Source organism: Anomaloglossus baeobatrachus, chromosome 8 (genome assembly GCF_048569485.1).
Source record: "Anomaloglossus baeobatrachus isolate aAnoBae1 chromosome 8, aAnoBae1.hap1, whole genome shotgun sequence".
Classification (NCBI taxonomy): Eukaryota; Metazoa; Chordata; class Amphibia; order Anura; family Aromobatidae; genus Anomaloglossus; species Anomaloglossus baeobatrachus.
The window spans coordinates 161,719,195-161,780,069 of NC_134360.1; the positions used below are offsets into that span (position 1 = coordinate 161,719,195).

The 60,875-nt window shown below is 49.3% G+C and overlaps 2 protein-coding genes across 2 annotated transcripts in view; both read left to right on the forward strand.

The window, feature by feature from the left end:
- The first annotated feature begins 650 nt into the window (after positions 1-650).
- Positions 651-35,761, forward strand: ZBTB41 (zinc finger and BTB domain containing 41). Its single transcript, XM_075322189.1, has 10 exons — positions 651-2,263; positions 2,343-2,550; positions 4,276-4,345; positions 7,430-7,577; positions 20,708-20,837; positions 21,263-21,358; positions 21,712-21,818; positions 30,466-30,571; positions 31,764-31,852; positions 34,308-35,761. Exons 1-10 carry the CDS (start codon positions 1,000-1,002, stop codon positions 34,838-34,840), a joined length of 2,751 nt encoding a protein of 916 aa, XP_075178304.1. The 5' UTR covers positions 651-999; the 3' UTR covers positions 34,841-35,761.
- Positions 35,762-55,776: 20,015 nt separating this feature from the next.
- The window catches only part of ASPM (assembly factor for spindle microtubules), a 189,962-nt gene continuing 184,863 nt past the window's right edge, over positions 55,777-60,875 (forward strand). The window contains exons 1-2 of the mRNA XM_075322190.1: positions 55,777-56,066; positions 59,286-59,429. Of these exons, the coding sequence (XP_075178305.1) occupies positions 55,824-56,066; positions 59,286-59,429 (387 nt within the window). The 5' untranslated portion in view covers positions 55,777-55,823. The remainder of the gene's footprint in view (positions 56,067-59,285; positions 59,430-60,875) is intronic.

The window sequence follows — 60,875 nt, forward strand, 5'->3', positions numbered from 1 at the left end:
GTACGGGGGCTGCTCCGCTCTGCACAGGGGTAGCTCCGCTCTGCACCGGGGTAGCCCTGCTCTGTACGGGGGCTGCTCCGCTCTAAACAGGGGTAGCTCCGCTCTGTACGGGGGCTGCTTCGCTCTGCACAGGGGTAGCCCTGCTCTGTACGGGGGCTGCTTCGCTCTGCACAGGGGTAGCCCTGCTCTGTACGGGGGCTGCTTCGCTCTGCACAGGGGTAGCCCCGCTCTGTCCGGGGGCAGCTTCGCTCTGCACAGGGGTAGCTCCGCCCTGCTCTGTCCGGGGGCTGCTCCGCTCTCCACAGGGGTAGCCCTGCTCTGTCCGGGGGCTGCTTCGCTCTGCACAGGGGTAGCCCTGCTCTGTACGGGGGCTGCTCCGCTCTGCACAGGGGTAGCCCTGCTCTGTCCGGGGGCTGCTCCGCTCTGCACAGGGGTAGCTCCGCTCTGCAGCACCGCTCTACTCTGGGCTGCTCTGTTCTGCAACGGTCGCTTTCACCCCCGCACACAAGCGCCGCAGCTACAGGTCTGTCTGAGCTCTCTGCAGCGTTGCGCTGGTATAAAGCAGGCTCCGCCCCTCCCGTGACGTCATCAGGAGCTTCCGTCTTACACGACCTATGGCCGCTGTTGAGCGGAAGTGACGTTCCCGGATGTTGCTCCCGCTAGTTTGTGCGGAGGACTCGCTGCAGTCAGGAAGTCTAGGGTCGCTGGTGCAGCGGAGGCTTCTGGTCTCGCAGTATGGCGGAGCCGGCAGTGTGATGTGTGCGGCTCCCTGTGTGGACGGTGACGTCACACATATCCGGGTCCATGTCCCGGGCACTGCTGGCTGGTGACGTCAGGCTGCCGGCTATGACATCGCGCTGCCTGTGCGTGTCTCGTGCCCCGGTGTGATGCGCTGTAAGGAATGTGCTGATTACAGCAGGAAGTAGTGGCCTTTTTAGGATTTTAGATGCCCATTTTAACCATTTGTTGCAAGTCTAAATTTTATGAATTATTTTTGCAATGAAGAAAAGGAGAAAATTGTGTCCGAAAACTGCCCCTCCAGTAGGAGTGAGTGATCCAGAGCCGTCCGCTGCCTCGTCGTGTGCCCAGAGCGCTGCCTCGTCGTGTGCCCAGAGCGCTGGCGTGTCGTGTGCCCAGAGCGCTGGCGTGTCGTGTGCCCAGAGCGCTGCCGTGTCGTGTGCCCAGAGCGCTGCCGTGTCGTGTGCCCAGAGCGCTGGCGTGTTGTGTGCCCAGAGCGCTGGCGTGTTGTGTGCCCAGAGCGCTGCCTCGTCGTGTGCCCAGAGCGCTGCCGTGTCGTGTGCCCAGAGCGCTGCCTCGTCGTGTGCCCAGACTGATGTGACCAGTGGAGCCGCCGATCTGCAGCCGCCCGATCAGAGGAAGGTTCTGAGCTCGCATCACTACAACCGCAACCTCCTGAAGTACCTGAATGACGACCGCCTGCGGCAGGGATCCTTCTGTGACCTGCTGGTGGTGGTGGAAGGCGAGCAGTTCCCGGTGCATCGGGTGGTGGTGGCCGTGGGGAGCAGTTACTTCCACGCCTGCCTGAGTAAGAGCCCCAGCACCAAGGTCCTGACCGTGGAGCACGTCTCCTGCCCGGTTTTCCGCCATTTGCTTACCTTCTTGTACACGTCAGAGTTTTCGCTCCTGGAGAAGGAGATCGGCGCGGTGCTGGAGGCAGCAAAGTTCCTGGATATCATAGATGCCGTCACGTTGTTGGCTCCCGAGAACAAACGTTTATCTCTGGTCACAACAGAGATTAAGGTGGAGAACAACCATACGTGTCCCCTGTGCCAGCGCAACTTCTGTTATAAAAAGACATTGGAGAATCACATGGACCGAGCTCACCCGTTCCCAAAAGCAGACGACGTGAAAGATCCAGACTCCTCCACCCGGAAGTCTACCCGTCAGAGAAAGTGTCCGGCCAAGTTTGAAGATCAAGAGGACGGAGAAAGTGACAGTTCTTTAAGTAGTGAATCTTACAAGAGCAGTGGGGATGCCTCCGACTCTGAAGAGTCCAGCAGCGAGGTGAACGACGAGGGCAATGGAGCGGAGGAAGGAGACCAGTCTGTGCAAGGAGAGAATGGGGAGGAGGTGTCTGAGGTCAGTCATGGACCAAGCGAGGACCTGGACAGACCCGAGGAAGCGAACGACAGTCCCACTTCTCTTGGAAACTTTCCTGAAGGACTGGCCCCTATCGTGTTAAAGAAAAGCAGCAAAAAGAATCTGAAGTGTCCGAAATGTGAGAAAGTGTTTGATAGAGTAGGTATGTAGTGGTCTTATGTGTCAGGGGGATGGGGATTGCAGACGATTGGTGGTCTTCAGACTTGTCATTTACTTCCCAGGTAAATATGAGAGTCATACGCGTGTCCACACGGGAGAAAAGCCTTTTGAGTGTGACATCTGCAACATGAGATACTCCACTAAGTCAAACCTGACCGTTCACCGGAAGAGGCACAGCGGCCAGACCGAGCTGCCCAGGAAGGACCACAAGTGTCCGTTTTGTAGCAAGCTCCATGCAAGTAGAAAGACCCTCGTCAAACATGTCAAGAGGTGATTTTCTTGTCTGATTGGTCTGTGATGCCCATGTCATGAGCTGAATGTTTTCTATGGTGTGTTAGAGAAAAAGAGTAAAGCTTTGCTCACATGGAGGTTTCTTGTGTTGGAGAAACCGGATGCTCAGCACCACAGATCTATGTAAAGAAGAGCTGTCACCAGGAGTAAAGTGTCCGGCCTGTGCTCTTATTGTATCCCGTCTGGTATTGATCTGGGCCTTTTCATTTGCTGCAGATGTTTATGGTCTTTACAAATAGGCATAGCTAACAGGTTAATAATACGGAGCAGCCTAGAGGCCCTCCTCCAGGGAACACGTGAGCCAAACTCCAAATTGGTGTTTATTATAACGGCCTATATCTCTATGATAGATTAACAAAAAGATCACTAAATCAGTGGGAATAAAATAGCAAAGTCTGGCCTCAATTGACTTAGTGACAGGTTCTCTGGGACATAATAGGTGGTTTGTGGGTGATCTCCACATGAATTATGGTGCAAACATTCTCTTAATTAGTCACCGTCATTTCACCAAGCCTTGCAACAGTAAATGTAAATGTAAACAGCAGACGCTATGTAATAGTTGGTTGAGTAAATAAGGGTGCTTTACACGCTGCGACATCGCTAGCAATAGGTAGCGATGTCGTGCACGATAGCACCCGCCCCTTTCGCTGTTTTGTCATGGGGGTGATCGCTGCCGTAGCGAACAATATCGTTACGGCAGCAACACACGCACATACCTGCTTAGCGACGTCGCTGGAGACACTGAACAATCTCTTCTTTAAGGGGGCGGTGCGTTTAGCGTCATAAGCGGCCGCCCAATATCAGAGGAGGGGCAGAGATGAGTGGCCGGAACAGGCCGCCCACCTCCTTCCTTCCTCATTGCCGGTGGACGCAGGTAAGGAGATGTTCGTTGTAGTTGTGGTGTCACACGTAGCGATGTGTGATGCTGCAGGAACGACGAACAACCAGTGGCATGCACCACCAACGATATTATGAAAAGGAGCGACGTGTCAACGATTTTTGACGTTTTTGCGATCGTTGCTCCTTTTAGTCACACACAACAATATCGCTAACGGCGCCGGATGTGCGTCACGAATACCGTGACCTCGACGATATATCGTTAGCGATATCGTTGTGTGTAAAGTACCCTTAAGAGTTAAAGGAAACCTGTCAGGTGCAATATGCACACAGAACCACGAGCAGTTCTGGGTGCATATTGCTAATCCCTGCCTAACAGTCCCTGTATCTAGTAGCATAGATAAAGAGATCTTTAGAAAAAGTATTTCTAAAGATCCTTTATGCTATGCTAATGAGGCCTGTGACTAATCACAAGGGCCTTCATTCCTGCACTCTATCCGCCCTCTTAGCATGGTAGTACACCCACAGGGGCCTCCTAACATGCTATTCAATGCAGCATTATAATCAGCGGTGACGTGCATACGTGAGTTCGCGGTCACTGCTGATCAGAAGCCTCGGCACTTCTGGACATGCATATACCCGGCTTCATACATCCTTGTCTTCCATATTACAAATAATGGAAGCATTCAAATTTATAGGCTAACTGTGAAAAAAATCTTGTCCTCTTTCCCTCAGTGACCAATGGGCTCTGTATTCATTCAGTTCAGTATAAAGGAAAAAGACAGCTTGGATACATGGTCCTATTGGTGACGAGGCCACTTTGTCTATAAGGCTCTATTGATACATGAGAACAATTATGTCTTGTAGATTCCACGCTGAAAATGCACAGGAGTTCCTCACCATCAAAAGGATAAAGAGCGACGGATGGAAATGTGATGTAAGTAATGACACCCTGTGTGCACACTGTAAGGACTGTGAAATATTCCATTTTGTCTGAGTCATTAAATCTGAACACACAGGGGCAGAGTCGATACAGATGTCTAATTTTACATTGTATAAACTTTGGTTAGATAACCTGAAACAATTCACTATCATATTATTTCCTTAGAGGGTATATCCAGTACTTAAAGGAAACCTGTCACCAGTTTTGGGGCCTATAAGCTGTGGCCACCACCAGTAGGCTCTTATATACAGCATTCTAACATGCTGTATATAAGAGCCCAGGCTGCTGTGTAGAACATAAAAAACACTTTGTAATACCCACCTAAGGCTCGCGCTGCAGTGGATTTGAGTCATATGGGCATCTCCATTCTCTGGTGCTGGCGCCTCCTCTTTCGGCCATCTTTGTCGTTCTTCTTCTGTAGCCGGGGTGCATGATGTGTCCTACATCATCCACACTTGCCGGCATTGAGGTCCTACGCAGCTGCACTTTCATCTGTCCTGAGCAGGGCAGATCCAAGTATTGTAGTGCGCCTGCGAGTGTGTATGACGTAGGATGTGTCATGCACCCAGGCTTCAGAAGGAGGACGAAGATGGCCGAAAGAGGAGGCGCCGGCACCGGACAACTGAGTCGCCCATCTGACTAAAAGCCACCGTAGCGTGAATGTTAGTGTACCGCCCCACGCTCAGCCCCGGGCTCGTCGGTGGGTGGCTCGAGCACCTCGGACCCGGGGTCACGTCACTCTGAAAGGATGCTGGCGCCACGTAGGGGGTTGGTAGGTTGGTTTACGGCCGGGGCCGTGGTTTGAGTTAAGTTTGTGACGCCACCCACGAGTTGTGGTGAATGTAGACACCACCGCTGCTGTTTACTAGGCCCCCGGGGACGGTGTTGCGCAGCCAGGTGTTGACCCCTCCATGGTAGGGGGTGATGGACCCGGGGCCTGGTTGTGAGGGTGCGGGAGGATTTGTCTGGTGCGGGGCGGTGCGCGGCCCGAAGGCACAGTTGTACTCACTCTGACAGATACACCGGAGTCTCTGGTAAACCAAAAAGATGGTGGTCGGTGCCCGCAGCCGGCTGCGTCTGGTCCCCCACCCGGTTTGGTGGTCCCTGCCTTTCTCCTGCACCTTGTTTTGTAGCTGTGGACTGCCTGCGCTTCAGCGACGGGAGTCCGCTCCCCGGCTGTGTGTGTGTTGGGAGAGCCCGTTTGCCCGCAGACGCTGGCCCGTGGGATCTCTCTGCCTGAGCGGTGGCTTTCTATCCCCCTCGTTGGGCTGTTGTCTTCAGTTGGGACTTGGTTGGGAAAAGACCTAAGGTCCAGACCTCAATCAGTGAATTAACTTAGTCCGGTAGATTCGGGACCTCGTTTCAGGGTCTGAGTACCCCCCTGTGTGCTCCGGTTTCCAGTCTGTTCCCCAGTTCAGTACCGGAGGGCCACTACCCTGTCCCGGTCCCTTATGGTTCCACCAGGCCGTCTTCCCGGCTCCTGCAGGCGGCGACCACCGTCTGCCTCTTGGCCAAAGGGTGTCCAGGCTACGACCCAGACCCCTGTCAGACGTTTACTCCGCTCTCTTTCACCTCCTAAACTCATCTGCTTCTGTATTTCCCACCTCGGGCTATCCGAACCCCCTCGGTGGGCGTGGCCAACTGCCTGGCTCCGCCCCCTGTTGTGAACGTCGAGACCCGAGAGGGGTGACCAAAGTTTTGTGGTTGGCTGCTGTTACCTTTTTAGGGGAACGGGTGTTTGTGCAAGGGCCTGTCTGTGACTACCTGGCTAGTTCAGGGCGTCACATTAGCTGAGTATTATAAAGTGATTTTTACATTCTACACAGCGGCCTGGGCTCCTATATACAGCATGTTAGAATGCTGTATATAAGAGCCCACTGGTGGTGGCCGCAGCTTATAGGCCGAAAAATTGCTGATAGGTTCCCTTTTAAAAAAGTAAAATGTGCCTAAGCACAAACAAGCAGGTGGTTGCTGCCTACCTGCCTGTTGTGCCCGTCCCCGTTTTTTGGCACAGAGTGATCACAAACTTCTCATGCCGGCTATACCGTGGCTTTGTCAATAGAGCGGAGACTTTTCTGCTCTGCTCTGTAGACGGGTGGGAGAGCCAACGTCATGCTGACGGACAGCCAGCTCCCCACTGCTAACTGGAGGAGCTGGCTATCAACCAGCTTGCCATTGGCTCTCCTGCCCCATATAATAATAACATGATAATAATAACATAACGAATAATAACATGACCGATACAGAGGCCTTCAGAACGCCCCAGTCTGCCATGTGCAGGGCTCAGATGGGCTCTGAATTGACAGTGGCCATGCTGGAAGCCTTTTAAATGCTATTTCACAATTAACGGCAGCATTTAAGTGATAAAATGATGTGATCGGAGCGATGTTCTAAAGGGTTTACTAGAAGAGAAAATAGCTGCTTATAAGTGGATAATGCACTATAAGAACATAGCTGCTTCTAAAGGGTTAATCTGAGTCTCTCACTTTCATCACAGAGCCCATAACGGACACACTGAGGAGATGATGTGAGGGGTATTCCCTCCAATGATGTTCCCTATAGCCACCTCCGCCAGCTCTTCCACAATATACTGCAATCCATCAGTAACTGCTTCATATAGTAATACATGCAGCATGAGCAGCTGCACAGATCTCTGCTGTGGTTACATGCTGCACAATGCCTTTCCCTACACACACGCACACTCCCAGCTTAGAGGCAGTGGAGAGACCGTCGTCATCCTCCTCCTATTAAAAGGCCAGAGCCTGTATACTAAATAAGTGCGGAGACTTGCACTGTCCAGTGCTCTGGGGGGGGGCTGCTGCACAAGAGAATATCTAAAATGTTTAATGTGGTGTACAGCATGTAGTAAATCTGCCCCAGTATGGTAGGAACATGAGCAAGAAAATGATTGAAGCATCTGATACAATTGTGACCTGCGTGATTGAATCTCAGGATCAGGTGTGAATTCTGCTGCACACACAGAATTTCGTGCACAAATATTCAAACCCTTTAAACTTTGCACGTTTCCTGTGTTTGGTTTCCCTTCGTATCAGATTTCTTACATCTTTCTGTTTTTAGATCTGCAATAAATCTTTCACGCGGCGGCCGCACTTACAGGAGCACATGATCCTCCACTCACAGGACAAGCCCTTTAAATGCACTTATTGTGATGAGCAGTTTAAATCGCGCTTCAAAAGGCTAAAGCATCAAGAGAAAAATCACCTGGGTAAGAAATCTTTATATTTTACACTGGCGTTAAGTGATTGATGACCAGAAAGGAGTGACCATGAAACAGACTAACTAGAAATGTACTCCTTTTACCATATTTGCTGCTCTCTGCGACTGTCACTTTAGCATGTTAATCACAGGAAGGGCAAGTCACGGGCCTATCGCTGCCTGTAAATGTGAGGTCTCCCCTAATAGATGACACTTCAGTGTGTATGTACAGTGGAGGGTGATAAAGCTGGGATAGTAGGAATATAAGTTAATGCCGGTCACAGTTTCTTTTGTCCTGTGCATGTTTTCCGGTCCAATGTTTAAAAAAATTTTTTAAAAATTGTAGATTTCAGCATAAATGTGACTGATATCAGTTTTCACCTATAAGCACTTAAAGGGAATCTGTCACCAGGTTTTTGCCCCCTCATCTGAGAACAGCATAATGTAGGGGCAGAGATCCTGATTTCAGCGATATCACTTTCCTGGGCTGCTTAGTGTAGTTTTTATAAAATCAGTGTTTAATTAGCAGTAGATTATCAATACAGGACTACTTGGCTGCTACCTGAGCTCTGTATAACTGGTAGATCTGCAGCAGAGAAAATATTGATTTTATCAAAATGACATCAAACAGCTCAGTAAGTGACATCACAGGAATCAGGGGCTCTGTCTACATTATCCTACTCTCAGATGGGGCAGCAAAAACCTGAACCTAGTAACAGATTTCCTTAAAGTTAATATGCCAATATCCTATTTCTCTATTGCTTCATTGGGGGACACAGGATACCATGGGTGTATGCTGCTGGCTCTAGTCGGCTGACACTATGCTGTAGAAAAACATTTACTCCTCCCCAGTAGTATACACCCACCGACCGGTGCTGAGACCCTTAAAGTTAATATGCCAAAATCCTATTTATATATTAATTAAATTGACATCACAACAATATGCAATTCAGGAGAGAGAGAGGTGAAGTCCTCTACCTGAGAGCGGTGGCTGCAGGTAACCTGAATGAGGGCACAGCTGATTGCACGGCTTACTTTAGTTGCTGCGTGGAGTTGATAGAGAGCGGTCGTGTTCTATGGCCGCTCCTGTCAGCTTCATATAGCAGAGCTGGATACGTCGAGGGACATCGTGTGGATTACGCCGGACCTGGAGGGGTATTTGGGGATTAATAAAGTGGTGAAAGAGGGTGGTTTTTTTTGTCTTTTATTCCAAATAAAGGATTTTTTTCGTGTGTTTGTGTTTATTTACTTTCACTTACAGGTTAATCGTGGGGGGTTTTCTCATAGATGCCTGTGACGACAAGACATTAACTCCTTATTACCCCGATTGCCACCGCACCAGGGCAATTCGGGATGAGCTGGGTAGAGTCCCGGGACTGTCACATCTAATGGATGCCGCAATTCCGGGCGGCTGCTGGCTGATATTTTTAGGCTGGGGGCTCCCCATAACGTGGGGCTCCCCATCCTGTGAATACCAGCCTTCAGCCGTGTGGCTTTACCTTGGCTGGAATCAAAAATGGGGGGGGACTGCACGCATTTTTTTTTAAAATTATTTATTGTACTGCACTGCATAGACCTGCCCACCGTCGGCTGTGATTGGTTTAAGTGAGACAGCTGTCACTCAGTGTGGGGGCGGGTCTGACTGCAACCAATCATAGGTGCTGGTGGGCGGGGGAAGCGGGGAATACGAGATAGAATAATGAGCGGCCGGCATTTTCAAAACAGGAAAAGCCGCCACAGTGTGACAGCCGTGCAGCGCCAGTGATCGGTGAGTATGAGAGAGGGGGTGAGAGGAGGGCAACCGACAGAGAGAGAGAGAGAGACCAGGAGTGATTTTAAACGATTTAGATCGTTCTGCTGGACATGCTGAGCATGCTCAGTAGAACGTGTTGGAATCTGTCAGCGGATTCCGCCGCTTAGCGCATTGCGGCGGAATCTGCCACCATAGACCATCATTAGACACCTTGGCGGATTCTAACGGAATCCGTCAAGTTGCGTTATTTTAACAACCCAAAAAATGCTACATGTAGCATTCCCTCTGCCCGACGCTGTGTCAAAATAACGAGGCAGCGTCCTCCAGCGGATGAAACGCAGACACTTGCATTACAGTGCGTCATCAATACAAGTCTATGGAGAATAGCGCAGTGCGTTAACGGACTGCGCTATTCTCCATAGCGGCGGATTGCGCTGAACTCAAGTGTGAAAGCAGCCTTATTGGTGTGGCACACAGAGGTGCGTGCCACGCAGGAGATCATTCATGAAGTGGTGTGCGCCTCTTATTGTATTTATACTCTTCATTCATTCATTCAAAATCTTCATTATGTCTAGCGTGTGCTGTCTAAGTCTTAACCCCTTCACGTCCCTACGATTTTCCGTTTTTTGTTTTTTCCTCCCCTTTTTCCAACAGCCATAACTTTATTTTTCCTTCATAGCTGTATGAGGGCTTGTTTTTTTGACGGATGAGTTGTACTTTTGAAAGAAACAATTCATTTTTCCATGTAGTGTATTGGAAAACGGAAAAAATCAAAGTGCAGAGAAATTGCAAAAAATGTGCAATTCTAAAATTGTTTTTTTATATATTTATGTACCATGTTCACTATATAGTAAAACTGCCCTGGCAGTATAATTATGGCAGTAAACTATAGACTGAAAAATACCTCTTTTCTTGAGAACTGAGACAATTTTTAATTAAGAGGTGAATTGAAAAGTTGCTGTTTTTGCAAGCAAATTGCAATTTTTATTATTAAAAAAGATATTAGCAACATGTCCTATACCAGGGCTGTGGAGTCGGTAAGCCACAGTTGCGACTCCGACTCCTGGATTTTATCAGGTTCCGACTCCGACTCCGGCTCCGACTCCTTCTTCATAAATGGCCAATTCATAACAACAAATTTACTGTTGTAAAATATTAACATCGTGCTTATTCAGTTTCTCACCATCATATAAGTAATCAGACCACTTAGAGCAAAAACTACATTTATTAGAATACAATTAGAATATAGCAACTTTTATAAACTTTTATAAACTGTAAGTAAATATGCAATAAACACTTTTATGCAGTTAATAAGAAGAAATCTATAAATTTGTCCTCAGAAAAAGTATTGCCTCTGTCAGATCCTCCTTCATGGATGCCCTCAAATCTGATCTAATTATTTTGAGAGCAGTGAACAACCTCTCTACACTAACTTGTGTTGGTGGCAAAGCAGTAACCACTCGGGCAACATCTCTGACAATGTCAGGATACAGAGGAATCGCTTGTTGCACTTATTTTTGATGAACAGTCAAATTTCTCAATTTCTTTTAGTGCACATGAAAAATTCTGCTGAAATGTACGGGCTGTGTTCCCTGATGGGGATGACTCTTCTTCTATGCGGGAACGCTTTGCACGATCCTTGTGATCCAAATATTTTTCGAAATTAAATTCTTCATCAGTTGATGATGAGGGTGAAGATGTGGCAGGACGACCAAATTCTTGTTTTTCCTCCTGACTGTTCTGCAACCCTTTCATCCTCACTGCTATTTCAAACAGAGCTTCTTTTCCTTTACTTAGCTGTTGATCATCTAGAAGAATCCGATGCATTGGGTCTACATAAACCGCTGCCAAAAGAATGTTATTTTGTAATAGTAGCTCCTCTCTCCGTTTCATTGATGTAGCAATGCCACTTGCAATTAACCCTCCTCTTTGGGACAGGCGAAACATCAGGTTCTTCCACTCCTTTAAGAAAATACCTGGAGTTAAGTCCTCTGCTTGTAATTTTTTAGTCACTGTAAATGGGTGCTCTAGCAATTTTTCCAGCTCAGTCACCTGATTCCACTGACTTTCATTAAGCGTCAGTTGAGGGTTAGCCATGTCTACAAGAAAGGTTTTCAGTTCAACCAAGCGCTGAATCATTAAGTAAGTACTGCCCCATCGTGTGGCTTGATCAATAATTGCCCCTTTTCCAGCACGTCTCTTCAAAATTGAGTCAACTTTAGGGGTTCTGGCAACAGTAGCCAATTTTCTCACCTTGCCAATCAGTGCAGCAGCATGTCCTTCTTGCAGACTGTCTCTTATAGCCAGCTGTAGCGTATGCACAACACAGCGCATGTGATGAATGAAAGAACATATTGACACAGTTTCAACAAGATCATCTAAACTATCATGTTGCTGTTCATCTGAAGCAACTTCAGTTTGCTCCTCAGTTACAATACTGTGTTCCTCTATTTCAATCATTTGTGTGTCTGTGGACCCAGAATGTTCTTCTAGCTGCTGGTCACCATCATTACTCTCATTCATTAGCTTAATAGTACTTATTATATTTGAAGCATTGTCAGTTACGACAGAAAGAACTTGCTCTTTTTTAAGTTCACAGTCTTGCAGAACCTTTTCCACCAAGACCTGGAGAAACTCACTGGTGTGATGAGCTTTGGTGTCTTTTACTGCCAATGTCTTGGTAACTATTTCATTTTTGTCACAAACAAATCGGACATTGATGGCAAAATAGTTCACTCTGTGACGTGTGCAGGCATCCATTTTAAGAAACAGAAAGCATCCCTTGAGAGTTTTTTTAAGTTCTTCCTTTTGTTTAAAAGCTTCTTCGATTACTACCGTATTTTTCGGACCATAAGACGCACTTTTTTTCCTCCAAATTTGGGAGGAAAGTGTGGGGTGCGTCTTATGGTCTGAAGCTGCGGGGTAGGGAGCTGTGGGGAGTCCGCGCTGTGGAGTGGGATCACAGGAGGCAGGGAGGGTTGCTGCTGCAGGATGCCGGCTGCTGGAGAAACCACGTGTGCCCGCTGCTTAAAGTCAGTGAATATTCATTAGCTGCTCCCCGCCCACCTCTCTCTGCAGTCAGCGCGTGTGAGGAGCAGCTAATGAATACTTGTTTAATGTAAACAGCGGTCACACGTGGGTTCTCCAGCCCCCGGCTTCCTGCAGCGGCTGGGGAGACTGTGTGTCCGCTGTGTAGGAGGCAGGAGCAGGGTGCCGCTGCACTCATGTATGGCCGGGGGGAAGTGCAGATCACTGGAGTATCCAGGCCAGAGCACGGCATACCTTCACAGCACAGCCGCAGTCTCTGTGCTGAGGGCTCACATTACTTTCACTTTGCTCCTGCCTCTGCACTAGAAACAGTCTCCCGTAGCTGACAAGGACCTACAGTGATGTAATGCAGAGAGGTGGCCAGAGCAGCACAGAACAGCACAGTGCCCGCCTCTTCATTACATCACTGCAGGTCCTTGAGATATGTGAGGCTTTGTTTGTAATGCCAGGACCAAACTGAAGCATGGTGAGCAGCACATCAGTAAAAGTAAGGCAATAAATAATATAGTATAGGCATTACTGTACACCTGGATGGAGTTGGATCATAGATTATATATATGTATATATATATATATATATATATATGTATATATTATATGTGTATATGTATGTATATATGTATATGTATATCTCTTTACACACACACAAACGCACACACACTATATAACTATATACACACAGACACACACACACTATATACACACACACACACACTATAACTATATATACACACACACACACAATCCAGATTGGAGGATCACACACATAATGATGGGTAACATACATATTCCACGATGGGGGCCATATGTACCTGGAAGGTACCCAGAATGGAGGATATGAGGACAGAATTTGGGGATATTATTACCTCAGTAACACTGTCAGCAGTAAAATAACAGTGTGTCAAGACCACATTCTTTTACTTTCATTTTATTTTTTTCTATTTTTTCCTCCTCTAAAACAAGGGTGCGCCTTATAGTCCGGTGCGTCTTATAGTCCCAAAAAATATGGTAATTTTCTAATACTCTCTCTCTCCAGAGAAACACCAAGCTTGCGGGCCATTTCCCCATTCAGACACATAAAAGCTGGTCGTGAAAATAATGAAATAGGCACACTATCCTTTACAACAAGCTCTATGATCTGTTTTTTAAATGTATCTACTGTCATTGTCACAGTAACTTTGTCACTGACAAAATATCTTGCAACTGATGGCTGCAAAGTTCTCTGCTCCTTTGTTTGACTGGAAGAGCTGGGCACTGGTTCATTGGTTTGGATGCAGTCTCTCATCCACTGCTTTCAGTACTTCTGGATGAAAGCGCTGTAAATGTCTCTGTAGATTAGAAGCTCTGGTAGGAGCATTTTTATCTTTGCCTGAATATGCACTCATCTTGGCTTCACAGCATTTGTTTTCGTCTGGATCATTTGTCATACACTGACAGACATAATGTTTTCTATCTTAAGTGATGGTGAAATGTTCAAATACAGCTGATTTAATTTGACATTTGACACTTCTTTGACATTCTCGGGTTTTTAATTCTGCATTCACAATCCAAATGACAATTGTTTTTCCTAAAAACAATTGTACAAAATTATTGCCAGGTCGTACAACTGATATAGTGGTCAGTAATACTGTTATTATTCCTCATGTACTCACAGTTAATTGATGCAAAGTTTGTTGAAAGGATAATACTTCTTACAGTCTTCCTCTTCTGAGTAGCAGGCAGCTGTGAGATGCTTGGAAGACACACACCTAGTATGATCTAGTCTAGAGGAGGAGCTTTACTACTAAGAAGTTGCAACATATTTTCAGTTTCATACATTGTAAGTAGGGGGGTTGGGGCAGCATGAAGTTAACCAAGTATAAGATTAGATAAGGGCAGTGGAGAACAGTGACACACAAGAAGTAAGAAATGTCTCTATCTCCAGCAGAACTGCTTATCACTGTTGTTCATAGTTTGATAGAACATATATATTTGAGTAACATTTATAAAATTCATATGAAAGTTCAATTATGAAATATTAATACATTTTTTTAAAGCTGGAGTCGGTACATTTCTACCGACTTCGACTCCAACCAAAACTAACTCCGACTCCACGACTCCGACTCCACTGCCCTGTCCTATACTAAGCCTTTTAGTGGATTCCACTTACAACCAGCAGATCTGTAAATACAGCTCTTTCTTTAGAACCTGTTTTTCTTTGTCGCTCCTTATTGGGAGACCCAGACAATTGGGTGTATAGCTATGCCTCCGGAGGCCACACAAAGTATTACACTAAAAGTGTAAAGCCCCTCCCCTTCAGCCTATACACCCCCCGTGCTGCTACGGGCTCATCAGTTTTTATGCTTTGTGCGAAGGAGGTCAGACATCCACGCATAGCTCCACAGCTTAGTCAGCAGCAGCTGCTGACTATGTCGGATGGAAGAAAAGAGGGCCCATGACAGGGCCCCCAGCATGCTCCCTTCTCACCCCACTCTTGTCGGCGGTGTTGTTAAGGTTGAGGTATCCATTGCGGGTACGGAGGCTGGAGCCCACATGCTGCTTTCCTTCCCCATCCCTCAATTAGGGCTCTGGGTGAAGTGGGATCCCATCGGTCTCCAGGCACAGGAGACCGTGCTCCATCCACAGCTCCTGAGGACCCTGCTGGATAGGAGCCGAGTATCGTTCAGGGACATGGCCCTGCTACTTGGAGGTACTCTGTGTCCCCGTGGGGACCGCGCACAGCAACACTCCAGCATTGCTGGGTGTGCTAGTGCACCGGGGACAGCAGCGCTGACTGCGTTGTGCCATTATACACTTCAGCGTTGCTGAGTGTGTTTGTGTAGGGGGACTGCCGCGCTGACCGCCGCTGCCATGGGTATCACTGCGGCGCGGCTGGGACCGTTAGTGCGCCGGGGACTTCCGCGCCGACCGCGCTTATACGGCGGCCGCGCTTATAACTCGAGTCCCCGGCTTTTGCGGCCTAGTCTCTTTTTCTTCCCGCCCCCAGCCCTGCCAGTCAGGGGAAGGGCGGGACGCTGTACAGGACGGCAGCACTGAGGGCTGGAGCATGCTTTGCATACTCCACCCCCCTCACTCTGCACAGTGGGGCACCAGTTCCCGCACGTTTCTGGGTCACGCCCACGGCTCCCTCCTCTCCTCAGGACGCTGGCAGCCATTCCTCTCAGCTCTGCTAACGCTGGAGAGGAGAGACAAGCTCAAAGAGACCCAGGCAGGAATTCTGGTGCCCACACAACCGCTTTGCGCAGGCGGTAAACAGCACCTGTGGTGCTGGCCCCACTAGTGCAGAAGTGTACTTATAGATTATATGATTATAGACTATACTTTACACTGTATGGTGCACTGTTGATTTTTGGCTATATACCCTCCTGTATTGCTCAGAGGAGACAACACCATGTCGTCCACAAATAGCAAGGGTGCCAAGGCACAGACTTACTATGCTGCCTGTGCAGCATGTACGGCTATACTGCCGGCAGGTTCCACTGACCCTCATTGTGTGCAATGCTCGGCCCCTGTGGCACTTTCTCAGCCGGAGCCTCTGCTAAGGGTGGCCCAGGGAGAACCACCTGTTAACACTGTCCAGGTGACAGGGACGGAGTTTGCAGTTTTTACTGAAAGACTTTCTGAGACTATGGCTAAGATATTAGAAGCCTTGCAGTCCAGGCCGGCATCTCAAGCCAGGGGCACTGTGGAATCATTGTCCCCTGGTCCCCCTCAGTTGGAACAGCAATGTCCTCCCGGGGTGTCTCATGGATCCCAGGGTGAGGTCTCTGACACGGACCGCAGCCCCAGACCGACTAAGCGAGCTCGCTATGAAATCCCCTCGACATCATCACAATGTTCAGGGTCTCAGCGAGAGGACTCTCTGTATGATGAAGCGGAGGTAGCTGATCAGGATTCTGATCCTGAAGCCGCTCTCAACCTTGATACTCCTGATGGGGACGCCATAGTGAATGATCTTATTGCGTCCATCAATGAAATGTTGGATATTTCTCCCTCAGCTCCTCCAGTGGAGGAGTCAGCTTCTCAGCAGGAGAAATCCCGATTCAGGTTTCCCAAGCGTACAAAGAGTATGTTTCTGGACCACTCTGACTTCAGAGAGGCAGTCCAGAAACACCGAGGTTGTCCAGATAAACGTTTTTCCAAGCGCCTTAAGGATACACGTTACCCTTTCCCCCCTGACGTGGTCAAGGGCTGGACTCAGTGTCCCAAAGTGGATCCTCCAATCTCCAGACTGGCGGCTAGATCCATAGTTGCAGTGGAAGATGGAGCTTCACTCAAGGATGCCACTGACAGACAGATGGAGCTCTGGTTGAAATCCATCTATGAAGCTATCGGCGCGTCTTTTGCTCCAGCATTCGCAGCCGTATGGGCACTCCAAGCTATCTCAGCTGGTCAGGCGCAAATTGACGCACTCACACGTACGTCTGCGCCGCAGGTGGCGTCCATAACCTCTCAAACGTCGGCATTTGCGTCCTACGCTATTAATGCTGTCCTGGACTCTGCGAGCCGTACGGCGGTTGCAGCCGCCAATTCGGTGGCAATACGCAGGGCCTTGTGGCTGAGGGAATGGAAGGCAGATTCGGCTTCCAAAAAAGTGCTTAACTGGATTGCCATTTTCTGGCGACCGTTTGTTTGGTGAGAGATTGGATGAAATCATCAAACAATCTAAGGGAAAGGAAACATCCTTACCCCAGGCCAAACCAAAAACACCCCAACAGAGGAGGGGACAGTCGAGGTTTCGGTCCTTTCGGGGTGCGGGCAGGTCCCAATTCTCCTCGTCCAAAAGGCCTCAGAAGGATCAGAGGAACTCCGACGCATGGCGGTCTAAATTCACGCCCTAAAAAGACCGCCGGAGGTGCCGCTACCAAGGCGGCTTCCTCATGACTTACGGCCTCCTCACACCGCATCCGCGGTCGGTGGCAGGCTCTCCCGCTTTTGCGACACCTGGCTGCCACAAGTAAAAGACCGTTGGGTGAGAGACATTTTGTCTCACGGTTACAGGATAGAGTTCAGCTCTCGTCCTCCGACTCGATTCTTCAGAACATCTCCGCCTCCTGAGCGAGCCGAGGCTCTTCTGCAGGCGGTGGGCATTCTGAAGGCAGAAGGAGTGGTGGTCCCGGTTCCTCTTCAGCAACAGGGTCACGGTTTCTACTCCAACCTGTTTGTGGTTCCGAAGAAGGACGGGTCCTTCCGTCCTGTTTTGGACCTAAAACTGCTCAACAAACACGTAAGGACCAGGCGGTTCCGGATGGAATCCCTCCGCTCCGTCATCGCCTCAATGTCCCAAGGAGATTTCCTAGCATCGATCGATATCAAGGATGCTTATCTCCACGTACCAATTGCTCCAGAGCATCAGCGCTTCTTGCGCTTCGCCATAGGAGACGAACACCATCAGTTCACGGTACTGCCGTTCGGCCTGGCGACAGCCCCAAGGGTTTTCACCAAGGTCATGGCTACAGTAGTTGCGGTCCTCCACTCTCAGGGTCACTCAGTGATACCTTACTTAGACGATCTGCTGGTCAAGGCACCCTCTCAAGAGGCATGCCAACACAGCCTCAACGTTACTCTGGAGATTCTCCAGAGTTTCGGGTGGATCATCAATTTTCCAAAGTCAAATCTGACACCGGTCCAATCGCTGACATATCTTGGCATGGAGTTTCATACTCTTCCAGCGATAGTGAAGCTTCCGCTGGACAAACAGCGTTCACTACAGACAGGGGTACAATCTCTCCTTCAAGGTCGGTCACACCCCTTGAGGCGCCTCATGCACTTCCTGGGGAAGATGGTGGCAGCAATGGAAGCAGTCCCTTTCGCGCAGTTTCACCTGCGTCCTCTTCAATGGGACATCCTACGCAAGTGGGACAGGATGCCGACGTCCCTAGACAGGAACGTCTCCCTCTCTCAAGCAACCAAAGCCTCCCTTCGGTAGTGGCTTCTTCCCACCTCATTATCGAAGGGGAAATCCTTCCTACCCCCATCCTGGGCGGTGGTCACGACGGACGCGAGCCTGTCAGGGTGGGGAGCAGTTTTTCTCCACCACAGGGCTCAGGGTACGTGGACTCAGCAAGAGTCCTCACTTCAGATCAATGTTTCGGAGATCAGGGCAGTGTCTCTTGCCCTAAAAGCGTTCCAGCAGTGGCGGGAAGGCAAGCAGATCCGAATTCAGTCGGACAACTCCACAGCGGTGGCTTACATCAACCACCAAGGTGGGACACGCAGTCGGCAAGCCTTCCAGGAAGTCCGGCGGATTCTGCTGTGGGTGGAAGCCACAGCATCCACCATATCCGCAGTTCACATCCCGGGCGTAGAAAACTGGGAAGCAGACTTTCTCAGTCGCCAGGGCATGGACGCAGGGGAATGGTCCCTTTACCCGGACGTGTTTCAGGAGATCTGTTGCCGCTGGGGGATGCCGGACGTCGACCTAATGGCGTCACGGCACAACAAGGTCCCAACATTCATGGCTCGATCTCAAGATCACAGAGCTCTGGCGGCAGACGCCTTAGTTCAGGATTGGTCGCAGTTTCAGCTTCCTTATGTGTTTCCTCCTCTGGCACTGTTGCCCAGAGCGTTACGCAAGATCAGGGCCGACTGCCGCCGCGCCATCCTCGTCGCTCCAGACTGGCCGAGGAGGTTGTGGTACCCGGATCTGTGGCATCTCACGGTCGGCCAACCGTGGGCACTGCCAGACCGACCAGATTTGCTGTCTCAAGGGCCGTTTTTCCATCTGAATTCTGCGGCCCTCAACCTGACTGTGTGGCCATTGAGTCCTGGATCCTAGCGTCTTCAGGATTATCTCAAGAGGTCATTGCCACTATAAGACAGGCTAGGAAACCAACGTCCGCCAAGATCTACCACAGGACGTGGAAAATATTCCTGTCGTGGTGCTCTGCTCAGGCGTTTTCTCCCTGGCCATTTGCCTTGCCCACTTTTCTGTCCTTTCTTCAATCCGGATTGGAAAAGGGTTTGTCGCTAGGCTCCCTTAAGGGACAAGTCTCTGCGCTCTCTGTGTTTTTTCAGAAGCGCCTGGCCAGACTCCCACAGGTACGCACGTTCCTGCAAGGGGTTTGTCACATTGTCCCTCCTTACAAGCGTCCGTTAGAACCCTGGGATCTGAACAGGGTGCTGATGGTTCTTCAGAAACCACCGTTCGAGCCAATGAGAGATATTTCGCTCGCACGCCTTTCGCTCAGCAGGTGTGTCAGGCAGCTACCGGGTCGAGCCTGCACATTTTCACGAAACACTATCAAGTGCATACCTATGCTTCGGCAGATGCCAGCCTAGGTAGGCGAGTCCTTCAGGCGGCAGTTGCCCATCTGTAGGACGGAGCCGTTACGGCTCTATTATGAGGTATTATTTACCCACCCAGGGACTGCTTTTGGACGTCCCAATTGTCTGGGTCTCCCAATAAGAAGCGACAAAGAAGAAGGGAATTTTGTTTACTTACCGTAAATTCCTTTTCTTCTAGCTCCAATTGGGAGACCCAGCACCCGCCCCTGTTTTTGTATACACAGGTTGTTCATGTTAAATGGTTTTAGTTCTCCGATATTCCTTCGGATTGAATTTACTTTAAACCAGTTTATAATTTTTTCCTCCTTCTGGCTTTTGCACCAAAACTGATGAGCCCGTAGCAGCACGGGGGGTGTATAGGCTGAAGGGGAGGGGCTTTACACTTTTAGTGTAATACTTTGTGTGGCCTCCGGAGGCATAGCTATACACCCAATTGTCTGGGTCTCCCAATTGGAGCTAGAAGAAAAGGAATTTACGGTAAGTAAACAAAATTCCCTTCTTTTGCAGGTTTTGTATTAAACACTTCAACTCAGGATAGGTTCACAGTGGTTTAAAAAATGTGTGTAAACCCTTTTATATGCAGTGTCCGTTATTACCTACAGATGTGGCAAGCAGCAGATTAAATGCCTGCACACTGCAGTATAATGTAGCACCGTGGGGATCTGCACTAATTACCTGCTAATGGGGATTCTGTAAATGGTGCGCTGTGTAGATGACATAAGCGCTCTGTTAATAGCGCAGAGCCGCAGTGTTGGCTTACCGCGATATACTGTGGCTGAAATGCTTCTGTAAGTCGGGCTAACATACTATCAGAAGTCCACACTCCTATTAATTTGCCGCCTGTGTGGTGTCTTGTACTCAGTACTCCAGATCCGCGTAGGGATCATGTATCAAATGCTGTAAAAATAGGGTTTTTTTTCAACTGTAAACCTCAGTAGAAAATTTACATAAATGCTCATCTCCCTTATTGTTTTATAGTCCGACAAATACACAAGGACAATCGGATCGGTAAATGCTTTCTGCACAATATAATGGATTACATTTGCCTTGTAGGACCCTTCCCTTGTAATATTTGTGGACGTCAGTTTAATGACTCTGGAAATCTAAAGCGTCACATTGAGTATACGCATGGAGGAAAGAGGAAGTGGACGTGCTTCATCTGTGGAAAATCGGTAAGAGAAAGGTAAGGAATGTAAGGAGCGGGGAGTTGAGATCAGCAGGCACTGTACAATGTGTTACAGTGTCTTACAAAAGTATTCACCCCCTTGACATTTTGTGTGTTTTGCTACCTCACAATTCCAAAACATAATATACATGAGGCTCAATGTAGTTTTCTAAATTGCTTACTGAGGGGTAAACATATCTACAAATTTAGGTAGGGATAGAAAAAGGTCTTTCTATGTCTTAGAACATATGCTGCACATCATTCCATTATGGGGAAATAATATTTCTAAAAAGTTCCAGGAAACTTTTTGGTCAACCTACATCTGGAAACTGACATTGCTGGGATGTAATCACCATCATTGCTAAGAAATGGATATAAATATACAATAGAGGATGGAAACTGAGGTTTTGATTTTTTTTTTTTTTTTTTTTTTCTTTGTGTAGGACCACATTAAAGGAGCATCTAAGAATTCACAGTGGAGAAAAGCCCCATCTTTGCAGTATTTGTGGGCAGAATTTCCGTCACGGCAGTTCATACAGGTAACGTTTTTTGCTGATGTGTAGCAAATTCAGTATAGTGTCACTGATGGACCCATATGGCCATGTTTACACGTTCAGGATCTACTGATAATGTGCAACTATTACAAGTGATTGGAGAACCTTATACCCCATCACCTGCTCCCTTCCATGATAGTAGTGAATGGGATCCTATTTAAAGTGCATGTTCTCCGTGCCTATATATTCTGTATGGGGAAGCTGTGGGTCAGCCTCACAATTCTATTGTAAATTTGCCTATAAAAGATCCAGTTCGTGTGAGCATAGCCAAACCTTCATGTGTAAAGATATTTCTTCTAAATGGAAGCCGACGACAAAAACATGTCCCTCTCTCATAGACTCCATCTTCGCGTCCATCATGATGATAAACGCTATGAGTGTGATGAATGTGGGAAGACGTTCATACGCCATGATCACCTCACTAAACACAAAAAGATACATTCTGGTAAGATGGTGTTTATATCGGATTTCCAATATTTCTGTTTGACTATAATGTAAGAAGGCCAGAAATTTTAGCTTTCTAGGGGTTTTTACATCATTTGGAGAAATATGGGGATGCTCCACACGACTTACTGAACCATAGATGTTGTGCGCTCACCAGTGTAGCGGAGAGCAGCTTCTGATACAATCACAGTCAGCGTCCTCCTCAAAGCGCTGGGCCAGAATATATAGCACGTGGAGAGACAGGGAAGTCGTCTCACCCTACTGTGCCCTGCACTCAGCTGAGTAGCCGAGAGCTTTTCCCTCTACACTGACCAGCAGGAGCGTTTGGTTCAGTGGCCGATCGCCCCTGCTGCATTCACCGCCCACTTAGGAGCGCTGTAAATGGATGTGTAACATGATGTGGGCGCTAGCAAGCAGAAGTAAGCGGTGGCCAAAGCCACACCATGGCACATTGACTGGCATCTGTCTCTGCAGTGTATCAGTCACACCTCTGACTGACAGCTGGACACTACTAGGATTTAATAAAGCTAATTTCCTCTCGATAGCCAGGCTTTCTGTGCAGTAGCCATATCTGCAGTTTAATAGCGTTTGGTAACATGATAGGTTCACTACAATGTCCTGTCCTAAAATAGTTCCTAATGATGAATGCAGATTTGTACATCCTATATGTATACATAATAAATATATATTTATCACACACGAATTTGATACACTGCTGATTTTTGCAAGTTTCCCAACTACAAAGAACGGAGAGGTCTGTCATTTTTATCATAAGTACAATTCAATTGTGACAAACACAATTAAAAAAAAATCCGGAAGATCACATTGTATGATTTTTTAAATAATTATTTTGTATTTTATTGCATGAAATAAGTAATACAATAGAAAAACAGAACTTAATATTTGGTATAAACCTTTGTTTGCAGTTACAGAGGGCAGATGTTTCCTGTAGTTCTTGACCACGTTTGCACACACTGCAGCAGGAAGTTTGGTCCACTCCTTACTCCATACAGATCTTCTCCAGATCTTTCAGGTTTTGGGGATGTGGCTGGGCAACATTGAGATTCAGCTCCCTCCAAAGATTTTCTATTGGGTTCGAGTCTAGAGACTGGCTAGGCCACTCCAGGACCTTAAAATGCTTCTTATGGAACCACTCCTTAATTGCCCTGGCTATGTGTTTCGGGTCATTGTTATGCTGGAAGACCCACTGAGGGAAGGAGGTTGTTGGCTAAAATCTTGTGATACAGCCATCCTCCCTTCAATACAGTAGAGTTGTCCTGTACCCTCTTCAGAAATGCACCCCCAAAACTGAGATTTCCACCCCCATGTTTCATGGCTGGAATGGTGTACTAGATGTTGTGCACATCTTTCTTTTTCCTCCAAACACTGTGAGAGCAGTTAATACCAAAAAGTGCTATTTTGGTCTCATCTGACCACATGACCTTCTCCCATGTCTCCTCTAGATACTCCAGATGGTCATTGGCAAACTTCAAACAGGCCTTGACATGTTCTGGTATGAGCAGAGGGACCTTGCGTGTCATACAGGATTTTAATCCATGACGGCTTATTATGCTACTAATGATAATCTTTCAGATTGTGGTCCCAGCTCTATTTAGGTCATTGACTAGCTCCTCCAGTGTAGTTCTAAGCTGATACTTAATTTTTGTCAGAATTATTTTAACCACATGAGGCGAGATCTTACATGGAGCCTCAGACCGAGTAAGATGGACAGTCATCTTGTGTTTCTTCCATTTTCTTTTTTTTTTTTAAATTCTTTATTTTAAAGCCAAACTCGTATCAAACAATACATCCCCTGCTCCCAACTGGGACGCAGGTATTATTACAGAAATGACGGTAATATATATACAAACAGTCAGCACACATATGCAATTCCCATCTCCACTACTACTCAAGTCTGGCCCAGTTTACATCTTTTATAAGCCGACCCAACTTTAGGGAAGTAGGGAGAAGAGCGAAGAAAAAGAAGTCAAAGCCTGAAAAAGATTGAAGGCCTGTAGAGAAAGAGAGAAATAGAGAAAGGGGTGGAGGAAGAAAGCAGGAAGGAAGATCGGGGAATAGTGTGGAAAAGGAAAGAAGAGAGGGGGAGAAAGAAAGAGAGAAGGAGAGAGAAAGAAAAAAAAAAAAAAAAGGGGGGTAAATCACTACTCCTGAGGTTCCAAGAGCAAGTCCGCATATTCCGCCGAGTAGGTGAACTCCATCCATGGAAACCATGTCCGATAAAAGTCCTCCTGGCGATCGTTAATAGAGGATGTCAAATCCTCCATGTACATCAGATCGTTAATCCGCGAGACCCACTGTGTCACCGTGGGGGGGTAGTAGACTTCCAACCAAGCGGGATGCAAGACCTGGCCGACATGACCAGAAATCTAAGCAAAGATCGCCTATATTTAGAGACCGGGAGTTCGGAAAGCTGTAGAATGAACAGCTCCGGACCCAATGTCTCAGTAGTACCGGTCACTCGTCTGATTACCTCCCCCACTTCTGACCAAAACCGCTGCAACGAAGGGCAGGACCAGAAAATGTGCATAAAATCACCCTCCCCCAGACCGCATCTCCAACAAACTGGGTCAACTGAGGGAAACATTCTATGGAGTCTGGTCGGGACCCTGTACCACCTAGCCAACAGTTTGTAGTTAGCTTCCAACAGTCTGGAACTGATCGAAGTTCTATGTGCCAGCTGGAGAATGTTGTTTCTTTGTGAGTCAGATAAACTAATCCCCAGGTCCCTCTCCCACTGCAGCAGGTAGGCCGGGGGGGGCAAATCCCCCGGATCTGATAGCATATTATATACCAGAGATAGTGAGTGCCGTAAGACTCCCTCTCCCAGGCACAACTTTTCAAACCCCGTAGGAGGTCCGACATATCGACTGAAGCGAGGGAGGGAGTGCATGTAGTGCCTCAACTGCATAGCCCTCCAATCCCCCAGGGGACCCGCAGGCAAGAAGCCCCGGATATCCGCTAGTGAAAGCCAATCCCCCTCTCTACCCAGATGACAAGCTCTGAATTTGCCCCCTTGAACCCACTTTCTGAAGACCGGGTCCGAAAGACCAGGACGGAATTCCGGGTCACCCAGAATGGGTGTCATAGGAGAAGGTACTGGCAAAAGGAGTCGTCTGACCTCCCCTATCGCACAGCATTCAAGAGTGGCGCCAATGGTAGGATGGGATCTCAGAGCCGGCAGGGAGAGGTTCAAAAGCCAGGGGATGGCCGGGAGATGTATTTCCGAGAAACTCTGTTCTAGGGCCACCCATGGCTTTGTGCCGGAATGACGGCACCAGTCCAATACCCTAACCATGTGCGTGGCCAAGTAATACTTTTTGAGGTCTGGGATACCCAAGCCTCCCCTACTCTTAGGTCTGCACAAAAGAGACCGGGAAAGTCTCGCAGGCTTGTTGGCCCAGATAAATTTGATCTGTAGAGAGGCCAGTTCCTTGAAGAAAGAGCTAGGGATTTTAATCGGCAAGGATTGGAAGAGGTATAAGAGACGTGGCAGGATATTCATCTTCAAAATTGCACATCTCCCGAACCATGTGAAGTAGCCCTTCCCCCAGTTAGCGCAATCTTTCTCAATTGACTGCAGAAGCGGGAGATAATTCAACTTGTAAATTTGACTAGGGTCCGCAGTCAACTGGACTCCCAAATACTTCAGGGACTGGCTAGCCCACCTAAACTCGAACGCAGATTGTAGCGATGTGACTTGCTCAAGGGGAAGAGATATATTTAGGGCCTCCGATTTTGACATATTAATTTTAAAGTTGGATAGAGAGGAGTATGTGTCCAACTCTCTCAGAAGGTTAGGGAGGGAAACCCGCGGGTTGGTAATAAAAAAAATCAAATCGTCCGCATAAGCCGCTATTTTATAAGTAGAACCTGAGGCGTTAGGGCCCGAAATGTTAACGTTACTTCTGATCCGACTGAGCAGGGGTTCCAGAGTCAATATGAAAATCAGGGGCGAGAGAGGACAGCCCTGTCTTGTTCCATTGCGAATGGGGAATCTCTCTGAAAGGAGACCGTTCACTCTGACTGCTGCCGAAGGGATGCTGTACAGGGAGCAAATCCAAGCAAGCATCATACTCCCCAACCCCACAGCCCGCAAGACCTCCTCCATAAAAATCCAGTTAACTCTGTCGAACGCTTTTTCTGCGTCGGTTGACAGAAGCATCAAAGGCAGCCCATCGGATTTAGCCTTGTGTATTATGTTCAAAGCCTTAGTCGTATTGTCCCTTGCTTCCCTACCCATCATGAACCCCGCCTGGTCTGGGTGAACAATCTCCCCCAGCAATGGGGAAAGTCTATCCGAAAGAATCCTAGTGAAGAGCTTCAGGTCTGTGTTGAGGAGAGAAATGGGTCGATAACTAGAGCACGAAGTAGGGTCTTTGCCCTCTTTGGGGATAACTACAATATTAGCAGCCAGGGTATCCCTTGGCAAGGGGACGGCTTCAGCATGTGGGCCATGGTTAAATGCTGAGAGAAACGGGGAAATCAAAATGGAATCCAACTTTTTGTAATAGAGCAGAGGAAAACCATCCGGGCCAGGGGCCTTGCCTGTGGGAGATTTTTTAAGTGCGGACCAGTATTCCTCCTCCGAGATGGGCCTTTCCAGATCAGCCGCAGCCTCCGGCTTGAGACAACCCAAGCCGGAGTCCGCGATGTACTTCCGTATACGGCTACGCAATTCCGTCCTGGCCTTCCCAGACCGCCCCTCATCAACTGCATAAAGGGTGGAATAAAAATCTTTAAAAGCGGAGGCAATGTCTTTCGGCAGAGTAGCCCACCTGTCTCCCGCGATGTGCACCTTCGAAACATATCCTCTCGCTCTCTGAGTCCTCAGAGCTCTAGCCAGGGCCCTGCCACTCTTATTGCCAAATTCATAGAAATGCCGTCTGCACCTAGCCAATGTTCCCCTAGCCTTATAATATAGCAGGGACCGCAACTCCTCCCTCTTCTTGACCAAAATGGCCCCCACGTCCCCTCCCAGAGACCCCTTGTGGATTGCCTCCAACTCTCTAATGTCTGTCAGAAGGGATGTAACCTTAGCCTCTCTTTCTCTCTTCAGACGTGCCCCATGTTTGATGAACAGTCCCCTCACCACACATTTGTGTGCCTCCCAGACAATGCCCGGGGACACCTCTCCCCCCCCGCTGCCGCTGAAATATTCCCTCAAGGCCTCCCTTATTTCCTGCATTGTCACCGGTTCGTCAAGTAGCGAAGTGTTCAGGGTCCATTGACTCTGCCTCCCGATGGGGTAGCCGAGGGATAGAGTTATTGTGATCAAGGCGTGATCAGAGAATGATATGCACTCGATTGAGGAAGCCACCAGAGAATGTAGATCCCCATGTTTGAGGAAAAAGAGGTCTAACCTGGAGTAGCAATCATGTACTGCCGAGTAAAATGAGAAATCTTTGTCTGATGGATGCAGCAATCGCCATGCGTCTATTAGTTGATGGTCATGTAAACCCCGTCGCAAGCGACGTAGTGCCGAATGTGGCACACTGGACACTCCTTTGGAGCTATCCCTCGGCGGCTCCAACACAACATTAAAGTCACCCCCGAGGACCAGAGTACCCTCAGAGAATTCCTCTATCTGCTCAAGGTAACGCAGCAATGTGGGGCATTGACCCGAATTTGGCAAGTAGACCGCCACAAAGGTGAAAGTCTGAGTAGCAATGCGTCCCTTGAGCATCAGAAGCCTTCCCTGATCATCCGAACGAGAGTCCAACAGTTCCCATGGGAGCGTACTGGACATTAAGATGCTTGTGCCCCTGGATCTAGAGTCAGGGGAGGGTGAATGATGCACAACAGGATACCTTCTATCGGCAAGTTTGTATGGTTTTGCCTCACAGTAGTGTGTTTCTTGGAGGAAAGCGACCTGAATTCGATTTTTCCATAGTAGGTTCAGGAGAATAGACCGTTTCTCCGGGCTGTGAAGACCCTTAACATTCAGTGAGCCCACCCGAAGCTCAGCTTGTCTCAGCTTCGTCATACTCCGTCACTGACCTCTGGAGGAACAAACAACAAGTTACACACACAAAAAAAAAAAAAAAAAAAAAAGAAAATAAGAGGGAGGGGGAAAGAGAGGGGGAAAACGGATGAGTGGAAGAGGGGGGGTGGAAAGAATATAGGCAAGCGAAAGCGAAGACCCTTTAGCAGAGGAGAGAGAAAGATGTAGAAGAGCAGAAAGTGAAAAGACAGAGAGTGGAAAAGCAGCTGTTCTGCCGCACGCAGTACCAGGGACCAGCCCAGAAACTGCTTAGGTATAGATAGGGACAAGAACTGACATGTGGCCAGAGCTCCAACCCGCGCCTCACTTATTTAAGCCTGATGACCCAGACCCCAAACAACCGGGGAGGGTCTGTCAAATTAACCTCCCACGGACCCTCCCACCCAAGATGGAAATGCAAAAACCCCCCTCCCCCGCCCGCCCCACAAACGACCCAACGACAACAGATCAAAGTTGCAATGAACATTAGTCAGTATGCTGTGGACTGTTGGGCCAGTCGTATGGCCAGAACACTTGCCATCGGAGCCAGGAGGTCAGGGGGCACCCCCAGGTAACCCCCAACCATACTCCTCTCCCGACCACTCAGCCACCACTTTGGTCCCTTCCCCGACCCATCAGCAACCGAGAGATTTCATGACCCTCCAAAATCATCACAGGGGGAGGCCCGGACGCCGTCCCTCCTCCTTCGCCGCCCTGTTGGGGCCTGAGGTTCCCACTCCATCCAGTCCGGGATTGAGCAGTCTGGTATTCCAAGAAAGTCATACAATTTTGAAAGCTCAGAGTGCCTCCTCAATGGGAACACGGAGTCCCCCTTGCGGACAATCAGATGAAAGGGGTGGCCCCATCTGTACGAGGCGCTTGCCTCTTTGATTTTGAGCAGAAGGGGGTGAAGCAACCGTCTCATGTATAGTGTGCGGCTGGAGACGTCCGGAAATAGCTTCACCACAGCCCCATCTACTTCCACAGAGCCCTTCGACCAGGCTCCCTGAAGAATCCTCTCTCTGTCCCCATAATAATGCAAGCGACATAAAACGTCTCTGGGGAAGGAAGCAGATCTGGGGCCAGGCCTTGCGACCCTGTGAATTCTGTCAAAGAGATAGGAGGCCTCAGGTGGGCGATCAGTGACTTGATTGAATATGGATAAGACATTGGTGCGCAGCAGATCTTGGGGCCAGTCCTCCGGTATACCTTTCAGCCTTATATTATTTCTTCTGCCCCTGTTTTCTTGATCGTCCAATAGCAGAGCTAGCTCCCTAATGCGGGCATTAGAAGACTCACAGTCCCGTTCAATCCTTTCCATTCTACCCTCCAGGGACTCCTGTGCTTGCTCTGTTGCCTCTATTCTATCTTCCAGCACCACCATTTCCTCCCTCAGGGTGGTCAGCGCCATCTGCTGGGAGGATTCTATCCTGGCCACCACATCCTCCAGATCTTTTTTGCTGGGGAGGGCCAATATAAGCTCTCTCAAAGCCTGCAAGTCATCCCGGGGGGGGCCAGGGGGCTGGTCGCCTGTCATCAAGGGGTCTTCTGCTTGGGCCAGAGAAGGAGGTGTACCAGGGGTGCAGAGGAACGCAGGGAATCCCAGCACAGGTGGTCCCCCAGATGCCGAGGCCTCCACTGCCCCCTCAGTGACATGCTGTGTGTCCGGGCCTGTGGGTCCCCCCCTCCTCCATGCTTCTGTACCTTGACCTGCCGCCGCCGGTCTCCCTGCTGTGACGTTCACCAACTTCTCCCCTTCACCCGACACCCGAGCTGCTGCAGAGGCTGTGGGCGGGCGCCGTGTCGCTCCAGGGGAATCCCCAGCCGGGGAACGCTGCTGAGACGCCGGCGCCATCTTGTCCAGGGCCGCCGGCGGGAGCTCCCGGCCCGACACCGCCAGGTATCTAGAGAGGCTCCCCTGGGGCTTCTGACTCACTCCGGGGGATGCGGAGGCGGGGGCACCGCCCGGTCTTTTCTTGGGGGCCATCTCGGGTGAGAAGGGACCGCAGGAGTCTGCAAAATAAAGCTGTGGGCGCAGGAGCTCTGGAGGTAAGCTTCCTCACGCCACCATGTCTAGGACACGCCCCCGTGTTTCTTCCATTTTCTAATAATTCTGGCAACAGTTGTTGCCTTCTCACCAAGCTGGTTGCCTATTGTCCTGAAGCTCATCCCAGCTTGTGCAGGTCTACAATTTTGTCCTTATTCAGTTCTTTTGGTCTTGGTCATAGTGGAGAGTTTGGGGAGTGATTGAGTGTGTGGACAGGTGCCTTTTTATAATGGGCGCAAACAGGTGCAATTAATACATGTAATGAGTACAGAATAGGAGGGATTCTTAAAGAAAAAATAACAGGTCTGTGAGACCCAGAATTTTTGCTGGTTGGTAGGTGATCAAATTCTTATTTCATGCAATAAAATGCAAATTAACTATTTTAAAATCATACAATGGGATTTTCTGGGGGGGGATTCTGTCTGTCACAGTTGAAGTTACCTACTATAAAAATTACAGACCCCTCCATTCTTGGTAGGTGGGAAACCTTGCAAAATGGACAGCGTATGAAATACTTATTTTCTCCTATGTATGTATGTAATTGTAAGGAGTAGTGATGAACAATTTATATAAAGGATGAGAATTTGTTTTATCTTAAAGGTGAGAAAGCCCATCAATGTGAAGAATGTGGAAAATGTTTTGGCCGTCGTGACCATTTAACTGTACATTACAAAAGTGTTCATCTGGGAGAGAAGGTTTGGCAGAAGTAAGTCTGATATAGCCCCAAGCTTAATACTGCTACTGTGACCGCAGCAGATAATTGGGCAGTATGTCATCTATGTAGACATGTTTGTAGATTTGCACTATTCTATAGGTATTTATAGTTTAAGCCTCTTTTAAACTGGTATTCCGACTTACATCAAGAATTTTAAGGGCCTGGAAACAAAAACAACTAAGACCCCCTGTCACAGCTTCTCATATCATAAACCAAATTTTCTGCCTAAACATTTTGTTGTCTAATCATGAGCCCTGATGTTTGTGACAAGTTTTTTGAACCAAGGGGCATTTTTAACGACTGACCATTCAATCTTACAAAGTGGGGGCCTATTGCTAAGATGTATCATAATGCAGCGCTGATTTAGGGTCTGCAGCCACGTCACTGTTTTCCCTGCACAATGGCGCCCCTGCCACCCTTCGTCAGTAATGCTGTGCTGCAGTTTTTGGAACTGCTGGGAATGAAAATTTAGAATGAGACACCGCACTAAATGAGAGCTTCAGTCACTTCCATCTCAGAATTGGTCGAGGTCCCATCAATTAGTTAGTGATAGATAAAACCCTTTCAGAAAAAAACAAACCCTTTTATAGTTTAATGTGAGTTTTATCTTCTTCCCTAATTCCTTCCTCTTATTTTACACTAATAGAGGAGTAAAGTTGTGAAATATTGCTGTAGAATACCTGAGTGACAACCTCTGAGAGCTGCGATGATGGTCTTTTAGGTTGTTACTTTAGCTTTCAAATATCTGGCCCTCACTTTTTATCAATGTATTTTGGGACAATTCTGGATCCTGGCGCATTGTAGAAGTGTGCCACTTTTTACCCCTGCACAAGCTGCACCAGATTCAGTAGCCAGGTACAAGCACTTTTGGGGTCTCTGTGGTAAACTTAAAACAATATCAAAAGAAGCCATGTTTGTGTGTAAGGAATAAAGGTTTCATATCCTGGTGTAAATACATTGATAAATCGGCTCCATGTGAAGTATTAAATTATAAGGAAACCCACTTCATCAGAGATCATTTCTTGTCATCTTGCAGTGTAATTTTCCAACATAACTAGGGATGAGCCTTGGATTTTCTGATTTATCAATATAGCTATGTGTCCTATTATTCAGTATTCGCTGCATCTATGATGTATCAACCTGGTTCAGGCACAGTCTTCATGTCCCTTTCTCCATTTTGTAGGTACAAGGCCACATTTCATCAATGTGAAGTATGCAAAAAAGTCTTCAAAGGGAAATCAAGTCTTGAAATGCACTTCAGGACACATTCTGGTAATTAGAAACATTATATTATAATACATCATGCAATAAATCTGAAAGCAGACAGAGTAAGTAAGGTTGTGTCGTGTACCCCCTTCCTGATGTGTGATGTATATACACATACCGTGCAGGCTCCAGCTGTGTGTTGCGATGGTAGCAGGGGTCCTGCTGAAGGCCTCCATTGCTGCCATCTTGGCGGGAGCAGAATAAGATCTGAGAGTCCGTTCCCTGAAAGGGCCACTACACCGTGTACAGAGCGGTACTGCTCTGGCTTCATACATTGGTTATATCCAGCCCACTGATGGACACAGACTGGAAAGGGCCCCTGTGCAGGGACAGCATATGGCCCCATTTGATCCCCAGGGCTCATTATAATGCACAATGCCTTTACCGCTTGGCCCCTGTGCAGCTGCAGAGGTTCCGCTAATGTTATGTTCGCCCCAGATCCAGGCACTGACTGTGCTGATAACAAATGTATTCATGGTGGTCTGAAGATTTAATTAAAAAAAAAAACACAATACAAAGTACTGATTGTTGACATTTTTATTGTTATTACTATTGTTATTCCAAGATTTATGATTAAAAATACTTTGTTCATGGGGCAACCAGCTTAGAGAGTATATACAGAACTTTAAAAAAAATATGCCTAAGAACTACCGTGTTTTTTCAAAAATAAGCCCTAGCAGGGATTTTGAGCATTTTCAGAGCAAGACTTTAAATATAAGCCCTCCCCTGAAAATAAGCCCTAGCCGCGGGTCAAAAATGAAGTGTCCGTGCAGCTAAAAAAGTTACAGATACTACAGGACACTTTATTATAGACAGCGGACACTCCGCAGTCACACACACCAGACGCTGAGCAAAGGACCTGCAGTGGATCGCACACTCACAAACATCGGATCGTGCACACAAACATCGGATCGCGCACACAAACATCGGATCGCTCGCACACACATTGGATCACATACATACTCCCCACATCCAGCGACACTGATTTTCTTGTCGCCGGCACAATCCTGAGAGGCTGTGCAGTGAATTGCAAAGACCTGCCGCAACAGGACCTGTGGACACACGTGACTTCATTCCATCATTCCCTGCTGCCTGAAGCATTCTTTAACGCTGGATGTGATGTGTGTGTGTTCTGCAATCTGCCATCTGCTGTGTGTTAGTGTGTCAGCGATCTGCTGTGTGCGTGCGTGTCAGAAAGATGCAGGGGAGGACGGCGTGTAGCATCTACCGGAGATCACAGGGAGGACCAGGGAGCCATGCAGACATCCGGGTCTGGTAAGTATGGGTCTCCTGGGAAGTGTCGGGGGTTGGGGGGGGGGGGGGAGTCTGCTTTTTTGGGGGGTTAAACTTACCTCCCAACTGTGCCTCTCCAAGAATAAGACCTCCTCCAAAAATAAGTCCTAGTGCTTGGGGGGGGGGGGGGGGGGGTCGGTTAGGGGCAAAAAAAAAAAATAAGTGTCTTATGTTTGGAAAAACACGGTCTCAGACAAGTATTTCCCACTTTCCTGCTTATTCTACCCTGCGCCGTTCTTTGCTGGCACAGAGCAGTCACAGACTGCTCCTGACTGAGCTACAATGGCTTCGTCAACAGTCAGAGGCTTCTTTTCCGCTCTACCGTAGATGGGCGGGATAGCAGATGCCATGCTGATGGACCAGCCTGCTGCCTAAGTGGGAGAGCCGGCTGTCAATCAGTGTGACATTTGCTGTCCCACCCCATCTATAGAGCAGAGCGGATGATAAACCGCCGCTCTGTTGATGCAACGTCAGCAGAAGTTGCTGGGAGGAGCGGTCTGTGCCGGCAAAGAACGGCACCGGGCACAACAGGCAAGTAGGTAGGCAGCTGCCTGTTAGTACTTAGGCACATTATTTAAGTCCTGGCTATACCCTTTAAGTACAGGACACTGGTTAGAAGTGTGACCATGACTGATAAGAGTAAAGCTATTGGTGTAAAAAGGGAGAAAAAAAAGTTTTACATTTTTTCTTTACAATAAGAAAAGGTTTTTTTTCTAATTGTTTTTTTAGCTTAAAACTTCAATTTTATTGAGGCATGTTAAAAATCAAAAAACAAAAATGACATTAAAAACAAAATCAGCAAAATGTGTTAAAAACACATACATGTGAAAAGTATCCAAGCATCATATTAGTGACTTCTCTGACGTGTTTCGGACAATGATGTTCTAAATCATAGAGATAATCTGATATAAAATATTGCAACATTCAAACAACACACTGGGTATTTAAGGCAAACTCACACAGGGGGGGATTTTTCTAATTGTTTTAATCATTTTGTATGACAATTCTGGTATAATAGCATTTGGCCTTTTAATACACTCATTTTATGATGATGTGCATTATGGGTACACCAAGCTTATATGCATTCAATACTGCTTATTTTTTAGTTCAGATTTTATAAAATGCATAATGGAGATTTCCAAGTTGTGACTATTTCTTTGATCCGCAGGGGAGAAGCCATACAAATGTCAGATTTGCAACCAGTCATTTCGCATTAAAAAGACTCTGACTAAACATTTAGTCATCCACTCGGATGCCCGTCCCTTTAACTGCCAGCACTGCAATGCAACCTTCAAAAGGAAGGATAAGCTCAAGTATCATATTGACCATGTTCATGGCTCCAAGGCGGAAGAGGAGGACGCTGCGAGAGACGAGGCAAAGACCTACCCAGCTGCTTCTCAGAGCTCAGATACTGATATTTGTGTCCCAATCACACTGGTACCAGTGGAAATGGCTGAAAATGAGGCAGAGCTGGAGACTCATGCTGGTTCTTCGGTGTTGTCCCAGCCAACTGACTACCAACGGCCTCCTGACTTGGCTTTCTTGGAAAAATACACACTTAATCCGCAGCCTGCAACTCTTTTACACCCAGTGAGACCAGAGCAAATCATGGAAACCCGAGAACATTCATATTTGGGGACGTTGTTTGGGCTGGACCCTCAGCCAACCGTGCAAGCTGTGTCCGGCACTGAGCAGCACTGATACTGGGAGACATCCCACACTCATTACTCAGAAAGCCGCGGCTGCTCTACAGGGGTTAAGGCAGGAACCACCCTTGGGATACAGTTATAGCTCATTTTTTCTAGGTTTATTCAAGTAGATTTTACACTGTTGTACAATTGATTTCTCCATTTTCTGTATGATATGTGGATTATTATGGTTAGAGGTGTAGACTGCACTTCAGCTACTGGATAGCACAGTCACAGTTAGTAATGCCGGGGTCATACCAGTAATGGGGGTTCTTTAATGGAAACAGAAATATGGATCTCATGCCAGGGACCGATCTCAAGACGGACCTCATGGATGCCAGACAATCCCCTATTGACTTTTAATGGGGTCAGGCCGTTTTTTTCTGTTAGGGTGTCTGTAATTTTACCAGCAAAATAGCGCAAAAATGCTGCACTATTTGTTTTATTAAAATGATTGTGTCGGAGCATATGTGATCCTAGACGAAGTGTTCCCCATACCCCAATAATTTATAGTACGATAATAAAACCCACTCCCTGATGCCAAAGAATAATTGTAAACTAGATTAATTGTAAACTAGATTATAGGGTATCATTTTAGGCATAAATCATTTTATCACTTATAAATGTTACAAACCCTAAAGGGAACCTGTCAGGTCCAATATGGATCCAGATCCACGAGCAGTTCTGGGTGCAAACTGCTAGTCCCTGCTTAACCGTCCCTGTATACACATAGCATAGATAAAGAGATCTTTAAAAAAAGTATTTGTAAAGAGCCTTTATGATATGCTAATGAGCGTGAGTACTAGACACAAGGGCTTTAGTTCCCCCGACTAGTCTGCCCTTTTAGCATGTTAGCACGCCACAGGGGCATACTAACCTGCTGGCTGTGACACACGTATTTGCGTTGCGACTGCATCAGACGCCGGGTTTGGGGTCAGTGCGCATGATCAGAAGTCCCTGTACTTCGGGTCATGCACACTAGACCTCTCTGAAGCCGGGATGTGTACATCCGGCTTCATAGTGCGCATGAGTGGAAGTGCAGGGACTTCTGATCATGCGCATTGACCCCAAACCCTGCGTCTGAGGTGGTGACAATGGACACAGATGCGCGTGTCACCGCCAATGACGCTGGGCATTGAATAGCATATTAGCACTCCTAAAGGGGCGTGTTAAAATGATATGAGGGCAGACTAGTTGTATCTAATGCCCTTCACTAGTCCCTACTCTTATTAGAATATCACAAAAGATCTTTAGAATTATGTTTTCTAAAGATTTCTTTCTTTGTCGCTCCATTGGGAGACCCAGACAATTGGGTGTATAGCTTCTGCCTCCGGAGGCCACACAAAGTATTACACTTAAAAGTGTAAAGCCCCCCACCTTCTGCCTATACACCCCCCGTGCCTCACGGGCTCCTCAGTTTTTATGCTTTGTGCGAAGGAGGGTGTGCAATGCTCGGCCCCTGTGGCACTTACTCAGCCGGAGCCTCTGCTACTGGTGGCCCAGGTGGAACCACCTGCTACCACTGTCCAGGTGACAGGGACGGAGTTTGCAGTATTTGCTGACAAACTGTCTGAGAGTATGGATAAATGGTCTGCTAAGATACTAGAAGCCTTACAGTCCAGACCGGTGACTCAGGCCACGGGCACTGTTGAATCATTGACCCCAGGCCCCCCTCAGTTGGAGCAGCAAAGTGCTCCTGGGGTGACCCATAGGTCCCAGGGTGAGGTCTCTGACACGGACCGCAGTCCCAGGCCGCCTAAGCGGGCTCGCTGGGAAATTCCCTCGACTTCATCACAGTGTTCAGGGTCTCAGCATGAGGACTCTCTGGATGATGAAGCGGAGGTAGCAGATCAGGATTCTGATCCTGAGGCCGCTCTCAACCTAGATACACCTGAAGGTGACGCCATAGTGAATGACCTTATAGCGACCATCAATCAGGTGTTGGATATTTCTCCCCCAGCTCCTCCAATTGAGGAGTCAGCTTCTCAGCAGGAGAAATTCCGTTTCAGGTTTCCCAAGCGTACATTGAGTACGTTTCTGGATCACTCTGACTTCAGAGAGGCAGTCCAGAAACACCGAGCTTGTCCAGTTAAGCGTTTTTCCAAGCGCCTTAAGGATACACGTTATCCCTTCCCCCCTGACGTTGTCAAGGGCTGGGCTCAGTGTCCCAAGGTGGATCCTCCAGTCTCCAGACTGGCGGCTAGATCCATAGTTGCAGTGGAAGATGGGGCTTCACTCAAAGATGCCACTGACAGACAGATGGAGCTCTGGTTGAAATCCATCTATGAAGCTATCGGCGCGTCTTTTGCTCCAGCATTCGCAGCCGTATGGGCACTCCAAGCTATCTCAGCTTGTCATGCGCAGATTAATGCAGTCACACGTACGTCTGCTCCGCAAGTGGTGTCCTTAACCTCTCAGGCGTCGGCGTTTGCGTCCTACGCCATTAATGCTGTCCTGGACTCTGCGAGCCGTACGGCGGTAGCATCCGCCAATTCGGTGGCAGTCCGCAGGGCCATGTGGCTACGTGAATGGAAGGCAGACTCTGCTTCCAAAAAGTTCTTAACCGGTTTGCCATTTTCTGGCGACCGTCTGTTTGGTGAGCGATTTGGATGAAATCATTAAACAATCCAAGGGAAAGGACTCATCCTTACCCCAGTCCAAACCAAACAGACCTCAACCACGGAAGGTACAATCGAGGTTTCGGTCCTTTCGGTCCGCGGGCAGGTCTCAATTCTCCTCGTCCAAAAGGCCTCAGAAGGATCAGAGGAACTCCGATTCATGGCGGTCTAAGTCACGTCCTAAAAAGACCGCCGGGGGAACCGCTCCCAAAGCGGCCTCCTCATGACTTTCGGCCTCCTCACACCGCATCCTCGGTCGGTGGCAGGCTTTCCCGCTTTTGCGACGCCTGGCTGCCACAGGTAAAAGACCGTTGGGTGAGAGACATTCTGTCTCACGGTTACAGGATAAAGTTCAACTCTCGTCCTCCGACTCGGTTCTTCAGAACATCTCCGCCCCCCGAGCGAGCCGATGCTCTTCTTCAGGCGGTGTGCACTCTGAAGGCAGAAGGAGTGGTGATCCCTGTTCCTTTTCAGCAACAGGGTCACGGTTTTTACTCCAACTTGTTCGTGGTGCCGAAAAAGGACGGATCCTTCCGTCCTGTTCTGGACCTAAAACTGCTCAACAAACATGTAAAAACCAGGCGGTTCCGGATGGAATCGCTCCGCTCCGTCATCGCCTCAATGTCCCAAGGAGATTTCCTAGCATCAATCGACATCAAAGATGCTTATCTCCACGTACCGATTGCTCCAGAGCATCAGCGCTTCCTGCGTTTCGCCATAGGGGACGAACACCTTCAGTTCGTGGCGCTGCCTTTCGGCCTGGCGACAGCCCCACGGGTCTTCACCAAGGTCATGGCAACAGTAGTAGCAGTTCTGCACTCTCAGGGACACTCGGTGATCCCTTACTTAGACGATCTGCTTGTCAAGGCACCCTCTCAAGTGGCATGCCAACACAGCCTGAGCATTGCTCTAGAGACTCTCCAGAGTTTCGGGTGGATCATCAATTTTCCAAAGTCAAATCTGACACCGGCCCAATCACTGACATATCTTGGCATTGAGTTTCATACTCTCTCAGCGATAGTGAAGCTTCCGCTGGACAAACAGCGTTCACTACAGACAGGGGTGCAATCTCTCCTTCAAGGCCAGTCACACCCCTTGCGGCGCCTCATGCACTTCCTAGGGAAGATGGTAGCAGCAATGGAGGCAGTTCCTTTTGCGCAGTTTCATCTGCGTCCACTTCAATGGGACATTCTCCGCAAATGGGACAGGAAGTCGACGTCCCTCGACAGGAACGTCTCCCTTTCTCGGGCAGCCAAGGCTTCCCTTCAGTGGTGGCTTCTTCCCACTTCTCTGTCGAAGGGGAAATCCTTCCTGCCCCCATCCTGGGCTGTGGTCACGACGGACGCGAGCCTGTCAGGGTGGGGAGCGTTTTTTCTCCACCACAGGGCTCAGGGTACTTGGACTCAGCCAGAGTCCTCCCTTCAGATCAATGTTCTGGAGATAAGGGCAGTGTATCTTGCCCTAAAGGCGTTCCAGCCGTGGCTGGAAGGCAAGCAGATCCGAATTCAGTCGGACAACTCCACAGCGGTGGCATACATCAACCACCAAGGCGGAACACGCAGTCGGCAAGCCTTCCAGGAAGTCCGGCGGATTCTGCTATGGGTGGAAGCCACAGCCTCCACCATATCCGCAGTTCACATCCCGGGCGTAGAAAACTGGGAAGCAGACTTTCTCAGTCGCCAGGGCATGGACGCAGGGGAATGGTCCCTTCACCCGGACGTGTTTCAGGAGATCTGTTGCCGCTGGGGGATGCCGGACGTCGACCTAATGGCGTCCCGGCACAACCACAAGGTCCCGACATTCATGGCACGGTCTCAAGATCACAGAGCTCTGGCGGCAGACGCTTTAGTTCAGGATTGGTCGCAGTTTCAACTCCCTTATGTGTTTCCTCCTCTGGCACTGTTGCCCAGAGTGTTACGCAAGATCAGGTCCGACTGCCGCCGCGCCATCATCGTCGCTCCAGACTGGCCGAGGAGGTCGTGGTACCCGGATCTGTGGCATCTCACGGTGGGCCAACCGTGGCCACTACCAGACCGACCAGACTTGCTGTCTCAAGGACCGTTTTTCCATCTGAATTCTGCGGCCCTCAACCTGACTGTGTGGCCATTGAGTCCTGGATCCTAGCGTCTTCAGGGTTATCTGAAGAGGTCATTGCCACTATGAGACAGGCTAGGAAACCAACGTCCGCCAAGATCTACCACAGGACGTGGAGGATATTCTTATCTTGGTGCTCTGATCAGGGTTTTTCTCCCTGGCCATTTGCCTTGCCCACTTTTCTTTCCTTCCTTCAATCCGGATTGGAAAAAGGTTTGTCGCTCGGCTCCCTTAAGGGACAAGTCTCAGCGCTCTCTGTGTTCTTTCAGAAGCGCCTAGCCAGACTTCCACAGGTACGCACGTTCCTGCAGGGGGTTTGTCACATAGTCCCTCCTTACAAGCGGCCGTTAGAACCCTGGGATCTGAACAGGGTGCTGATGGCTCTTCAGAAACCACCTTTCGAGCCAATGAGGGATATTCCTCTCTCACGCCTTTCGCAGAAAGTGGCCTTCCTAGTAGCAGTCACATCACTTCGGAGAGTGTCTGAGCTAGCAGCGCTGTCATGCAAAGCCCCTTTCCTGGTGTTTCACCAGGACAAGGTGGTTCTGCGTCCGGTTCCGGAATTTCTCCCTAAGGTGGTATCCCCCTTTCATCTCAATCAGGATATCTCCTTACCCTCTTTTGGTCCTCATCCAGTTCACCAATGTGAAAGGGATTTGCACTTGTTAGATCTGGTGAGAGCACTCAGACTCTACATTTCTCGTACGGCGCCCCTGCGCCGCTCGGATGCACTCTTTGACCTTGTCGCTGGCCAGCGTAAAGGGTCACAGGCTTCCAAATCAACCCTGGCTCGGTGGATCAAGGAACCTATTCTCGAAGCTTACCGATCTTCTGGGCTTCCGGTTCCCTCAGGGCTAAGGGCCCATTCTACCAGAGCCGTGGGTGCGTCCTGGGCTTTGCGGCACCAGGCTACGGCTCAGCAGGTGTGTCAGGCAGCTACCTGGTCGAGCCTGCACACTTTCACGAAACACTATCAGGTGCATACCTATGCTTCGGCAGATGCCAGCCTAGGAAGGCAGGTCCTTCAGGCGGCGATTGCCCACCTGTAGGAAGGGGCCGTTTTTCGGCTCTATTTCGAGGTTTTACTTTACCCACCCAGGGACTGCTTTTGGACGTCCCAATTGTCTGGGTCTCCCAATGGAGCGACAAAGAAGAAGGGAATTTTGTTTACTTACCGTAAATTCCTTTTCTTCTAGCTCCAATTGGGAGACCCAGCACCCGCCCCTGTTCCCTTCGGGCTGTTGTTCTTTGTGTACACATGTTGTTCATGTTCAATGGTTTCAGTTCTCCGAAATTTCTTCGGACTGAATTTACTTTAAACCAATTTATAACTTTCCTCCTTCTTGCTTTTGCACCAAAACTAAGGAGCCCGTGAGGCACGGGGGGTGTATAGGCAGAAGGGGAGGGGCCTTACACTTTTAAGTGTAATACTTTGTGTGGCCTCCGGAGGCAGAAGCTATACACCCAATTGTCTGGGTCTCCCAATTGGAGCTAGAAGAAAAGGAATTTACGGTAAGTAAACAAAATTCCCTTCTTTAGTTTGCTACTATAGCCAGGGACAGTTAGGCAGAGATTAACATTATGCACCCACAACTGCTCGTGGTTCTGGGTGCATATTGGACCTGACAGGTTATCTTTAAAGAGTATATCTGGGACTTTAAAAAAATAAATAAATAAAAAAATGTGCCTAAGCACTAACCGGCAGGTTTTGGTACCTACCTGCCTTCTGTTCCCAGCGCCGTTCTTCACCGCACAGAGCCGTTATAGACTGCTCCTGCTAGCAATACAGTGTCTTCATCAACAGAGTAGAAGCTTCTTTTGTGCTCTGATCTGTAGACTGGGTAGGGCAGCCGACGTTTTACTGTTTGAAAGCCGCCTCTCCGCTGCCTAACTGAGGGAGCTGGCTGTCAATCAGTGTGATGTCAACTGTCCCGCCTTGTCTATAGAGCGGATGAGAAGCCACCGCTCTGTTGACGTGACAGCGGAAGCTGCAGAATCGCTGGCAGGGGTGGTCTGTGCGGGCGATGAATGGCACCGGGCACAACATGCAGGTACTTAGCAACTACCTGCCTGTTAGTGCTTAGGCACATTATTTTCTTATTTTTTTTTAAGTCCCAGATAGACCCTTTAAAGGATTAAAGTGACCAGGATGAGGCACCTAATGAATGCTGAACTCTATTCAAATGTGCTGAAGCATCTCAAGTGCTAAGCATTTGCCCCAAGGAAAAGGACGAAAGAAAGCATTGCGCTGGAGTACCGTAATCTGGTGAATTTAGTTTTCAAACCTCCCGGCATCTGATCTATGTAATGCATATGTGAGCTGAGTCCACCTTTACATCTGAAGGTTTAAGGGCCTTTTATAAGGGCGATTATTGCATAAAAGTTCCCAATTATTCATAAGTGTAAACAGAGATTTCTATTGATCGAATCTCTAAAAGATAACTGTAGTTTCAAGAACCTTTTCAGAATAAGCTATCTTAAGTGTATATGAGTAATAACAATATATATGTTCATTGCAAGACTTGTATCATGTGTTTTGTACCGGTTTTCCTCTCTGCAAGCTCCATCTCTATATTAACATTTGACTAGGCGCTAGTATGATTGCTCCCATACACAGTACAGCACACAGAGGGATTACTGCTCCTATTCCTTAGCACATGAATAGATGCAGCAGGTGTAACATGGAGAAAATTTTATAGCAGAACTGAGCAGTGTAGATGTGAATCCAGCTCTGGGGTGAGCTAAAAGCCTTGTTAGAAAGCTCAGTATGATTTTTCTGTGTATTTTCTGCTTGTTTTCTCACTCAGCGTCTCACTTTTCATCCAACCTACACTACGCGTAGAGTATAGTAATAGGTGTAACCTAATGCCTCACTGTTAGGAAGTTTGTCTTGTCAACAAAATGGATTGTGAGTTTGAGGGGCAGGAGGGGGTGAAGAAAAAAAAACAGATTTCTCTTATAACATGTTACAAATGTTGTTATATTCGCCTACACTATTGATTAGTGCAAAGTTTGTTGAAAGTACAGTTTCCATTTAAAGGGAATCTCTCATGTGTTTTTGTAATACATTACTAATGTTATCTTTAAATGGGGTTTAAGGAGCCCATGCAAGATCAGTAAGTTTTATAGCTCTACCTTACCTTGTAACCTTGTTGTTAGCTCCGTAGAATTTAGTGTCTTTCACGCTAATCAAGCATATGTAAATACAATTTGCATATTCACTGCTCTTCCTGCCACTTCTCGGTGCATTCACTATCACTGTTAAGAGGTGGGAGGGAGTACTAGTGGGGGCAGCAGTGCAAATTTAGTTCAGATATACCATCGCTGATGCCAGCACTGAGAGATGGGAGGAGGTAGCACAGCATATGCAGTTTGTATTTATATATATATTTGTCTAGTTATTATATCACACTGAATTCTACCGAGCTTACAACAAGATAACAGGAAGAGGTAGAGCTATAAACATTACTGATCCGGAAAGGTCTCCTTAAACGCTATTTAAAGATACCATTAGTATTGTACAACTAAATCATCTGACAGATTCCCTTTTAATAATGGCCTTAACAAAATGATCACTTATAGGTGTTTATATCCCCCTCCATATATACAGACATTTGATCCTATTAGGAGATGAGGTAGCAGGAAAGAAACAATCTAATATTATTGCACAGAACAAAGACACTATAATCTCTATTGGAAAATTCACAAGTCTGTTGTTATTGTGGATTGATAGAATGGCATTTCTTGGGCGGACTATTTGTGGATCAAAGTCGCCCATTTATGACACAGTCCAAAAAATAAATCCAGAACATTGGGGGCAAAAAACAACATAAAACACAAGTCCATTTCTCACATATCATAAAAAATAAAAAGACTGTGTTAATGTGGCCTTACACATTTTAGTTTAAAAATGTTTTCTGATTTTAGTTGCAGAAAATAGTATCCATTACCATAAATTATAAGAAAACCATCTACAGTGAAGGAAATCATTATTTGATCCCTTGCTAATTTCTTCATCGTTCCTTATGGGAGACCCAGACCATGGGTGTATAGCTTCTGCCTCCGGAGGACACACAAAGTACTACACTAAAAAGTGTAGCTCCTCCCTCCAAGCATATACACCCCCTGGATGACCATATCCAGCCAGTTTAATGCTTTGTGTTTCAGGAGGTCACACACACATGCATTCTCATCTGATTTTTGATTTTTCATTTTAAAGAATTGGAAGAAAAGCGGGTCCAAGCTGGACTCCCGGTATGTCCCTTCTCACCCCACTGTGTCGGCGGTGCTGTTAAGGTTGATTTCACAAGGCTGGAGCCTTACATGCCGCGCTCCTTCACCATCCCATCGGGCTCTGGCTTGAAGTGGGAGCCATCACGGTTCTCACTGCTTTGCAGGAGACCGGTCTCCATCCGCAGCCCTTTTAGGTCCCTGCCTGGACGGAGCGCTCACCCCTCAGGGACCTGGCCCTGCGTCTCATAAGCTAAGTATTGAGACGTTATTCAGGGGTCCCTTGTACATTTATTGTGGGGAGAGTGTGTTTTTTAACTTGTATGTGATTTTCGGCCGGTTCTCTGTTTTTTTCCTGAGAACCGCGCCGAGGGTGCCTGCTTGTCGGCCGCATGTAAAAATTTAGGCCCCGGCTTCGGCTGCGGCCTACTTTCGGTTTCTCTGCCCCTGCATGTCAGTCATGCAGGGGAACAGTGCGGCACCGGCCATTCAGCATAGGGGAGGACACTCCTTCCTGAGGAGATGTTTCCCTCCCCTGTATCTCTCCTTGGCCCTCCGGTTCCCGCTCTTGGACCTAGCCCCACCCCCCCTCCTCACTCCGGCGCCATTTTCTCAGCGTTCACATGCTGATCAGCGCTGGCTGCAGCAGCTCTGCAAACTGTCTGGGGGTCCAAGCTGTGGAACCGGAGGGCACACAAAACGGTCTGGTAAGCCACAACCTCTGGTTGTGGACTTTTTTATACACTCTCTGGGGGTAATTCTGAAGGAGTGTGTACTTTACTGCAGAGTTTCCACCTCAGCAGCATGTCTGTCACTAGGAGCAAGTCTGCTAAGCTATATGCTATATGCACTGCATGTAAGCTCATACTGCTGAACCGAGCACATATCCACATTGTGATGCCTGCTCTAACATGGTGGTGCCTCAGCCTAGAGTCTCCCCAGTGGTCCCTCCGGCTGCTCCGGCCCCGGTGGCTGAACCCCCGGCTTGGGTAGCATAATTTTCTAATGCTATCTCCCAGTCCTTTGCCGACTCCATGGGACAGCTATCCCGGACTCTGCTGACCTTGCATCAGCCCCCTTCTCAGGGCGCCTCTGCTGCTCCGGCTCGCTCTGCAGAGCTCACAGAGGATTTTTCCTCTGTTCCCAGACCCCGTCCTCCTAAACGGAGACGCAGGGACTCTTCTCCTTCCTCGTACCACGGCTCTGATTCACGAGCTGAATCGCAGGGCGAGGAGGATGCCTTTACTGTGGGCTCGGACGCTACCTCTATGTACCCCATTGATCTAACCGAAGGTGATGTGGATGTTAGTGATTTAATTGCGTCCATTAATTCCGTACTGAACCTCAATCCACCAGTGTCAGAGGAACAAGCCTCTCTGGTAGAAAAACACCAGTTTACCTCACCTAAGAGAGCAAGGAGTATGTTTTTTAACCACTCCAGTTTTCAGGCCACTGTGACCAAACCCAGGGCCTGTCCTGACAAACGCTTTCCAAAGCGTAGTTCTGATGACCGTTTTCCCTTTCCACCTGAGGTGGTCAAGGAGTGGGCTCATTCACCTAAGGTAGATCCTCCGGTGTCTAGAATCTCAGCCCGGACAGTTGTATCTGTGGCGGATGGCACCTCACTTAAGGATTCCACTGACCGCCAGGTTGACCTGCTGGCCAAATCTGTATATGAAGCGGCAGGGGCCTCGTTCTCCCTGTCTTTTGCAGCAGTGTGGGCTCTTAAGGCCGTCTCTGCTTCTCTGGCGGAGATGCATTCCCTCACCAGGGACTCTCTGCCCGAAATGGTTGCCTTAACTTCCCAGGCTTCGGCCTTTTTATCCTATGCCATGTCTGCCATTCTGGAGGCCTCTCACCGCACGGCGGTGGCTTCCGTTAATTCCCTCGCGATCCGCAGGATCTTGTGGCTTCGAGAGTGGAAAGCAGACGCTTCTTCCAAGAAGTACCTTGCTGGGCTCCCTTTTGCTGGGTCCCGGCTGTTCGGTGAACAACTGGATGAAATTATTAAGGAAGCTACTGGCGGGAAGAGTACTTCCTTGCCACAAACCAAAACCAGGAAACCTGTCCAGGGCAGGAACCAGTCGAGGTTTCGTTCCTTTCGTTCCTCTAACTGGTCATCCTCTAAGCCCTCAGCCTCGTCCACTAACTCAGCCAAGGATCGAAAAACCAGCTGGCGCACGAAGCCGCGTCCCCAGAAGAACGGAGGAGCTGCTGCCACTAATGCAGCCTCCTCTTGACTATCTGGCCGCGCCAGCAACGTCCTTAGTCGGTGGCAGGCTCTCCCACTTTGGCGACGTGTGGTTTCAACATGTCTCCGATCAGTGGGTGCGGGATGTCATCTCCCACGGCTATAGGATAGAATTCTCTTCCAGCCCGCCAAACAGATTTTTTATGTCCACGCCCCCCTGCTCCAAGGCCGCCGCCTTCTCCCAGGCCGTGGCATCCTTGCAGGCCAACGGAGTAATTGTACCGGTTCCCGCCCGGGAACGGTTCAGAGGTTTCTACTCAAATCTCTTCCTAGTCCCCAAAAAGGACGGTTCCTTCAGGCCCATCCTGGATCTCAAGCTTCTCAACAAGCATGTTCAGGTGCGGCACTTTCGCATGGAATCTCTGCGATCAGTCATTGCCTCAATGACCCAAGGAGATTTTCTAGCATCCATCGACATCAGAGATGCCTATTTGCATGTGCCAATTGCGGTTTCACACCAGCGTTGGCTACGTTTTGCAATCGGAGAGGAACATTTCCAATTCGTGGCTCTTCCCTTCGGGTTAGCCACGGCCCCTCGAGTATTCACCAAGGTCATGGCAGCAGTGCTTGCGGTTCTGCACCTCCAGGGGTTGGCTGTGATTCCTTACCTGGACGACCTTCTAGTCAAGGCTTCATCCAGTGCAGACTGTCAGCGGAGTGTCTCGCTCACTCTCGCCACGCTTGTTCAATTCGGGTGGCTTGTCAATCTGCCCAAGTCCACTCTGACCCCGACACAGAAACTTACGTACCTAGGGATGCAATTCGAGACTCTGCCGGCACTTGTGAAGCTGCCCTTAGTCAAACAGCAGTCCCTCCATCTGGCGGTGCGCTCTCTGTTGAGGCCCCGCCGTCATTCCATCAGGCACCTCATGCAGGTGCTGGGTCAGATGGTGGCGTCAATGGAAGCGGTTCCCTTTGCCCAGTTTCATCTGCGTCCCCTGCAGCTGGACATTCTCCGCTGTTGGGACAAGCGGACTTCTTCCTTGCACAGGTTGGTGGCTCTGTCGCCACAGACCAGGAGCTCTCTTCAGTGGTGGCTTCGGCCCCTCTCTCTGTCTCAGGGATGCTCCTTCCTGATCCCGTTCTGGGTGATCCTCACCACGGATGCCAGCCTATCCGGCTGGGGAGCAGTATTTCTCCACCACCGAGCACAGGGCACTTGGACTCCGTCCGAATCAGCCCTCTCGATCAATGTGCTGGAAACCAGAGCTGTGCTCCTAGCTCTCGTAGCCTTTCACCACCTGTTGGCGGGCAAGCAAATTCGAGTCCAGTCAGACAACGTGACAGCAGTTGCCTACATCAATCACCAGGGCGGGACTCGCAGCCGCCTGGCAATGTTGGAGGTTCGACGCATCCTTCAGTGGACGGAGGACTCCAAGTCCACCATATCCGCAGTCCACATCCCAGGCGTAGAAAACTGGGAGGCAGATTATCTCAGCCGTCAAACCGTGGACAGCGGCGAGTGGGCCCTGCATCCGGCAGTGTTCCGGTCAATCTGCCGCAAGTGGGGCACTCCGGAAGTGGACCTAATGGCATCCCGGCACAACAACAAGGTCCCGGTTTACTTGGCTCGCTCCCACGATCCTCAGGCCTTGGCAGCGGACGCGCTGGTTCAGGATTGGTCCCAGTTCCGTCTGGCTTACGTGTTTCCCCCTCTAGCTCTCTTGCCCAGAGTCCTGCGCAAGATCAGGATGGAGGGCCGTCGGGTCATAATCATTGCTCCAGACTGGCCCAGGCGAGCTTGGTACCCAGACCTGCTCCGTCTGTCCGTAGAGGTGCCGTGGCATCTCCCGGACCGCCCAGACCTCTCTCAAGGTCCGTTTTTCCGCCAGAATTCTGCGGCTCTCAGATTGACGGCGTGGCTCTTGAGTCCTGGATCCTGACGGCTTCCGGCATTCCTTCTGAAGTCATCTCCACTATGACTCAGGCTCGGAAGTCTTCCTCGGCCAAGATTTACCACAGGACTGTCCTGGTGTCGCTCTTCCGGCCATGCTCCTTGGCCTTTTTCCTTGCCGACCATCCTGTCTTTTCTACAGTCCGGTCTGCAGCTAGGACTATCCCTCAATTCCCTCAAGGGACAGGTCTCGGCTCTGTCAGTGTTGTTCCAGCGGCGTATCGCCCGACTGGCCCAGGTGCGCACCTTCATGCAGGGCGCATCTCACATCATTCCTCCATACCGGCGGCCTTTGGATCCCTGGGACCTTAATCTGGTCCTCACGGCCTTACAGAAACCCCCCTTTGAACCTCTTAGGGAGGTTCCTTTGTTTCGCCTCTCACAGAAAGTGGTCTTTCTGGTGGCCATAACTTCTCTCAGGAGAGTTTCTGATTTGGCTGCGCTCTCTTCGGAGTCACCCTTTTTGGTTTTTCACCAAGACAAGGTGGTCCTCCGTCCGACTCCGGACTTTCTCCCTAAGGTGGTGTCTCCTTTCCACCTTAACCAGGACATTTCATTGCCTTCCCTTTGTCCGGCCCCTGTGCATCGCTTTGAGAAAGCGTTGCATACTTTAGATTTGGTGCGGGCGCTCCGGATCTATGTGTCACGCACCGCTGCTCTCAGGCGGTGCACCTCTCTTTTTGTGCTGACCACAGGTCAGCGCAAGGGTCTTTCGGCTTCGAAACCGACCCTAGCTCGTTGGATTAGGTTGGCCATCTCCGATGCCTACCAATGTACTCAGGTGCCTCCCCCGCCGGGGATTAAGGCGCACTCGACCAGAGCTCTCGGTGCCTCTTGGGCTTTCAGGCACCAGGCTACGGCTCAGCAAGTCTGTCAGGCTGCCACTTGGTCTAGTCTGCACACCTTTTCGAAGCACTATCAAGTGCATGCTCATGCTTCGGCAGATGCGAGCTTGGGCAGACGCATCCTTCAGGCGGCTGTCGCCCATTTGTGAAGTTAGGTTTTGCCTACTTCGCAGTTCTGTTTATTACCCACCCATGGACTGCTTTGGGACGTCCCATGGTCTGGGTCTCCCATAAGGAACGATGAAGAAAAAGAGAATTTTGTTTACTTACCATAAATTATTTTTCTTATAGTTCCGACATGGGAGACCCAGCACCCTCCCTGTTGCCTGTTGGCAGTTCTTGTTCCGTGTGTTTTCACCGGCTGTTGTTGTAGACAGAGATTCCGGTTGTTCCGGGTTTTACTCTATCTCTACTTGTGGGTGGATGTCCTCCTTCAGCTTTTGCACTAAACTGGCTGGATATGGTCATCCAGGGGGTGTATATGCTCGGAGGGAGGAGCTACACTTTTTAGTGTAGTACTTTGTGTGTCCTCCGGAGGCAGAAGCTATACACCCATGGTCTGGGTCTCCCATGTCGGAACTATAAGAAAAAGAATTTACGGTAAGTAAACAAAATTCTCTTTTTTGTAAGTTTGCCCACTGACAAAGACATGAACAGTCTATAAATTTAAGGATAGGTTCATTTTAACAGTGAGAGATAGAATATCCAAAATAAAATCCAGAAAATCACATTATATAAATTCATTTGCATTTTGCAGAGAGAAATAAGTATTTGATCCCTCTGGCAAACAAGACTTAATACTTGGTGGCAAAACTGTTGTTGGCGAGCACAGCAGTCAGACTGTTTTTGTAGTTGATGATGAGGTTTGCGCACACGTCTGGAGGAATTTTGATCTCTTCTCTTTGCAGATCATTTCTAAATCATTAAGATTTTGAGGCTTTCACTTGGCAACTCAAAGCTTCAGCTCCTCCTTAAGTTTTCTATGGAAGTAAGGTCTGGAAACTGGCTAGGCCACTCCATGACCTTAATGGGCTACTTTTTGAGCCACTCCTTTGTTGCCTTGGGTTATTGTCATACTGGAAGACCCAGCCACGACCCATTTATAATGTCCTGGTGGAGGGAAGGAGGTTGTCACTCAGGATTTTATGGTACATGGCTCCATCCATTGTCCATTGATGTGGTGAAGTAGACCTATGCCCTTAGCAGAGAAACACCCCCAAAACATAATGTTTCCCCCTCCATGCTTGACAGTGGGGACTGTGTTCTTTGGGTCATAGGCAGAATTTCTCTTTCTCCAAACACGGCGAGTTGAGTTAAGGCCAAAGAGCTCAATTTTTGTCTCATCCGACCACAGCACCTTCTCCCAATCACTCTCGGAATCATCCAGGTGTTCATTGGCAAACTTCAGAGGGGCCTGCACATATGCCTTCTTCAGACGGGCCGGCTGCACATGTGGCTTCTTGAGCAGTGGGACTTTGCGGGCACTGAAAGGTTTTAAGCCATTAAGGTATAATGTATTACCAGTTGTTTTCTTGGTGACAGTGGTCACAGCTGCCTTGAGATCATTCACAAGTTCCCACTGTGTAGTTTTAGGCTGATCTGTTACCTTCCTCCTGATCCTGGATACCCCACAAGGTGAGATTTTGCATGGAGCCCCAGATCGATGTCGATTGACACTCATTTTGTATTTCTTCCATTTTCTTACTATTGCACCAACAGTTGTCTCCTTCTCACCCAGCATCTTAGTTATGGTTTTCTAGGCCATTCCAGCCTTGTGCAGGTCTATCATCTCGTCCCTGACATCCTTAGAAAGCTCTTTGGTCTTGCCCATGTTGTAGAGGTTAGAGTCTGACTGATTAATTGAGTCTGTGGACAGGAGTCTTTTATACAGGTGACAATTTAAGACAGCTGTCCTTAATGCAGGTAAGGAGTTGATTAGGAGCGTCTGTGTCTGTAGGAGCCAGAACTCTTAATAGTTGGTAGGGGATCAAATACTTATTTCTCTCTGCAAAATGCAAATAAATGTATATAATTTATACAATGTGGTTTTCTGGATTTTATTTTGGATATTCTATCTCTCACTGTTAAAATTAATCTACCCTTTAAATTATAGACTGTTCACGTCTTTGTCAGTGGGCAAACTTACCAAATCAGCAAGGGATCAAATAATTATTTTTCAGTGTAAATATGATTTGCTAGTTATGTGCTTCTTATCCAGTCAGCATGCATGGACACTGCGAAGTATCTGTTTGATGTCCAGTAGTCACAGTAGCACCACAGCCATCATTAAAAGGGGTGTATTGTCAAGTATGGCATCCATTAATGTTTCCTTTTCTTTTTTTGTAAGGCTAAGTTCACACTTCCGTTGTTTTGTATCAGTCACATGCGTCGCTTGACGCATGTGACTGATGCGTTGTACAACAGATGACAATGAAAAGAATTTCATTGTCGGACACCGTTGTGTGCGGGAGGGGGCGGAGCCGAGCGGGGGGCGGAGCCGAGCGGGGGCGGAGCCAGGCGCTGAGGATGTCAGTGGCAGTGCTGCGGTCTGCATCGCTGGGGACAGGTGAGTGTGTGTGTGTGTGTGTGTGTACATGCGGAGTGCGGGAGGGGGCGGAGCTGAGCGAGGGGCGGAGCCAGGCGCTGAGGATGTCAGTGGCAGTGCTGCGGTCTGCAGGGCTGGGGACAGGTGAGTGTGAGTGTGTGTGTGTGTGTACATGTGCGGAGTGCGGGAAGGGGCGGGGCCGAGCGGGGAAGTGTCGGCTCCCTGCACACGTAACCAGACTAAATATCGGTAAAGCAAAGCACCCGATGTTTACCTTGGTTACCCGATATTTACCTTGGTTACGGGCGTACACCGCTTAGCGCTGGCTCCTTGCACCGTAACCAGGGTAAATATCGGGTAACCAAGCAAAGCTGGTGACGTGTGCAGAGAGCATGCACAGCGAAATCCGACGGATTGCACTGCTCAACAAACGTTACAGGCTGCGTTCCTCCCGCCCAGCGGTCAGTCGTTCCACGACTGATCAGTCGGGCGGAGGGTGCAACGCAGCATCATCAGTCACAATCCGCCGCTCATACAAGTCTATGGGAACAACGGAATCCGCTAAACGGATTCCGTTGTTTACCAGAGCAGCGGATTGTGACTGATACAATTTAACGGAAGTGTGAACCTAGCCTAAGAGTGTACAGCATTGTCTACACAGCTGATCCTGAGTAGGAACGTGACCATGAAGCACTGCGGGACATTTTTCAATACATTTACAGGAGAAATATGGGTAAATTCACCTATAAGCCAGCACTTTAGTGATCCAAAAAATTGTTCACAGTCAAAACATGACTATTAAAGAGCGGCAACAAAAATAATTAAAATATATAGAGCAATGGTAGAGAATGGACGTTTCTCTACAACCCCTAGCACAAATTATGGACTCACCTGGCTCTGAGGAGGATCATTCAGTTGTTTACATTTGTTTAAAAAAAGCAGATCACAGACTGCACCAAACTAAAGTTATTTCAAATGTCAACTTTCTGGGTTTAAGAAACACTAAAAAAAAATCATGAAAACATAATGTGCTAGCCAGTAACGGTTATTTTTCAAGACCAAACTGGGAAAAATTATGGAATCATTCAAAACAAACAAACAAAAAACACTCCAATACATCACTAGTATTTTGTTGCACCACCTCTGGCTTTTATAACAGCTTGCAGTCTCTGAGGCATAGACTTAATGAGTGACAACAGTACTCTTCATCAATCTGGCTCCAACTTTCTCTGATTGCTGTTGCCAGATCAGCTTTGCAGGTTGGAGCCTTGTCATGGACCATTTTCTTCTTCAACTTCCACCAAAGATTTTCAATATGATTGAGATCCGGACTATTTGCAGCCTATGACATTGACCTTCTGTGTCTTCTTTCAAGGAATGTTTTCACAGTTTTTGCTCTATAGCAGGATGCATTATCATCTTGATAAACAATTTCATCATCCCCAAACATCCTTTCAATTGATGGGATAAGAAAAGTGTCCAAAATTTCAATGTAAACTTGGGCATTTATTGAAGATGTAATGACCGCCATCTCCCCAGTGCCTTTACCTGACATGCAGCCCCATATCATCAATGACTGTGGATATTTACATGTTCTCTTCAGACAGTCATCTTTTTATTATTTAGCTTTTCTGTATGTAAATCCCATTTCCTTTAGGCGGTTTCTTACAGTTCGGTCACAGACATTGACTCCAGTTTCCTCCCATTCGTTCCCCATTTGTTTTGTTGCGCATTTCCTGTTTTGGAGACCTATTGCTTTTGTTTCCTGTCTTGACTCTTTGATGTCGTCCTTGGTCTACCAGTATGTTTGCCTTTAACAACCTTCCCATGTTGTTTGTATTTGGTCAGCTTTTAGACAGCTGACTGTGAACAACTAACATCTTTTGCAATATTGCATGATGATGTACCCGCTTTTAACCCCTTCAGCCCCAGGGCACTTTCCGTTTTTGTTTTTTGCTCCCCTTTTTCCGAGAGCCGTAACTTTTTTATTTTTCTGTCAATCTTGCCATATGAGGGCTTGTTTTTTGCGGGACAAGTTGTAATTTTAAATGAAACCATAAGTTTTACCATATGGTGTACTGGAAAACAGCAAAAAAATTCCAAATGCGGAAAAATTGCAAAAAAAGTGTGATGGCACAATAGTTTTTGGGATGTTTTATTCACGGTCTTCACTATATGGTAAAACTGATGTGTGGGTATGATGCCTGAGGTCGGTGCGAGTTTGTAGACACCAAACATGTATAGGTTTACTTGTATCTAAGGGGTTAAAAAAAATTCACAAGTTAGTCCAATAAAAGTGGCGCACGTTTTGCGCCATTTTCCGAAACACGTAGCGTTCTTATTTTTTGGGATCTATGGCTCAGTGATGGCTTATTTTTTGCGTCTCGAGTTGACGTTTCTAATGGTACCATTTATGCGCAGATGCTACGTTTTGATTGCCTGTTATTGTATTTTGCGTAAAACTTGCGGCGACCAAAAAACGTAATTTTGGCGTTTGGATTTTGTTTGCCACTACGCCGTTTACCAATCAGATTAATTGATTTTATATTTTGATAGATCGGGCAATTCTGAACGCGGCGATACCAAATATGTGTATATTTATTTATTTTTTAACCCTTTCATTTTCAATGGGGGGAAAGTGGGGTGATTTGAACTTTTAGGTTTTTTTATTTATTTTTTTATTTTTTTTAAACTTTTTTTTTAAAAACTTTTCCCCTGATTTCCTGTACGGCTCGGGGCAATGGAACCAGACAAGGCCACCAATGACTGGCCTGACCCGACCCGAAACAGCCCAGCAACGAGTAGGTTAACCACCTGCCCTGTGGGGTGCTACATCTACAAATATCTCACACTGTAGAGGGATCAGCCCTATTCTCATTTGCACAAGGAAAGACTAGAAGCAATGGGATGAAACTGATGGGGAGGAGACACAGATTAGATATTAGAAAAACGTTTTGACAATGAGGATTCCCTCAAGAGGTGGTGAGTTCCCCTTCCATGGAAGTCTTCAAATGGAGGCTGATCAGACAACTGTGTGGGGTGATATAGTGAATCCTGCTTTGAGCAGGGGGTTGGACCAGATGACCCTGGATGTCCCTTCCAACTGTAACATTTTATGATTCTATCAAATCTGCCATTATAGTGCTTGTACATTGTAGTTCCCATACATTGTAGTGCCTGTACATTGTGTCCAGGTCGTGCTTCTGGAAAACTGCACCCCATAAATTAGGTGGGCTTAATCACTACAGAAATGCCAAAACATGGAAGCTAAATGTGGTTTGGACATAATGTTGGGCTCAGAAGGGAGGTGGGCATTTGGACTTGGGAGTGCACATTTTGTTGGATTTCTTTTGGCAGGCGAGGAGCCATAGCGCTCTTTCCAGAACCTTTGTACTATCATTTAAGCGCACTTGGAATTTTTTTTCCCATTTCCAGTACACTATGTAGAATGAACGATGTCATTAAAAAGTACAACTCGTCCTGCTAAAAAAACAAGCCCTCATATGGTTATATTAACAGAAAAATAAAGAAGTGTAGTGTATGGCTCTTGGAAGAAGGGGAGGAAAAAAAGAAAACGAAAAGTATAAAATGGCCCTTGGGTGAGGGGGGAACGTTTATTAGTCTGATCACTGGTATGATGCATTACACCTGTCAGTGTGACAGTGATGGACGCCTCTTAGACCGTGCTTCTCGGGTTGCCATGACTACCATGAGGACCTTCGTGAAGACGTCTCAGGAGTCCCGGTTGGGTGGGAGAGGAAGCCCCCACACTCTCTCAGCCTCTTAAATTCTACGATCGATATAATGATTGTGGCATTAGGGGGTAAATGGTCCGGGGTGGTGCGGGGACCGTTTCTGGCTGTGACAGAGCTACCAGTGGGTTCAGCTCCTGAGCCTGCATGATATCCAGGACGCACATTCCCGACCATGATGGAAACTGACATCAAATGTCGTGAAGGGGTTAAGGATTCACTCTCTGAACTGTTTGTTGTTTTCATTGTTTATTTGCTTTGTTTATTTGTGGTTCTTTCTATACTTTGTTGCATTGTTGCAGCACGCCTGATGAGCAGACCTGAGCAGTGTGAGAGGATGCCCTGTGACATCACTTATCTTGATTCTCCCACTCACAGCAATCAATCCCTTTTCCTGACACAGGGCGGCGCTGCTGCTGCTGCTGACACCGCCAGCGGTCCTCCCAGCTCTATGGCTGATGCGGTTGTTATGATGATGTTGTCTCTGTTGCTATCACGTGACCACAGCGCACGCCGGATGTAGCGTTTTAAATAAATCTGCGGCATCTGATTGGTTGTTTCTTTCAGTCTCGCTTTATCTGAAAAGGTAGTGCGACGATTGGCTGGAAAATCCGTCCACACCAAGCTACTATTGGATGAACTCATAAGGTAGGCGGGGCTCGTGTACAGCAGGACCTATCAGCAATCTCGGAAATTTGAAATTTGTTTCAGACCGGAGCCGGAGGCAGAGAGTGAATGTCCGTGCTGAGACGCGGAACCTGGCAGACATGCTGAGTATATCGCCCCCGGCAGCCCCGGGCAAGGCGCTGCCCCCGGAGGATGTGCCGGTGCTGTCCCTCACACACTTCTCGCGGCCGCCGTTCGTCAGCTTCGGCTGTGTTCGCCCCGGCTCTGCCCGCACCGCGGTTCTTATGCTACAGAATCCCTCAGCGGAGCCGGCTGAAGTGACCGTGCACAGACTGCCCCAGCACCGAGGCTTCAGCGTGCCGGAGAGCGAGCTGCTAGTGCCGGTATGTGGGGGAAGCGGGACTACAACTCCCAGCATGCCACGTCCTATAGAGAAGTTATGTGACAGGCAGTGGAGATCGGCGGCCTGCCTGCTGTGTGCAGACGTGTGCGCCCCCTAGGACAGATGTGACAGCAGAGTCCCCCGGTCTCGCCCGTGCGTCCCCCCCCCCTTCCCCGGTGTCGCCCGCGCGTCCCCCCCCCCCCTTCCCCGGTGTCGCCCGCGCGTCCCCCCCCCCCCTTCCCCGGTGTCGCCCGCGCGCCCCCCCCCCTTCCCCGGTGTCGCCCGCGCGTCCCCCCCCCCCCTTCCCCGGTGTCGCCCGCGCGTCCCCCCCCCCCCTTCCCCGGTGTCGCCCGCGCGTCCCCCCCCCCCTTCCCCGGTGTCGCCCGCGCGTCCCCCCCCCCCTTCCCCGGTGTCGCCCGCGCGTCCCCCCCCCCCTTCCCCGGTGTCGCCCGCGCGTCCCCCCCCCCCCTTCCCCGGTGTCGCCCGCGCGTCCCCCCCCCCCCTTCCCCGGTGTCGCCCGCGCGTCCCCCCCCCCTTCCCCGGTGTCGCCCGCGCGTCCCCCCCCCCCCCCTTCCCCGGTGTCGCCCGCGCGTCCCCCCCCCCCCCCTTCCCCGGTGTCGCCCGCGCGTCCCCCCCCCCCCTTCCCCGGTGTCGCCCGCGCGTCCCCCCCCCCCCTTCCCCGGTGTCGCCCGCGCGTCCCCCCCCCCCCTTCCCCGGTGTCGCCCGCGCGTCCCCCCCCCCCCTTCCCCGGTGTCGCCCGCGCGTCCCCCCCCCCCCCTTCCCCGGTGTCGCCCGCGCGTCCCCCCCCCCCCTTCCCCGGTGTCGCCCGCGCGTCCCCCCCCCCCCCTTCCCCGGTGTCGCCCGCGCGTCCCCCCCCCCCCTTCCCCGGTGTCGCCCGCGCGTCCCCCCCCCCCCCTTCCCCGGTGTCGCCCGCGCGTCCCCCCCTTCCCCGGTGTCGCCCGCGCGTCCCCCCTTCCCCGGTGTCGCCCGCGCGCCCCCCCCCCCTTCCCCGGTGTCGCCCGCGCGTCCCCCCCCCTTCCCCGGTCTCGCCCGTGCGTCCCCCCCCCCATCCCCGGTGTCGCCCGCGCGTCCCCCCCCCCCTTCCCCGGTGTCGCCCGCGCGTCCCCCCCCCCCTTCCCCGGTGTCGCCCGCGCGTCCCCCCCCCCCCTTCCCCGGTGTCGCCCGCGCGTCCCCCCCCCCCTTCCCCGGTGTCGCCCGCGCGTCCCCCCCCCCCCTTCCCCGGTGTCGCCCGCGCGTCCCCCCCCCCCCCTTCCCCGGTGTCGCCCGCGCGTCCCCCCCCCCCCCTTCCCCGGTGTCGCCCGCGCGTCCCCCCCCCCCCCTTCCCCGGTGTCGCCCGCGCGTCCCCCCCCCCCCCTTCCCCGGTGTCGCCCGCGCGTCCCCCCCCCCCCCTTCCCCGGTGTCGCCCGCGCGTCCCCCCCCCCCCCTTCCCCGGTGTCGCCCGCGCGTCCCCCCCCCCCCTTCCCCGGTGTCGCCCGCGCGTCCCCCCCCCCCTTCCCCGGTGTCGCCCGCGCGTCCCCCCCCCCCCTTCCCCGGTGTCGCCCGCGCGTCCCCCCCCCCCCTTCCCCGGTGTCGCCCGCGCGTCCCCCCCCCCCCTTCCCCGGTGTCGCCCGCGCGTCCCCCCCCCCCTTCCCCGGTGTCGCCCGCGCGTCCCCCCCCCCCCTTCCCCGGTGTCGCCCGCGCGTCCCCCCCCCCCCTTCCCCGGTGTCGCCCGCGCGTCCCCCCCCCCCCCTTCCCCGGTGTCGCCCGCGCGTCCCCCCCCCCCTTCCCCGGTGTCGCCCGCGCGTCCCCCCCCCCCTTCCCCGGTGTCGCCCGCGCGTCCCCCCCCCCCTTCCCCGGTGTCGCCCGCGCGTCCCCCCCCCCTTCCCCGGTGTCGCCCGCGCGTCCCCCCCCCCTTCCCCGGTGTCGCCCACGCGTCCCCCCCCCCCTTCCCCGGTGTCGCCCGCGCGTCCCCCCCCCCCTTCCCCGGTGTCGCCCGCGCGTCCCCCCCCCCCTTCCCCGGTGTCGCCCGCGCGTCCCCCCCCCCCTTCCCCGGTGTCGCCCGCGCGTCCCCCCCCCCTTCCCCGGTGTCTTTGCACTTCCATTGAGTGAGGCTGGATACAGTCTAGTCGGCATGTGACCTTATGTACACATATCATATCTGTGGTTGCATGACCGTCAGCTCCCGACTCCTGAGTATCATACGCGCTATGAAGTTTGACACATCTGCAGTCAGAGAGGATCTCTGTTAATTTTTACATTAAAAATTAAATCTAAATTTTAAGTTTGAACAGACTGTTAATTTTTCTACATAAGACTATGTTCACACTGAAATACTGTGAACTGGGAAACTCTCAAAACACCTCAAAGTTTTTGCTTCAAGAATTCAGCAAAAAGCCTGTGTGCACGTATCGTAATCCAGTATCAGAACCTGCTCCTGCTTTTCCAGCGGTGTCTGGCCCTAATGTCCATGTTGTGGGATCCCAGAATTCCCCGCGGCCGCTCTTAGTGGACCGGCCCGATCTCGTGCTTGTGGTACTGAGCTGTCACCGATCTCTGCTGGACTGATACCGTTCTGTAACCTCTTGGTCCGCAGCAGTTCAAGGTCACAGACGAGCGCGAGATCTGCCCGATCACTGGGAGATCCCACCCTGCATACTGGGATCTTTACTAGAAGGTCAGCCCATCCAGGGGACATTCTGGATTAAAGGTTTTCTTATTGGCTGTTCTATTTAGAGGCCGCTTATTAATCAGTAAGGGCAGCCTCTGCCTGGTGGTGGGCACGCTCACATGCCGGCCCGGCGGAGGGCAGCAGCGCACACTTCTGGTGGTCTGTGGATGTATTGCAGTATATGTAGGGCCCGGCTCACACCGGTCTGGGATGGACCTATAACCTTGTCTGATCGGAGTACACACTGGCACTAATGGTGGCCGGCACAAGTGTCCTCTGGTATCAGTCACCCGCCAAGAGGACTACTAGAAGCCTACTCAGAAACATGGGGATCAGGGCAGGTGATGACGCCATGGCATAGTGCGAGATAAGCATAGAAGGCACAATGGCGCTCAGTGACGTCTATATTCTTCTCCGCTCCTTGTGTTCTAACCCCCAGTACTGCTGTATAACACTGCAGGGACTGTCCCACCCATGTGCTGACGTATCGCTCCCGTAGAAGAGATCATCGTACACATTCTGCTGACCTGATGTTACTTTTCTCCTGTGCAGCCCTTTGAATCTCTTCCGCTGACAATCACATGGACCCCATTAGAGGAGGGGGGGATCCGAGAGCTGGTCACATTCCTTCTGAATGATGTGGTGAAACACCAAGCCATATTGCTGGGACGTGCGGAGCTGCCGGTGAAAAAAAAGGTAAGAGTCTACCCTGTAAATGTCTCATTGCTTCCCTCACCATGGAACTAGAGGGGCTTCTGTGTATAGCTTCCTGGATGACAAGGGATGTGGCAGATTCACAGCCGTCAGTCTGAAGGGCTTTTCCCAGAAAGACTGACCCTGTACATGTATCCATCAGGGCGTACGGGTGATGGAGGGGTATGGAAGCCTCAGCAGCACAGCATCGGAGGCCTTATGATGATGCACTGCTCTAAGTCACCTGGCGGCTGCAGCCAGTCACTGGTCGCAGCGGTCTATTGGCTGTAGGAGCAGTGACCTCACAGTTTCCACCACTGCCGCCTGTGCTGGATCCCGATGGGTGGTGGTTGATGAGGATGGCTGAATGTGTTATTTTGTACAAACCCTTATTGGCAGCCATAGAGCACTATCTGCAGATTGCCCGGACCGCTGCCTTTTAACGCAATTATCTCTGATGAAACAACTAATGCGCTAAAAAGGGTGAAGCATCCATCCCAAAACTGAGATGCCAAGCGATAGGGGAATTATTACTATTATTCAGTCTGATTCATAGTAACTGGAAAACCCTTTAGCCCCAGGGGATTTTCTGTCCTTTTCATTTTCATTTTTTACTCCCATGCTTCCAAGAGCCATAGTTTTTTTTTTTAGTTTTTTTTATTTTTCCATCAATATCAGGGCCTATTTTTCTTTTTTTTGGGGGGGGGGGGGAGTTGTACTTTTTAATGACTCCATTCATTTTACTTTTATAATGTATTTGGAAAAAGGAAAAAAATTTTACTGTGTTGAAATTGTAAAAAAAAGTCATTCTACAATTTATTTTTTTCTATGTTCACTGTATGGTAAAACTGACCTGGTGAAATTATGTGACAGTATGTAGATACAAAATATTATTTTTTTTTTTATTTTTTTATTTATGTGGTGAGAAAAATAAAATTATTCTGAAATTTGTGAATAGAACTATTTTTTTTTGTGTGCTTGTCTCCATTTTCTGTGTCCCATAACGTTTTAACTTTACTTTTTGGATCTGGGGCTCAGTAACAGCTTATCTTTTGCGTTCTGAGCTGACGGTTTTACTGATATCATTTTTGGGTAGATGTGATGTTTAGATTGCTTTATATTGCAGTGTTGTGGTAGCCAAAAAAAACATCAATCTGATGTTTTTCTTCTTTTTTTTTTTTTTTTGCTCATTACACTGTTAACCTATCGGATTAATTTTATTTTATATTTTGATGGATCTGATTTTTCTGAACACAACAATAACAAATGTTTTTTTTTTTTTAATTTGTTTTATGTTTTTAGTGGGACAAAAGAACGGCGATTTGAACTTTGATATTTTTTTTTTGTTACTGTATATACTAGTCCTCTTAGTGGACTTGAAGTTGCAGTCGGCTGATCGCCTGTGCTATACACAGCAGTGAATCAGCACTGACATGTATTGCAGAAATC

What these genes read in the sequence shown, in the direction of transcription:
- ZBTB41 (XM_075322189.1), top strand. Translation starts at nt 1,000, where the DNA reads ATGAAGAAAAGGAGAAAATTGTGTCCGAAAACTGCCCCTCCAGTAGGA. An exon ending in CTCGTCAAACATGTCAAGAG is followed by an intron (nt 2,551 to 4,275) that starts GTGATTTTCTTG and finishes TATGTCTTGTAG; the next exon opens with ATTCCACGCTGAAAATGCAC. An exon ending in GCGACGGATGGAAATGTGAT is followed by an intron (nt 4,346 to 7,429) that starts GTAAGTAATGAC and finishes TTCTGTTTTTAG; the next exon opens with ATCTGCAATAAATCTTTCAC.